Source organism: Mustela lutreola, chromosome 14, assembly GCF_030435805.1.
Source record: "Mustela lutreola isolate mMusLut2 chromosome 14, mMusLut2.pri, whole genome shotgun sequence".
In the NCBI taxonomy this organism is placed as follows: Eukaryota; Metazoa; Chordata; class Mammalia; order Carnivora; family Mustelidae; genus Mustela; species Mustela lutreola.
This window is the reverse complement of record NC_081303.1, coordinates 71,473,793-71,544,555: the sequence shown is the minus strand read 5'-3', so window position 1 is coordinate 71,544,555 and position 70,763 is coordinate 71,473,793. Positions and strand designations below refer to the sequence as shown.

Here is a 70,763-nt window from a genome sequence, read left to right as displayed (position 1 = left end):
TACTGTTTTTGTTTGCTGCAATAAACATTAACATAACAGACACCGGAAATACAAATCACTGCCACAGGAAGTGCGTGAACCCCGATAAAGCACACGCAGAAAAAGTGGTCCGGGTTCTCCGGAGACTTTCTTGGCAGACGCCATTCTGTGCAGCTTTATAATTTTGCCCTGTCCTCTCTGGTAGGGCCACTCCATCATCTCCGGCTTCCGGACTCAGTGTCTCACCTCCACTCACAGGGACAGGACTACATGGCTGTGGGCCGGGTATCCCCGTTTCCAGGAGATTTATAAATCAGTGTGAAACATCACACACACACACACACACACACACACACACACGTGTGCACAGTGTTAGGTCTGTTTCCAAGGACACAAGAGCAGGCCGACTCTGTCGGTAATTTCCATGGAAGGCAGCAAGTTCTGTAAACTTGTGTGGTTCACTCAGGACCCACATCGCCACATCACGGCTACCCTTCCTCATCTACCATACCTGGAAAGCAAAAGGGTACGTTGCCCAGATCTTCTGCCGTCGAGTTTCCACGTGCGACAGAAATTTAGCCAACCAGTAACTCTCACCCAAGACTGTTGGGTGCACAAAGCCCTTGCAAGGGAACCCATCGGCAGAGCCGCCACTTCTGTGGGAGTCGGTCCTGGAGCTGAGCCCCCTGAGCACATCTGTTCTCAAAGTGGGTCCTGGGCTGTCTTCTCCTACCTCCCTTTTCATCAAAACAAATGAGGAGCACCTGCCACTCAGCTTCCAGACTGAGGAGCTTTCGAACTATCTCCCTTCTCTTTCCTCCAACGTACGGAGTTCACTCCTGATGCCTAATGAAGTTAATGGGACGGCTTCTGATACTAACACAGCATTCTGACTTACCGGCCTCCCAAAGCCAGACCCCACTTTGTGCCCTCACACATTTGTGGAAGAAATATCACACCTTTTATGATAATGTTTCATAAAATTTTCATCTCACGCCACATTGGATTATTACAAACTAAGCAATGAGAAAACAGCACAGTGGACATGTTATCTGATTTTTATCATTTATTGTAAAAATTAATAAGCACCTTCGAGAGACATCACTTTAATCTGGACTTTACTGATTATAGTAATCCATATCACAAGATTCCATAACTTATTTCTTAGTGGTTTTTATAATAACCTTTGGAAATACAAACCTAAGTAGTAAGATGTATTATTTGAAAATTAATCATTCATAAACAAAACTTACATTGTTATCGGCATATATAAAATTAAAATTTAGTTGTATATTAGTTATGATGAAAAAATCTTGTGATATAAATTTTCCAATATCTAAATAATATCATTTTTTAAATGCTGGTAAAATTTCACCTTTTGATATAAAAAAAAATTTTTTAGGATGTTGTGAAAGATTGAATTGTAAACCCCCCCCCCAAGAAAAGATACACAATGAAGTCCGAACTCCCAGTATCTCCAACTGGGAACTTATCTGGAAATAGGGTTGTTGCAGGTGTTACTAGTTATGTTAAGATGAGGTCATCCTGGGGGCACCTGAGTGGCTCAGTGGGTTAAAGCCTCTGCCTTCGGCTCAGGTCCTGATCCCAGGATCCTTGTGTGGAGCCCCATATCGGGCTCTCTGCTCAGTAGGGAACTGCTTCTCTCTCTCTCTCTCTCTCTCTCTCTCTCTTTCTCTCTCTCTGTCTGCCTACCTCTCTGCCTACTTGTAATCTCTGTCTGTCAAATAAATAAATAAAATCTTTAAAAAAAAAAAAAAAGAAGAAGAAGAAGAAGAAGAAGATGGTCGTGTGGAGGCAGAGACACCTTGACGACGCCTTGTGACAGCAACGGCAGAGAGTGGGTCAACTCTGCTGGAGGGTAAGGACCACCGAAGAGGCCCAGCAAACCACCGGAGATGGGGGGGACACGGAAGGCTTCCCCTGGAATTCCCAGGGCCCCGGCCCGGCTGCCACCTCGATCTCAGACTTCCAGCTCCAGAACAGGGTACGTCCATTTCTGTGGTTCCGGCCACCCAGCTCCTGGTGCCCTGTGACAGCAGCCCTAGGAAATGGATACAGAAGTATGTCACACATGTTTGATTTCACGTTTGAGTTGCACTTTCTAGTAAAAGAAGTCAGTGTTTTATATCGTGTAAATTTGTTTGCTGTTTAAATTTGCCAGGCTGTGGCAAAGAGTCCTCCTTAGGCATCAGAATCTTGAAGAAAGCGGACATGAGGATTCCCTTAGACACAGACAAGCAACAGTTTGGGGGTTTTTATGGGAGACTCAAGCTCTAATAAAAATATAATGGAAGTTTTTCAACAAGGACTACCAAAGCAGAATTGAAAGCAAAACACCAACGCTTACACGTAATGAATCTCACCTATAACATGTTTTTCCCATAACAACAAGTCTGCTTGGTGATCCTCATCGTAAAACAGTGCCAAACAACAGAACGAAAACATCTAATGCGATGTACAGTCATTTATTTCTAGAACATTCAGACTGTAAAATTAAATGAGTTAATTCTTTGTGAGGAAAGCTATTGGTAAAATTGTCAGTAAGCTTCCCATTCTTTATACGCACACACATTCCTCGTTCTAGGTGTGGATTAAAGCAAACGGTTCTTACAGAGCCGTGGAGACCAGGAGGTCTACCCGAAGGCCTTCGGTCTCACTGACCACTACCTGGGGACCGAGGATAAGGACAGCAGCCTTGACCAGCAACCCCCCCACCCCCATCCCAGATTGACCTTAGCCGGCATCAGGACAACTCCCAGCGGTGTGAGGCGCGTGTGGAAGGTTTCCAGCTTTGAATCAATGCTGTGCCTTCACCTGTCTGCGTCACACCTGTCTAGTCGTCCCGCGGAGTCCACAGTCCTCCTGGAACTCACTCCTCAAACGCTTTATGTAATCCTGTTTGTGCTCATTTGCTTGTGTTGTGCGCCCGCTCTCTGACACACACCTGGCTCTGGGTGGCAGAATAACCCTCTCATAAAAAAAAAAAAAAAAACCAGGGGTGCCTGGGTGGCTCAGTCGGTGGAGCAACTGTCTTCGGCTCAGGTCCCGAGCCCTGGGTCCCAGGATCAATCCCGCTCAGGCTCCCAGCTCAGCCGGGTATCTGCCTCTCCCGCCCCAACTCGTGTTCTCACTCTCTCTCAATAAATAAATAAATAAGCTTAAAAAAATAAAAACCTAACCAGAATAGCCCACTCTCTTATGGAAAATCTTGGGCTTTGGAGATCTGCCCTTCTGAGTCATGGAAATAGACACATAGTAATGCGGTTCCCTTTCTTTGTGGGGGGAAAAGGGGCTCCTCATTCCCTTTAAAGGGGGAGGAAAGGCTAGTTTGAAAACATGAGACTAAACCTTGACCTTGAGTTTCACACGAGGCCTTGCAGCGAGGGGGGTGTTGAGACTGTGCGTGCGCCTCGCCGTACTTCTGTGAGTCCTTGCACAGGGAGCCCCTGGATTGCCTGGTGGCTTCTCCAGCCGGATTTGCCTTAATCCTTCCTGAGACCCGACGGTTCTCTTCCTTCTGTGGGTGCAGTGATACTAACCATAGTAACGTGAAACCGTCCACTCCTTCGCGGTCAGCCTTCCGGGAGTGCGCTTTCTCCTGGTCAGGAAGCCGGGAGGACCAACACTTGGGCTCTCAAATGCGACGCTGGTTTGAAGGTTCCCTTAGAGCAAGAGGGGCACGTGTTAATTTCTGCGGCGACGGCTTCTCTCTGGTCTTCGATGTCCTGGGATCTGGAAGTGGGTCGGTTCTAATGCTGGCGTGAAGGTTTAGAATCCTTAGTGATCGAAACATTATCCTTCTGGCTCATGGAACCATGATTGCAGATAGAAGCTCCAGTACCATCTTCAGTGACCCACGGTGGCGTTTGGGCCGCTCGCCGGAGAAGACAGCTCCTCCTTCCTGTGTGGTGGCTGGGGGGCGGAGAGGACCCAGGAAGCTCACATTTAAATCAGTTTATCAGGGCTGGTTTGCGTGAGCTTGCTCACTAGTGTCACTATTTTTCCAGTGAAAAGTAGAAAATCTTGCATTAATATGGAAGAGAGTTATGCTGCTGGTATGCTGTGAGTGGGGGAAAGATTTTATACGCCGACTCGGTCACCGCCATTAAATCGAGTCCCTGTTCTGCTGTAACTGTAGTCTGTATTTTGAATGAAATTATCGAATAATTAGAGTGACAGTAATGATAGTAACACCAAGAAGCCTTACAGACACCGCTCTAAGCACATCGCCATATTAACCCAGTCAGTCCTTACAATTCAGGGTACGTGCATTACCCCCATTTGCAGAGGGGGACCCCGAGGCACTAAGAAAATTGTACACCAGAGTATGGAAAAGCTTTTGGTAGATTAATGTCCCATGCCTTACAGATGGGAAAACCCACAGATGCTTCCAGTCGGGACCTTGTGTCCACATTCACAGAGAACAGGGTGCAGGCGAAGAGGGTCCTGGCGATGTTCCTGTTGTCATTTGGAAACTCTTGACCACGCGGATTTGGCCTACACCAGGAAGGGAACTAGGGTCTCCTCAGACTGAGCTCCTGTCCAGGCCCTGCTCTTGGAGGGCCTCCGCCTAGAAGAGTCCGCACCAGCCTTAAGGCTTCATCGTTGCCCTCTCGAAATACTTAATTTTGGAACAGGAGGCCCCAGATTTGCATTTGACGGCCCTGCAAATGACGAGACCCGTCCCGACCGTCACGGCGACGCAGAAATTCCGTTTCCTTCTGTTCATCTACGCTGTCCACCTTGCTTCCGCCTGGGAGCAGGCTCTGGTTGATAAACAAGCTTTGGTTGCCAGAAAAAGGAAAAAAAGCGACGTTCTGACTGAGAGGGAGTAATGGATGTTGCCACTTAACTTGTAAATATTGTAAAATCAAGGGAGTTCGACGTGCTGCCTTTTTAAACTGAGCGAGAGGACAAGGGACCTTCTCCTCCCACCGGCCAGTCGCCGCGCTCAGAAGGGAGCCGGTTGTCATGGAAACTCATAATAGCACGTTTATTTGGGTTAAATATGAAGTCAGACTTTTTCTGACAGAAGATAAAGTTGATTTGGCTGATTTGTTTGACAATGAAGAGTGGTTTTACTCCTTAGAAAAGTACACATGGGCCTCAGTGTGCCCGGAGGGTAGTTATGGAGGCCTGTTGGCCCGGCCTGGCAACGGGCGGCCCTTCGTTAGGTTATAGGGCGGAAAGCTTTCACACACCGACGGAGTTAAATCTCCAGAGCTAAGATTGTTTTTACTGCCCTCCCTAGAAACTACATAATAAATGTGTGTGTGATCAAAATATTACATTAACACTGGTGTGCTAAAATTAATATTCAAAATTTTCAAATCTTTTTTAAAAAGGTGGAGGGGGGCACCTGGGTGGCTTAGTCGTCAAGCTTCTGCCTTAGACTCAGGTCATAATTCCAGGGTCCTGGGATCGAGCCCCACGTCGGGCTCCCTGCTCAGCGGGAAGCCTGCCTCTCCCTCTCCCACTCCCCCTGCTTGTGTTCCCTCTCTCGCTGTGTCTCTCTCTGTCCAATAAATAAATAAATCTTCAAAACAACCACCACAACAAAAATTTCTAGACCTTTCTATGTATGTCAGGTTAAACAGAGATTTCTAAAGGGCAACCGATAAAACTAAGGGTCACTCGCTGAGTTTTGATGAAGTCTTTTCAGTATAAATCAGAGAAATTGAAATTAGGGAAATAAATCCGTTTGCAAGGCAGGTGGTTTTTTAAAATTTCTTGTTTTCGACAAAGTTCAGGAAAATCGAGTGAGTGGATGGAGCGTCAGACGTAACTTTCGTGATGGAGAATTTGTGATTGGAGCCTGGCAACTGCGGAGGCCCTCAAAGAATCAAGCATGGGTGGGGGATGGGGATGCGGCACGGGCTGTTGGCCCAAGGGGCTCGGCAAGCCGATGCACAGTAGCCGCCACACTCCCTGAGACAAGGAGAGGGATCTTCGCGTACTTCCTGCTCTAAAATGTCAACCCCTCCCTCAAGACTTGAGGCAAATGGAGTTTCTCTTCCTTAAAACCAGTGGAGCCAGGAAACTAAGGGAGTGCTCAAAATGATAAATAATAACCCACAAGGGGAAGGTGCCAGAGCGACCCGAAGCCCCATGAAAGAGCTAGAACAGTTCGAGCAACAAAAGAAAGCAGCACTGGAGCATAGCCCGAGAGGTAGAATAAGGATCTCTGGGTTCCTGCCTGTGTAAATCGAGGCTTCAGCAAATAAATCCGCGGGAGAAGAGACAGACACCTCACCCAGAGGAATTCAAGTACCTCCATGCACACTCCACCCTCGGGGGGAGGCAGTTCGTGGGGGCGGTCCTACCCCCCCAGAGGTGTGGGCCTTGCCCTCTGACCCCCTTCCAATAAGCAGGGAGGTGGGGAGGTGGGCAGGGAGGCAACGGCTTGGGGAGAGACACCCCACCAGCACCCCCTCTGCCCAGGGGCTACGTCAACACCAACATTACAAATCAGGTCACAGTGTAGTACTGCAGGCTCAGTGTGATGAAAGCGGCACGTTGCCTCCTCGATCTCCCCCCGAAACGGAGAACCACAGTCTAATCACGAGAGAAACGACCCTGGCGCGCCTGTCGAGGCGCATACTACGATATCCTGAGCAGCGAGACCATCAGAAACCAGGGAGGTCTGAGAAACTGTTACCCCCCAGGGGAGCCTGAGGAGATCCGACAAGAAATGTCATGTCACCTTGGAAGCAATCTTCCAATGGAAAAAGGACATTCGGGAAGAACTAAGAAAATCCGAATAAACCCGAAGTGTTAGGTGATAATCATGCATCCGTGTTGGTTCATTAACTGTAACAAATGTACCATATTAAAGTACGATGTTCGCAATGGGGGAAATTGTCGGGGGCAGGGTAGTGTATCAGGAGCCCTTCGTACTGTAAATCTCTAACTGTTCTAAAATATAAAGTCTAGTATAAAAAACCGTGATAATAAAAATGAATGGAACTTAACAATCAGAATATTGATCATTGTTTTATCATCATCACTAAAGTGGGACAAATTTCTACCTTTACCTCCAACAATAATATACACGAAATACAGCATATGGGGGAACCTATCAAATTACGGGGATCTAATCAGTTAAATGACCCAGTTTCCTTCTTCTTAAAAAAGATTTACTTATTTATTTGAAGGGGGGAGGGGTAAAGAATCTCAAGCAGACTCCCCGCTGAGCATGAAGCCAAGGGAGGGGGGGGGGTCTCCATCCCAGACCCTGAGAACGTGACCTGAGCCGAAACCAAGAGTCGGACGCTCCACCGACCGAGCCACCCGGGTGTCTGGACCCAGTTTCTTCTATTAACAAATTACAAGGGGAAAAGCTGACAAACAGGGAGCCTATAAAGAGGTTTAGGAGAAATACAAGCCCATGAAATGTGGGGACCGTATTTGAGTCCTGATTTAAACAATCGAACTCTCCTGCCCCACCTCGCTCCCTGCGTCACTCGGGCATTCTCATTCCCCTGCCGGACAGACCGTCTGCACCCAAGCCCCTGTCTCAGAGTCTACCTTTGAAGAATAAATTTAAAACAAATTTTATTTTAAAATAGAAGAAGAAAACGAACGGCTCCTTTGCCAGTGCTTGATTACACATTGCCTTGGAATTCAGCCCAGGTCCCCCTTCCCCAGCCTCAAAGGACGTCACTCAGTGGGGATCCAGATGAAGGAAATGGGCCCTTCCTACTCTCTTCCTTTTGGGACTTTCAGAAGAACCAGTGTTTGTGGACAAGAAGGAGGAGGAGGGCGGGGGGGAGGAGGGGGGGGAGGGGAACAAGAGGAGGGGGAGGGGGAGGGGGAGGGGGAGGGGGAAGAAAGGCAGACATGTTCCTCGGGCTCCTGTGGGCACTTTCTTAGTTTGTGGAGACGGAGGCCGCTGGAAGTGGATCCACGAACAGAAAGAGAAACAAAGAGCCCTGGGGAATGTGAATGGGACATTACAGTATATTTGTGCATTTTTGTGACCGGGTTGTTTCTACAACTAAGTCAGAGCCATTGCTCTTCCAGAGGCTGCCACCGCCAGATAATAAATCAGGAAATTCTTGCGTCCGCCCTAACCGTCCTGTAGCTATTCATCAAAACGCTGTCTTCTCCTTGATTACTGAAGGATTCAGTAGAAAAGATCATTTAATTAGAAATCAAGGAAGCTGCCCTCTCACCCTAGCAGACGGCGGACCCCAGAACGAATCCCCGACGCTCTCGGGACCTCCGTGTCCTCATCTATAAAACAGGAACTTGGCCCTGTAAGGCTTCGGAGACCCTCTTCAGTTTTAAAAAATCCTACGATGCTATTTTGGGTGAGCAAACACTCTTAAAGAAGCTCGTTCCTCTCAGGAACGTATCTGCGCCACCTCGCCCACCCCAGGTTCCATGGTGGGTTGGAGAGGCCGGACCACCCCTGCCCACACTGCAGAGCCTAAGGTCCCCCAGGAGGAGGAGCCAGCACCCCCCAGGTGGCAGCAGGGTTGGGGACCGCCACTCCGGCCCCAGTGCCCCCCAGGCCAGGTGAGGGGACCTCAGGCAGCCCACGTTCAGCGGCTTAGCTGCTCCTGGAACCGACTGCCCCAAAGCCTTCATCCCCATCACCTCCCTCCAAAGACCGGCCCTTGATGAGGTCCCCGTGGAAGGCAGCATGCTCGGGCTTTGGGACCCTTCACAAGGTCCTATCTTTAGGGTCCCCCCCTGAGGGCTCTCCCTCAGACAGAGTTCACCAGCATCAGGGCGCCGCTGTGCACCGCAGGCAGAGAACCCCAGAACATGGGATCCTCATGATTCTCGGGAGCGCCACACACACGCACACACACGCCTACCCACGCAGACATGCAAGTGCACACCATACACATACACGTGGGTATACGAACACACACCAGCACCCACGCTTGCGCGCGCGTGCACACACACACACACACAGTGCACCTAAAGGGGTGATACTTCCGTGCTGCCTGGCATTGGGGAACAGCTAGCTCTGGCTCACAGGGGGATCAGAGAAGGCTCACACGCTGGAGAAGACCAACACAAGTCTCCTTAACTGGCGGTGAAGCCTGGGAAGTATTAGTTGACTATTCCAAGAGCCCACAACCCGTTCCCCTGCCGCTTGTGGGAGAAACAACACAGCGGAGGGAAGTGATTTTCTCCAGGAGCAAAGGCCTCAGTGCACCGCTCAGGTTGTTGAGGACCGTAAATCCCCGCCAGTAATCACACGGTCTCCACGCTCTTCTCAGAGCCTAAAACGCCTTTCAGCTCCTCGCCTCATCTGACTTTCACAACAAGCTGTGAGTGACTGGGGTCACGAGGAAAGAAGCGAGGGCACCAGGAGAGCCGCGTCTCTGCCACCGGCTCGCAGCCGGCTCCAGGAGTGGCTTGTCCTCAGGGCAAGTGTCGCCTTCATTCTTTGAAGGAGGAAGCTGAGGCCCAGGAAGGACAAGTGACTTGTCTCTACCAACTGGCAATACGGGGGGGACAGACTGGAAAGAGTGAACACTTGAAACAACGGCTTCCTTAACACAGGGTCTGTCGTCCACGTAGAAACGGTACCGGGAGCCCCTGGCGGGGTCAGTTGGTGAAGCCTCTGCCTTCAGCTCAGGTCAGGACCCCAGGGTCCCGGGATCAAGCCCAGAGTGGGGGTCCCTGCTCAGGGGGGATCCTGCTTCTCCCTCAGCCTCTGCAACTCCCTGTGCTTGTGCTGTGTGTGGGGTGTGTGTGTGTGTGTGTGTGTGTGTGCGTGTGTCAAATAAATAAATAAAATCTTTAAAAAAAAAAAAAAGGAAAAGAAAGAATATCCAAAGGCTGAGGTGGGCAGAATGTAGGACTCCTGAGGTACAGAAGACAGGAAATCCATCCTGAAAAACCATTTTTATTGTTTTCTCCGTGTTATTTTTTCAGAGAAATGACTCTGTGAATGCCAGCGCCCGAGGGATCAGTAAAGAGCAGAACCAGGAGGCGCGCACGACGCCCCCATGTGACCCCCGGACCCCAGGCCCCCAGAGCATCGCCTCCCCTGCTGGTCCCAGCGGGCCCTGCGGGGTCTCGAGGACACACCCTCACCCCTTCGAGGCACTTCGGCAGGGAGGGAAGGGCAGACGCCTAGAAGCGGGGAGTCCAGACGCCCGAGAGCTCCCAGTTAAACTCACCTCTGGTCGTTATCGCAAACCTCCGGCTCGCAGATCTGAAGCCCTGTGCCCCCCCACCACGCCCCTCCCCACTCTGATGGAGCAGGACCCACGGGCTCGCACCCACGTGACCCTTCCTTCCTAAAGATGCCATCACAGCCTTTTCCACCTGGCGCCTCACAGCTTGAAGGGTCCTTGGTGGAGGGATCATTCACCCCAACCCTTGTCTTCTCAGAGGACCCCCCCCCAAACCACGCTGTCACCTGGGTGCGGGCTTTGCCCAGAGAACCAGGAGGAACTGGAACTAGAGCAGGAGTCGCAGGGCAGACGTGGCCCAAGGGCTCTGCCCGCAGGAGGGACGAGGCAGCCCCTGCTTTCCCCACCCCTGGGGACCGACGGTCCCCTCTTAGCCCCATTGTCGGGCAGCCCATCTGCCCCTTGCCTGCCTCCCAGCTGTAATCTCCGTATCTTCAGTTTTATTTCTCCTGGATTTTTAGGCAGAAAGCTTGAGGACAAGGTAAAGAAATTAATGTGTATTTTTTTTTTTCCAAATCTAGCCCTTTGGGAAGTGTCGCGGGTGTGACTCAGCTTTACACTAGGAGATCTTAAAGTTCGCAGCTGCTAACCCACGCCGCCCTCCGTGAGGCAGAGGTACCCACACAACGTGACTGGGTCATGGATCCTACGTCTCACTGTGCCGCCTAACTGCCGGTCTCTGTGTCCACGGCGTCGTGCTGGTTTCGCTCACTCCATTAACATTTGTAGAATGTGACTATGAACCTCAGAGAGTCTGATCCATTCCGCTTTATACATCGGGATAAGCCGCAAGGGAAGTGCACAGCTCATCTTGGCATTAAAAACAGAGGGCAGCTGTTCCCTTAGGCAACATCATGGTCTGACGATCCCGTGCAGTGGACGCACGCTGGCCGAGGGGCTGGGGAGCAGGTGCGCAGGCAGGTGGGCTCGGTGAGGGCTGTGTCCAGAGAAGTTGCCTTCAGCTGTAGCAACGGAGACCGAGATACAACAGCCTAAGGAACACGAAGGTTCCTTTTGTCACAGAAAAAAAATCAAAAGATAAGAGGCACAGAGGGTGGTGGTGTAGTTCCACAAGGTTACCAAGAACCCAAGCTCCCCCGAACTTAGGAACCAATCACCTTATTCGGTGACTTTGGTTCTCAGAGTCACAAGATGACTGATGAGATCTAAGCCATCCTATCTGTGTTCAAAATGAGCAGAAAACATAAAAAGACTAAGGGCAAAACACCCCAGCATTCTGTCCCCTTTCAAGGAACCTTCCCAGAAGTCCCAACTGACGACTTTTGTTTATTTTTTTTAAGATTCTTATTTATTTATTTGAAACAGAGAGAGAGAGAGACAAAGAGCACGCTCAAGAAGGGGGAGCAGCAGGCAAAGAGAGAGGAGAAGCAGGCTCCTCACTGAGCAGGAGCCTGATGCAGGACTCGATCCCAGGACCCTGGAATCGTGACCTGAGCTGAAGGCAGATGCTCAACTGACTGAGCCACCCAGGCGTCCCCTGACTTTGGTTTAAACACCATTGGCCAGACTTGGCTTGTGACCACACGTAAGGGCAAGGGAGGCTGGGAGATGAGCCAGGGTTTACTTCGAGGCAGAATGGGAAAACAGATATTGAGGGGAGAAAAAGCTAGTGCTTTCGTAGCAATCCATAATCGGTATGCAGTCAGTGAGCTGGGTTAGAGATCTCAGCTGAGCCCAGCACACAGCGGACATGGAATCATGGAGATGGCGAGGGGTGTGTGCTGTAGGTTGAGCGTAGGACAGCGGGAAGCAGATGGCGTCAGGTTGTAGAGTAGCCAAGTGAGGAGGGGTACGTAGTCTGGGCGGGCTCAGTGAGACAGTGAGGGGAATGCAAAGTCAGTGTGGGTACAGAGAGGTACTTAGCCTCCCTTTGGCCAGTACGGATGAAGTTTCCCAAAAGCATTTCAACCCATTTTGCAGCTTTTGAGAGCATCAGTCCTTAAGAACCACTTGCAGGATTAAGGAGAGCTGGGAAACGCTGTCCTCGATGGAGGCCATGACTTCCCCTGCCACGGGCTGTCGACCCACTTGGTCGTGAGGGTCTGCCTTCATCAGCACAGATGTCACACCGACAGGAACGGGTGGTCCCTCTTGTGAGTCCCAAGGAGCGTCCACTTTGCTGTCGTCCTTCCGTGGCCCGGCTTCCTCGGGTTAGCAGGCTCCATACATCACGGCCGGCAGGTTTATACACCTCGACCCAAAGTCAGACTGCTAGCAAATTACCTTGACGTATTGATGGCTTGCCTGATCTCATCCCTGAGGCCTCCCGAGGCCTCCTTCCCACCCTCGGAAACACTTCCAATGACTGCACTGGTTTATCAGCGACTCCTTCCTTGGCATTCCCATCCTGCTCTCTACAGCCTCAGTCGTCTGAGCGATAGGACGTCTGAGTTGTTGCTGGACACCTCTTCGATTTGCTCCTGCTTATCTCTCCTCTGTCCCTCGAGGATGGGTTATCGCCATGAAGACTCGGCCTGCACGCGGCGTTGTATCATTAGCACCGATGGTCACTCGAGCCGCTCTCGGACCCCTGTGGGTGGCCCCTGTAAGAGAGATTTCCAGCAGCAGAATGCCAAACACAATACTTGGTCAGACTTCTTGACTTACACAATGGGAGGAAATCTTTACTTGGGATTTGAAAAGACAACAGAGAATTTCAACATAAACCGGGAAGAGCGTTCTGTTTTGATCCAACCAATGCCGCGTTGATGACGGGAAGGAACACTGGTGTATCACATAATTGCAAAGCACCCTCCCGAATCCCGCCCAAGGCCAGCATTCCCAGCCCCACCAGACCCTACAGCTCAAAACACTGCTACACATATAGTCAAGTAGGACATTGTAGAGATCAACAGCTTTGAGATTTGGGCAGGACTGTGGTTGATGACGTCCCCTTAAAACCATCATGAACTCCAAGAGTTGACACTGACCCATTGACTTATCTGCTGTAACTCATATGTTTAGAGATAAGCTCAGTGTGAGGTCTTAAGAACACTGGTCTGCAAGAATCAGTATTTGAGGATTCACCTTATCTAGGTTTTTGAGATTTTATTGATTTATTTGAGAGAGGGAACAAGCTGGAGAGGGGTGGAGTGAGAGGGCAGAGGGGCAGAGAGAACAACCTCCTCACAAGGCAGGGAGCCCGATGATACCAGGACTTTGAGATCGTGACCCGAACCAAAGGCAGACGCTTAACCGCGTGAGCCACCCCAGCGCCCCAAGGACCCAGCCTATCCTATTTTGTGTATGCCTCAATGTATTCCTGGAAAACAGTAAGAAATCAATCCAGTCACTTTTGCCCAAGAAACTACATGCCCATGGTTACCATTCTCAAAAAACCTGTGAGACCAAGTGCCAGAGCTTTCCTGGGAATTGAGTTCTGTTTTGATTTGGGTTAGTTATCTCGGATGGGAAATTCCCCTTCCTGTGTTGATGCCCTATTGAGATAAACTGGGATTTCATGCAGGTGAAGTTATGTCAAAAATCTAGGCTCTGTGGTGAAACTGACTTTTGTTCACTTTTAGAAGGAGGGAAAAACAATCAAAATTATCATTCACGAGCCCTCACCACAGGAACATGTCTGGTCTTCTTTGGAGAAGTGCGCTGACCCCAATTTCAGGACACCACAGGAACTCGATATACATTTCGAACACTACGTTATATTTATAGAAGCATAGCTAACACAACAACTGGCAAGAATAACAATTATTGCCCCTTGATAACAAAATATTTCTTTTGTTCTAGCATTCCTTGAACTCCTATTACATGTAAAACAGCTCCGTCATCAAAAAGGCCATGAGAATTGTGCCAGTTGCTAGATGGTAACATGAGGTTGTTGACCCTTCCACGGTCCTCCTGTTTGCTTGGCTGTTCAATGAGATGGACTCTCCCTATTGGGTCAGGACTGCTAACCCAATGAGGAGTCCTGAGCCAGGGTGGGAAGTCAAGGCAGAAAAGTAGAACAGATCTGGGAATTACAGGTTGGGGCCGGGAATGGGGAAAGCCAACAGGGCTCAGAAGCCAAATAAATAGTCAGGAATCGGGTGCCTCCCAAGAGGTTAAAGACCAAGCCAGCAGTTAGGAACCAGGAAACCCCCAAGCACCAGAGCCAGTCAACCTCGGGTTCAGAGTCCTCACCACGATGGATTTGACACGGAGGCACCTGCTCTCAGGGGGAAAGGCTCTTACTCCAGTTCTGTGGGAGCAATCTAGGATGTGACCCTTCTGGCTGGTGCCGGTAGGAGCAGAGGGTCCGTGTGAGGAAGGATGGAGTCGAATGACAGAGGCATGTGTGTGGAATCATGCTGAAAGACACATCACGACATTTCAGTGCCGTGCTTGGCGACGGTCAGAGCTGACAGCCAGTACTTAGCACCTACGTCGTGTCAAGACCGTGGGGCACACTGGCCCGGAATAGCCATGAGGGGTCGGGGTGGGGTGGATGGAAATCGAGAAATTTTGCTTTGACGCTTTCCCAGCTCCCTCTCTGTCAGTTCCCTATCCCCACCTTTTGGCATCCTTCTCTGAGTTCTCCGGTACCAAGCAGTCCCAGGCCGCCCATCTGTGGTCCACATTCTTCCTCGGAGGCATGGCACTCACATCTCTCCATTCCTTAAAGTCGTTCAAGTTTTAAAAAAAAGGGGGGGGGTGTGTTTTTATTTTTTTTTAATTTGGAAGGCATGTCACAGATGTTAAGAGGAAAGCAGGTGCACCAGAGAAAGCCTAACAGAGGTATAAATGATGAAATGCTTCGTGCTCCTGAAGATATTAGTACTTGGAGGGAAGAGCTAATTAACACAAAAGAGCCTCTAGAGGTTTGCCCCCAACACTTTAAATGAATAGGGTTTAAAAAAAAAAAAAAGAAGTCTATCTTCTGAAAAAATTACTTAAGCATATGACTAGAATTCCAGCTTTTTAAAAAGTTGGTTTTCCTTCACAATAAAAAAAAAAAAAAATCAAGCCTTCTAAGGATGCTGTCTGAAAGGGATAACTGGTCCGTCTCCCTTATCTCCCTTTTAATCAAATATAGTTCTAGGAATAAACACAGACAACTTGGATTTTAATGGTTTCCCAAAAATGATACTTGGCCATATTAATTTTAAAAAAGCAGACATTCCTGTTTCCTAGGACAAGAGATAAATTATTACAGGGTCTCGCGGTGCAGCGGAGAGGGCATGGAAGGCCCTGTTTTCCCTCCAAACCCCTCCTCGTCCCTGGCCTCATCGCCTCACAGAGACAACGACACACACTTGCAGAGCCCCTGTGACGATGACAGACCAGGTGCGGGATGTGTCTGGCACAGACCCGGCACACCGGTGAACCCGGCCCTTCTGGAGTGGGCTCGCTTACCAAAGGGATGCCCAACCGCCTCTCACTGCAGACGTGTCTCTACCTCATCCAAGGAGAGCGTGTGGCAGGGAGCGTATTCAGGGGAAGCAGGAGAAATTTCTGCATAAGATCCAGAAACCTGGGGAACAGTCTCAGCTTCTCACCAGGTGGCTGTGTGAGTCTCTGCATGACCTCGTGTCCCCAGGGCCTCCACTTGCCCAGCTGAAAAATGAAGGACTTGAACTCCTAGATGACTTCGGTCACTTCCAGATCTGGCGATCTCTGACACCGACTCGTGACCTTCCCAGGCAGAGGGAAGGCTGGTGAGAGGCTTCCCTGTTTGAGGACAGCCTATCCTAGATGACCAGATGTTGGCCCGGGTACCTCTGCGGTCACCCTTCCACCTGTGGTTCCCAGCCCTGCCTCACCTCTCCCAACCCTGCTCAGGAGCCCAAATGGACTTTGACCCCAAGACCAGGTGGAAACCCTTCCACCGATACTGCCCTGAGACAGGATAATGTGCTTAAATTATCCAGTCGGTGTTCCCATCTGCAAGAGTCAAAGAATCATCTTCACCTCTTGGAGCTGTGATTGGGATTCGATGAGACACCAAATTAGGAAATGACTTATCGGCTGATGGCGCTGGGCAAGGTGAATAGAGCAGCTGTGATTATGGGTGGTTTCATACCACTGGAAGCCATCTACGGAAAGCACCCCAAGAGGCTGGATTCCGAGTCCGGACACTGGTGGGGCTCCTGCCTTTCAGGGGTTTTGTGTGCCCAGAAGAATCCGGCAGGATGGCGTTGAACTTTGCTGTAATCAGACATTGTTTTTTTGTCTTCCAACCAAGGAAGGTTTGTTAAACTTTCACTTGTAGGCAAGGGGAAGGATCTTGTTTTAATGGCCCGGAAAAGTTTTCACACCATTAGTAATATCCTATCCATCTGACCGGGGGTTTTCCTATTTCAAGAGGCAATTGTGGACTTTCAGGAAAAGCACCTATTACTAGTTGTGACCAATCAAGCAAGCACAGGAAAGAACTGCAGGGCTGTCCCCATGAAGCCCCACTGTCCAGCTCTGCCGGGTGTCCTGTTCACGGAATGCCCCGCTCCCATGGTCAAAAGGAGGCCACGAGAAATGAAAGGCACTCAGAAGCAGCTGAGCTCGTGGGAGCTCCTCGGACGTGTCCTGAGATGTCCTTGTTCTCAGGGCTGTTCAAGCTTGTGGGATCTCTTCCAGCAGCCTCTCCGCATGGAAGCCGGAGTGCTCCTTGTTGATAAAGGGTTCTAAGCAATTCCCCCAGAACACAGCCCCACGTGTTGGGTTTTCTGGACAGTCAGCTCTGGGGAAGCCGTAATTAGCATCTGTCTCTCTCTTGGAGTCTGTCCTGTCCACATATGCAGGTCACCTGCCCTTGGACGGAGCTGGTTTCATAAACAGAAGAGTAAGCAAGTACTCGCATAGGATAATTTGAGATGTGTCACAATCTCTGCTGCCCAAAATATCTTCCCGGCCAAATGCCACAGTGTCTAGAATTCCCAGCATGAAACCCATGGCCGCTAGTCCTGCCTGCCTTTCACCTCATCCCCTCCCCCGGTGTCCACACGTCTCAATCACAGCCCCACACCCAGGCCTGGCTTGGTAGCACTCTTTCGGGAACCTCCCACAATCCTGCATTTGCCAGTGACCCTCACTGGTCTGAACTCATGTGTCGTTTATGTTAAATCACTTCATGTTTCCACACGTGTGCTGTCTCCCACTGCGCACGATCTTGAGGGTCAGTTCCTCAGCAAGGTCTTCTTTATCTCTATACCACTGTCCCATCCCCAGAGTGGTTCCTTCGTAAGGAACCAGGATCTGACCCGTGGACACCATGTGGGTGAGTGAGGGGTAATCCAGCTTCCCCGGGCTGAGGTTCTGCTGTCCACCAACAACATGTACCCCTCCACTGTCATTCTGCTTCTCAGAGTTTCATTTCCTTCCCATGAACTACGGCCACTTGGGAGTTAGAAAGTGCCAGAGTTCTCCCAGCCATCATCACTAGCCCACTGGCTGAGTTTATAGGGCACATGGGTTCAGCAAAAGCTTAACATGACTCAAATCCATTGTTGGAAGTGGCTTGACAATATCCACACTGCAGTGACGTTTTTAAAAAGGAGAAAAAGATAAAGGGAGTAATGAGGTGAGACCAAAGGAAAAGTAAACACACAGAAAGAAATCCTCCATAGTCTCATTGAGTTCAAAGGCGGGGCAAGAATTCACCTTTGAGCTTCCCGACAACCAAAGCAAAAAGGTATGAATGTAAAAGAACATTAGTTGTCCAAGAAAGGGCACCCTTCCTGATACGGATCTAACAGATAGTGATGTAGTGGACATTGCTCAACAATGAATACGCCGGAGAGTTTCATAGAACAGTTTCCTGCTTCATCCTTTCATGCACGAGTGTTCCGGTGAGCTAATGCTCTGTGACAACCCCAAAATCGTGGTTTCAAATGATAGCAATCATTTATGATTATCTCACTGGGGACTGACTGGGCTCGGCTGAGCAGTTCTGGCTCAAGTGAGCTGCAATCAGACAGTAGCTGGGTCTGGAATCATCCGCAGCCGAAGAAGTAGCTGGGGGCTGGAACAGCTGGGGAGGTGCTCGCTCCACCGGACTTCAGCGTGGGAGGGTTGCAGCAGCCAGGATTCTTATGTGAAGGCTCAGGAGGAAAGGGACAGGGCCAGGCAGGCTCTCCCAACTCTCGTGAGCTGTCTCGAAACTCACATGATATCACTTCTTCCACATTCTGTTTATGGGACGCAAGTCACTAGGGCCAACCCACACTCAAGGGCAGGGTGATGGGCTTCTGCATCTCAGTGGAAGACTGTCCAAGACTATGAGAACAAGTTCTAAAACCACCGTAAATGACACGAGAGAAATATGCAGCCCAATAAATCCTCTTCTATTGAAAGCTGAAGAAGAGAGAGTCTGACCTAATTGAGGGATAAAATCTACAAGCTCTAGGGTGGCTGCCGATATGGCAGGTAGCCCCTGGCACGCACGGCTATTTCCAATTAATTAAGATAAAACAAAAAAGGACAAATGCCACTCTTCAGTCTTAATACCCACGTTTGGGATGTCCAGGAACCACAGGTGGCTAGTGCTGTCAGATTGCACAGCACATTTATGGAACTGGAGAAAGTTTACATCCTTGCAGAGAGTTCTACCGGCCATTGCTGATCTGGGATAATGAAAGGACTGCATACCCTTTAGCGGTCACGCTCATGCTCCTTATTAAAGCACCACTAGGCACTGGGCAGCAGAAATGTACAAATTTCAACATTTGACAAGAGTATGAACTGCATGCAATCTGTGTTGCTAATGAAGAAGACTCCCATACAGCTCGAAAATCAGTAGGATGAAAGATAGCTTCACTCCCCTTGAAGTAAATGAAGCTTCCTCCCCAAGACCCAGATGGCAGGTCATCCCACCTCCACGTGGCGGCTTCCAAAAACCATCTCCTAAAAACAGTTCAGAAAGAAAGATAAGATCCAAGCTACAAAGTAAATCCCTTCACTCCTTTGCCCACCCAGTGTCTACTGGGCAGGCGTGGACACTACGTACCTGAGAACATTTCCAACACAGATTTTACTAATCTCCTAGGCCCCACAAACCAACAGACAAATGTCAATGATGCACCCAAGAAATGTCTACTTTTAAATAGCATAATTTTTTCATGAAACCACCGGAGAGAAATGGTTACAAAGTATACCCCTAAAAGACTCCTCCGGCTACATGTAATCATCAACTACAGCCAATTAAATTGAAAATACTATCTGCCAAAAATGATGATTTGGGATTTAGAAAAGTCAAAGTCAAGCCGTTCTGTTTTCCAATAAGACAGAGAGGCCATTTCTGGTTAATGACAATAAAATTATTTCACCAGCAAAGAAAATAGTTATTTTTATACTTCCCATAATAAGGGCATGTGCAGCTAGATCATGCATCGATTGTTGCAAATCATTAAGAAACAAATTAAAAAGAAGCACTGGAGGAAGCAGAAGCAGAACACTGGCCCATTTTTTAAAGACTGGAATCACTATCTGATCTGTTAGGAGACCATTCTCATGAAGGCTTTCCATGGTCTCAATCTCAAGTTGAACAGAAGCATTAGTTATTGGATCCCACATCCCAGCTGTGCTGAATGTCTTCTGTTTGGGCTCCCCACCCCGTTGTGCACACCTCTGCCCCCTGCTCTGTATCCCAGGAGACTGGCCCTATGGGCTGCATAAGTAGGTTCCCTTGTCCCTTTGCTTCTGAAATGCAGCCAGTGGATGGCATTAGCAGGAGATTAGAGGACGGGAAGATAGAAAGGCTAGTCTCCCTGTGCCTCCAGCTCCCTCCCTGCCAGGCCACCAGGGGTTGGCTGCCCCAAGCAAAGGCTGCAACTCTTGTCTCCATAGGGTTTCACTCTCCAATGCCAGGATCCTTCAGCCCTGGGAGCTGCAGTGGCTCCCAAGGTCCTATGCCAACCCTTCTAGGCTTTCCTCAACCTTGTTTCTAGCTTTGTGTATAATTCCTTCCATTAACCTCTCCTCAGTTTTTCAGTTCGTGTGGGCTGTTTCTTGATAAGCCTTGATACACAAGTCCATTACTAGCTTTATGTACAAAGAACAAAGCAGGATCAATTCATTCATAAGAAATCTTAAAGCTCCTCCTGACAAATTTTTCCAACACATAACAGTGTAACACAGTTAACGATGAAATATCAAATCTAAGTCCAACCTGTTCCTCACAGAAAATATCAGTCAGGAAAAAATCCAGAACTATAATTTAAGAAAGACAAAACCAACACAACATTTAAAGGAAGAGCCTACCAAAATAATGGTTCTATGATTCGATAGAGCAATACTGTCCTTTAAAAAAAAAAAAAAAAAAAAGCAGGGCAAGGAAGGCTTCAACCAGATAAAATAATAAGAGTAAACAAATCAGCTCTCAGTTGGAGCAGAACTTGAACAGTTCTGGTGGTGAGAAGTCTCCAGAAGGCACTTTGTAATCAACAGGACCTACAGAGGAAGTAAAACCAGAATCTAATCAGTGAAGAGACCCAGTCTCCCAAAGATAAGTAGAGTCGTTCTTGAGTTAAAGGCAGTGTACCTGAAACTAATATAACATTGTATGCTAACTAGACCGGAACTGAAATAAAATGATTTAAAAAAAAAAAAATAAGGCATTGCAGTTGCCCTACCCTCCAGCACTGTGGAGATCCTCAGAGTCAGACAGATCCGCTTTCCCATCTCTCCAAATCAAAATCATCTATAAAGTAGAGAAAGAAATATCTTCAGTGTAGGGAAGACATGAGGATTAATTAGAAAAACCCATGTAAAAGACCAAGTACAATCTTTAATGCATGAAGGTTTGTTCAACAAATGGAAATCCAAAAACAAAACCAACAAAAGGATACCAAAGAGTTATACCCTGACACCAGTCTGAAAATCAGCAAGATCAATGAAAAAAAAGATGGGAAGGAATAGGTTGATAAAATATGCCTGGTCTACCATGGGTCATGTACGTCTTGAGGACCTTCATAATAGATGGATTCCCTTCCCAAAGGGACCATAAGCAATAGTTACCAAAGAGAATTTTCTCGTTATCTGCCCTGGAAGAGCATCAACATTTTTCTTCTTCTGCCGTCTTGTGTTTTGAGGTTAATTGACACTTTTTCCCCACTGCACCATGGTGATCATTTCTTGCTATCACAAACTATCCTGGAGGCCAGCAGAGGTGAAAGGGGAATAGACTGAACTAGACAACTATGGACAACCATGGTGACCTTCCAGTTAGCCAGGAGTTCCCTGGAACCTTTATTCCAGAAGTGTCCTGAGTATGTGCCCAACTGCATCCTCTGCTTGGCTTTTTGGGACCATCTCATCTGACTGAGGAAACATTGCCTTTGCTGGGTTGACCACATCCCAGATCCAGAAGTAAGATCATCATTTCCCACAGAAGGGATACCTTCTTTTATATGTCACGGGTGATGTTGGAGACATGTTACAGACTCTACTTCTAGATGGAATTCATATTTTGACAGTAACTTATGACAAGGAGGTACTCCAGCAGGACCCTAAGGAAGTGGGACTGAGGACAGAGTATTTTGACAAGTGAGAGAGGAAGAAGGTTCCAGGGACTAAACCAATGCACAATGTTGAGAAGACCAAGGCAATCACATGGGAGAGAATCCTAACGCCAATTCAGAAATCCTCCTCTACCCCTGCAGTTGGCTGACAGATCCAGTTTCCCGGCTTCCCTCCTCCTGGAGTTACTGCTCCATGATCCTCAAGGATGAGGTCCCAATGGCCTCCTCAGTGTAATCTTTATGGTGAACAAAGCAAGGTCAAGAAGAGAGAGATCAACATGCAGTGCCCACCTGCCACACGCGAGGCATTACACAGCCCGCTTCTGCACATGTTATCAAAGCTAATCCTGATAGAAATCTCACAGATGATGGCATTCCCACTTCACAAGCACAGAGGCAAAGACTCAGAAGTTCAGGAACCTGCCCAAAGGTAACTTGCAGAACTACAATGGCACCGGGTCTCCCTGTTTCCTAGCCCTTTCTCTTTCCCTTCCGCCCCGCGTTCATCAAGGACTGTACCCCATTATTCATCATCTTCACTGGCAGCTGAGACTTCTAACGCCTGCCTCATTCCAACGTCAGTCCTTCCTTCTGCACACAAAGCCACCAAGAGAACATCAGTGACTCTCAGAAAGCCACATATCCCAAGTTTGCAGCATCTTCCGATGCTACAATTTACTTGATATAACTGGGTGCTGAATAAGGGACACCTGGATCGTTTATCGGTCTCTGCATGGTAAACCATCCCAAAGTTAGAGGCCTAAAACAACATATTCTATATCTGATGCTGCGAGTCATTGGGGCCATTCTCCACTGGTCTTTCCTGAAGCCCCACCCCTCTTCCATGAAGCCACATTTAGCAGAAGTGTTAGCCAGGTACAGGGCTAAACCAGGACTATTTGGGGTGACAGGGCCTCTGTCCCCGTGTGGTACTTCAGCAGACTTTGTCACAGCACGGTGGTCTCAGGGCAGCTGCCAAGAGGACAAGGCCAGAGCGAAAGCAGTTCTCAAGCCTTTGCTTGTGTCACAGGTGCTGATGCCCCATTGACCAAAGCAAGCCTGGTAGCCACAGCCAGAGTCATTGTGGGAGGGGGCTGCTCAAGGCATGAATACAGCAAGGCATAATTCACTGAGGGTTGTTGCCATAGCAACGCGCCACAGTCTCCCGCTGTGGCCCAATGATTCACTTTTCTTCCATTTGAAAAATGCACTATGCCTCCCAAACCACCAAAATTCCCATCCAGTCATGGCACCAGACTTCCAGTCCAGGATCCCCTGATGGTCTCAGGCCCAGCTGTGGGCTGAACCTCCTGAGGTGCATTTCCCTGTGTAGCTTCTCATCGTTCAGGACCCATGGACTAAAAAAATATTATCTGCTCCAGACATACTGAGCACACAATTTTGAGATGGCCTACCCAATAGATACTCCCACGTTAAAGGGAGAGGAACAGAGAGCCACCTAGCAGTCACTGGTCCATAACGGTTTTGAAATCCAGCTGGACCACAGTTGCAGGGTCTTGGACCCTGAGTGCAGGAAATGGTTCTTGCACAGAACTGGCTTTACTTCCTGGAGGTGCCTGGCCCTCCCCCTCTGAAGGGCTTTCTTTTGCAAATAGTCTATGTGCACTGCTAAGTGATTTTTCTCTGCTTGCTTCCTAGCCAGTTAGTCTAAGCTTGTCTGATTCTCTTATAAACTTTTGGGTTTTCTACATCTCAGGCTATGGTCCATTTCATGACACAAAAGCTACACCAACAATTATTTCTGAGACAGGCCTCTACTTTGGTCAGCATGTCAAGATGCTATGGGGAAAAGTGCCCTTAATTCCTAAAAGCCCTTTTGTTTAGCAAAGAAAGCCCAGTTGAGATCTTTCTGTGGTTCTTGCAAAGTCTTACAGCCACTCTTGATTTGATCTGGAACCTGATGTCATTTCTTGTTTGGAGAATCTTTTGCCAGTTGGAGAGACTGGAAATGTGAAGTGGTTTTCTCTCCCAGACCAGCATACCCCAGACCCTGCATATCGACTTAAATTCTGCTTCTGGACAGAGCAGTTCTTCCTGGAAAGCATCCCCCTCTCCTCATACCCTATTAAATACAACTTTTTAAGGTAATTGACCCCTCTAGCATCCCAAATGGAAACCACCAAACTCACAAGTTCATTAGGTGCCTTTTCCGTCTTCCAGGTCCCTGGAGGGGGCAGTGCTTCTGGGTGGGGCCCTGCTATGGGACATGGGTTGCCTGGGATCGGCTTCCAGTCCCAGCCTCGCGCCAGCTTTCCGGGCTCCACTAGATGTCTGCTTGTTGCCCCCACAGCCTCTACCAAACTGCCCGTCCCAGAGCCACCGCCACATAGTACAGGTTTTTATTACACCATCGCTGTTGGGTATCTCTGTGTCATAAACCTCCCCAAATCTTAGCAACCTAACCGTTTGTTACTTGTCACGATGCTGTGAGTTAGCAGATAACCCTTCTGCAGGTCATGTCTTGGATCACTTGTGCAGCTGCACTCAGGTGAGGGACCCCTGGGGACAGGACTCAGTGGCCCTTCCCTGACTCATGGTATTGACGTCCAGGCTCCCTCACAGCCCGGGGATCTCAGGGTTCTTGGGGACAAAACTCACTCAGCGCACAAGTGTTCTCAGAGCCTCTGCCTCCATCACATCTGTGTGTGTCTCACTGGCCAGACAAGTCATGCAGCTAAGCCCAGTGTCATCGTGGAAGAGGAATGTGTGAGGGGGTGGCCACTGGGAGGTGTGATGCCCTGGGGTGTGCTTGTAACAAACCCACGCAGCACCAAGATGTAAATTTTGTGTTTTCCCTGTATTTTCATTCAAGTATATGTATCCCAATGTCTCGTGCCCTTGGGTGTTTTTGGTATATACATCTGTGCAATTGAACCGGAGAGGCACAGAGTTCTGGAAACACAAGCACCAGAAAGGCTAAAAGTGACCACAGTCTTGGAGAACCAAAAAAACAGAGGTAACTATCACAAAACCTTTTTTCCGCCATCTTTCCAACATTCTTGTGAACCAGGTGTCTCTTCTGGCTGAAGGTCTTTAGGGTACCATGAATTTCCAATAAATAGCTCTAATACGTCCACCTTGTTTCTGTTATGGTCAGAGGCCATTCTGGAAATAAATTCTAAATGAATTTGAGGAACTCCTGATCCTAAATAACGGTTTGAACATCTGAAGAATCACATAATGTCTATCCCTCAGTATTTGCACAAGAGGAAAGGAATTGAATAGAATTACTGGCATTTCAAAGCAAGTATTTGAATTTTGCTAAGACCAGACACAAGACTTGATTTGTCTTTCTCATCTGAGGAAAAGGTATACTTAGTTTTTCACTAAAATAAAGAGAATCATGAACATGTTTTAATGGCCTCAAAGGCTCTCTTTCCATCAATCATTTTCTCCAGAAGAGGTTGGGGTTTTTCATCAACAGTAGCGGGTAATGATGAACACATTTTGAAACTGTGTCTTGATTAATGATGTCTTGCCTTCAAGGATTAATAGGCCATAAAACTCCATGCTAAAAGACAGGTGCTTCCCTTGCTACCAACTGTGATTCGAAGGATCCAGGTATGCTTGTCCTGTTTGTCCCCCACGAAGCAGAACATCCCTCCCAAGGGCAACCAGGGGACTCAGTGAGAGCTGGACTCACATGCGGTGGGCTTCTGTTCTGTTTGCTTCCTTGTTACACAATTAATTCTCTGCCTGAATTTCTAGCCTTTGCACAGCCAATGATGTTCCTACCCCCATCTGGAGGGGACAAGAGGAAGCGTTCCCAAACCTATTCTTTGGGACCAGATGTGGTCACTACCACACTCCACGCCGAGGTCAGGGAGGAATGGACATCACTGTTGCTCTCTCACTGAAATGCCCACTGCCAATTAGTCCTGATGAGTACCGGAGCCTCCCGAGCCGATGATGACAACAAGAGCCAGCCTTGATCGATCTCTCGCTGTGCCGAGCATTGTTCAAAGCACTTTGCATGGATTAACGCATTTAATCCTCACAGTCCCGGGAGGTGGATGCTATGATGATCTCCACTTGATACAGGAGGGCACTGAGGGGTAAAGCAATTTGTTTATTTAGCTTTAAACGGCAGAGGTAGCATCTGAACCCACCACCAGCTCTACTTCTTCAAAGAGACTAGTCTCGTGAAGAACTCAGAATTCCTTCCCACATCGATCACCTTGGGACTGTATCTTCAGCAGCAAGTCACTGACACTTACACACACACAATATCAGCGGCCCTAACTTTCTGATGATCCGCACAAACCGTTAACAGAAAGGCAATTGCAGAAGCTCTGGCCAGTCCCATTAGGCAGTGAACTTCAGGCTAGGTCCTGTTCTCTTGGACCGTCTGGGCATCTAGGTTTCCCTAGAATGTGGATCGAGCTGCTACCCAGAGCTGGGACCCCCGTGCCATCCACCCACCACCACTGGGCCCTGCCAACCAGTCGGTCCCAGCATGTTTCCTGAGGACCTGCTGGATGCCAGACCCCAGAGCAAGCAGAGGAGATAGACTTCCACACTGGCAGCTTTGGGCCCCCACAGCCCAGGCACCCAATTGGAGAAACATGATTAATTTGGGGAAACACCAACCTGGAAGTAGTTAGAGGGGATGTTTTTAAAAGATTCAAACTAAACCACCTTTACGGGCCCTCCCAACCCCACCCCCATCCTGCTGATTTTTCTCTAAGGCAAGCATTTATTAGTTTGATTTCAACACACACACTTGTACCTGTAATTACTATATAATGTTGTTTACTTTTTTAAATGAAAATGAATTTAAATTAATCTTGTTTTGTGAATTTCAAGGCACCCCCTGAGATAAATGAAGACACTCCAGGGTGTCATCAAACCAGTGCTGGGAATCCTTGCTCTAAAAAAGTAGAGAAGCGAGCTCATTAAACCTTCAAGGAGCCAGAGGGGAGAAATGTATATAGATGTACACATCGTGCACAGTAAAGAGAGTTTCATACATCAGTTACTCACTTATACACGTACGCTTACAATTACCTAGGAAAGGTCGTGCGTCAGAAAGCGGTCGTCTTCAGATGAACCGTCTGTTGTAAATTTAGCACCACTGTGTCTCATCATCAAAGCCTCCGCACCACAGAGGAGAGGCTGGGAGCGGCATTTCTGACAGCAGGAAGAGGCCGTTATTTTCCAGAGTTGGACAAACGCATGGAGAGGTTCCTCACAGAAGCCTGGTACATCTCTTGGGACTCCCCATATTGGTGCTGCAGACTGAGATCATCAGAGGGAATTTTCCAGATGTTCTTGAGTTTTATAGTGGAGTGGCTTCCAGGCAAGATCTTTGAGGGCCTCTCACTTCGATGTCACGGGCCAAGATCGATCATCTAGGACCTTTGCTACTATGGGCCATCCTACAGGTATGCGAACCTTTAACGACCTTACCTTGCTTCTCTTCTTTCCTGGAAAACTTGGGGTGGCTTCTGTTTGGATACCAACTAATATGATGAGGTAAGAGGTCATCATTTTTCCTTGTTTGTGTATATATTTTAGCAAGAGACCTCGTCCCAGAGAGCTTTCTGCGCCAGTCTACAAACGTTAGGATGTTTTGTCTTAAAGGCAGTAAGGAGTTACTGGGGGACTGGAAGTAGGATCTGTGTTCTGTGAAGTCACCGCAGCTGCTCAGAGGGGAAATGTGTAGGGGCTGAGATGGTGGACGACAGTCCAGACAGCCACGGAGGTGACGGGTCCTAAGAAGATGCCGCAGAGATGGGGCCTGGGTGGGAAGGTCTGCTGGGGGCTGGCGGATAGGACAGGGGGCGGTCCGTGGCTCCTTCCCCTTTCCCTCAAACTGCAGGGGAGGCTGGGGGCACTTAAATTGGAAAATGAGACATCACACAATTTCTGGCACGCCCAGAACATGCTTCATAAGTGGAGAGAGTGGAAAATGATGCCTCAAGAATTCCTCCAGAAAGGAAATCTAAGAACCAAGCCCTTCCTTGGAACAAAAACAGGAAAGTTGCAATGTACATCTAAGCATATTTTTCTTGGACATCTTCCGAACGTGTAGATAAAGCAATAAACTTTTAATCAGGGACTGTTAGGGGTTGCTCAGTGACCTCGGGCTTCAACCCAGGCCAGTTAGGCCTCTGCCTGTGCTGGGCAGTTCCTCTGACCACAGCCCTGCTCAGCCAAAGTTCCTAGGCTCCAGAGAGGAGACACCTAGACACGGCCTCCTGTGGTCATAGGGTAGGTGCTGCCTCGTGCTGTCAAGCAGGAAGTGGGGACAGAGCTGCAGGACAATGGGTCTTACACCAGGGCTTCTCGGGCACAGGTGTGCAAACGAGCCACCTGGGGATCCCACAGGTCTGGGGTGGGCCCGAGAGCCTGCATTTCTCAAAGCCCCCAGGTGATGCCGAGGCTGCTCAACTGGGGTTACAGTTTGAGGAAAACAGTCAGAAGAAGTCGGTCAGGAGACCAGAAGGAAGAAGATGAGGCCCTTTCCTGATCTCCCCTGATGTACTGCAGTTGCTGCCTCTGCACTGGAGAGTGGACCTGTGCAGTCTGCAGTGCGGGGCACTGGAAGACTTAAAACCACGGGGAAAGACACGAGAAATAAGACAGCAATTCAGAAACCTCAATGATCTAGTAAGGCTACCAGCATATTAAGGAGAAGAAAAGAAAGAAAAGAAGGCCTCTGCATTCCTTGTCTCTTGCTACGTAACACATCGCCACGAACCTAGTAAAGAAATGTTCATTTATTATCTCACAGTTCTGTAGGTCAGAAGTCCAACGATGGTTTAACCAGAGCCACTGCTCAGGGTCTCATCAGGCTGAACTTAAGACCCCAGACAGACTACCGCTCTCATGAGAGGCTCAAGGTCCTTTCCCAAGCTCGTTCAGACACAGAATTCACTTCCTTGCCGTTGTAGGACTGAAGTCCCACCGTTCTTGGTAGCTGTCACCCGGGAACCAGTCTCAGCTCCTAGAGGCCACCTCCCCATGTGGCCCCCTTGAACTGAGTAACATAACAAAATCCTGAGAGCCATATCCTCACACCAAAAGGTGTGGGCCTTTGGAGCCGTCTTAAACTTCTGCCAACCACAGCAATCTGCGAGCGTTCATCTCACACGGGAGATATCTCAACATAAGTGTGAGTCCTTCCTTCATTCTCATCAGGCTCCGGATCATCCGGTGACGGCGGTGATGGAAGGTGCAGCCCCCATGTGGTGGGCGGTGATGGTCCGGCAGCCGCTGGGGACTCGGCACACCCCTAGCATCTGCAGCTCCCTCGGGGATCCTCACTGATCTATATTTTTATGAACATCTGTATTTTGTAGGTGAGGAAATGGAGACCTAGCGCTTCTAAGTAGTTTGGTCTAGTGACACCGTGTAGCAACCCAGGGACTTTTGATAGGATGGATTGGGTCCCAGTCTGGACCACCCAAGGGATCGTTAATTTCCTCACCTAGAAACAGAGAGCTGGAGCCAGGAGATCTCCGAGGTTCCTTCCGATTTTGACGATCACTCCATGAAAACTGCATCAACAGCAGATGTGAGAGAGCTCCCTGGAAGGTTTTCCATCACACAGGTGGCTCTTTGCTACCTGAGAGCTCCCTCTTCTCTGACTCTGCTCTCCCCTGCCCGGTGTTGATAGCTTTGAAAAAACCAAAGCCGGGCCTCATGTCCTTCCCCATCTCCAGCTCCTCCAAACACAGCGTCTGCTCTAAGGCGTCCCCCACCTCCCAACATCCCAACATGGACTCACTGTGGACTCCTGCAATGGTCTACAGGGGGAAATTTAGGTGCCACAAAGGTGACAGAATTGTCGGAAATACAAGACATCAACTGGTCAATTGCGAGATTTCAGTCATGGAATGCTTTGTAGCAGGGTACAAATCAGATTTTTCAGCAAACGACAAAGAGAAACAAGGAAAAGCTATCAGTGCCATCTTGTGGAAAGACCTAGATTAAAATGTCCAAGGAAATCTGGCCACACCCAGATCACGTCAAAGCCTCCACACTCCACGCTGACGGGCATGCAAGGGATGGCAGGATGTCTCCACTCTTCGTTTACAGCAATGGAACTGATTGGTGAAGGGTCCGTTGTATTGCCTACTTCCTGTGTGTATATGATCCCTCACTATATGATTATCACACAAACCCCCATAGCTGCAACACCACACACACACACACACACACACACACACACAAAACTCACAGTCGAGCTGTCTGCCCCCACCCTCTGCACAGCACGACTCTCCAAATGTAGGAACTTTGCACCAACCTATCACTGCCTCTCATCCCCAACAAACGTACGCACACTTGGACCACAGCTGTTTATGGTATAACTTTCCTGTGCAAAAACAAAGCTGTTCTTGTCCCACTTCTTGAGTTGATCAGCAATTATTTCTCCTCCTTTCTTCCATCTGAATAGTCCCCTCATATTAGTTACCTGTCACGGCATAAAAATTACCCCCAAATTTGATGGCTTCAAATAATGAATAATGATTATCTCATGGTTTCTGTGGGTTAGGAATCCAAGAGCAGCTTAGCTGAGTTGTTCTGGCTCAGGGAATCTGTGAGGCTACTGTCCAGATTCTGGCCATCTAAAGTCTTAATGGGGCTGCAGGATCCACTTCCAAAACAGCTAGCTCCCTCACGTGACGTTGGTATGAAGGCTTAGTTCCTTACCACACAGATGTCTCCGAGAGACTCCTTGACTGTCCTCAGAACATGGCAGCTGGCTTCTCCAAGGCAAAGACCACAAGCTCTTTTATGACGTAACTTAAGAAGTCACACGCCATCACTTCCACTGTATTTTGCCAGCTACACTTCTATCAGTGTGGGAAAAGACCAGACAAGGCAGGATGTGAAATGTGTTTACACAAAGGAGGATCCGCATACTTAAGACACTGAGAATTCTGACTATAGTCCAAGGGCCCAGGAGCTCAGCCCGAAGCAATCCTTTGCCTTGATGGGACACAGAGAGCAGCTTGGAGCAAGGAATTCTCTGACTCTGACTTCCCCTCCAACTGCCACTGGCATCAAGCCAGACTGGAAACTGGGACCTCAACATGAAACAGAAGTAGGTCAAAATATTTTTATGGACTGGGGAAGGGGGCACTAGGATCCCCCCAAAACTGTACTGTAGAGCTTGTCAAGGGAAGTTACTTCTATTGCTTCATAACGGACAGAACAACCAGAAGACAGGAAGACTCCTGTCTTCATAGGACTTTTCTGGTCGTTCTAACCCAAGCTTATCTTTCCCCCACTGACTCCTTTAGCACTTGTTATTTTTACTGCACAATTAACTTTTTAATGCATATTATCTGATTGTCTTTGATGAGTAATTCAGTGCTTTATTATACATTATGAGAACAATTACACTACAGTCTAAACCCTCTCCAGTACGTTGTAAACTCCTTCAAGTCAGGGACATTCAGCTTGTTACTCGGCTCAGCATCAGTGTCAACAGACCGTTCTCCAGGAATGTGTGTGTCCACCTCAACACACATACACGCATTCACATACACCCGCAATCACACACACCCATACAACCAAAGAGGAGCTCAACGAAGAGCAAGGCTTATTGATCCTTTTGTACAAAAATAGCCATCAGACACAGCCAGGATCATACTGACACAGTCATTCTTTCCTTAAAAGCACAGGCAGGTAAAACGCGCCCCTTGAGAAGGTGCTACACGACACCCAACACAGCCACACGCCCGTGCGTGGAAGAAGCAAGCCATCGCGCATCATCTTGTAGAGCCGAACACTCACATACACCTCCAGAAACGTGCATGTGCAGTCTCCCCTCTGCGTTCCTTTTTTTTTTTCTTCATTTATTCACTCCTTTAACATTTTTGAGCACCGTGCGTTAGATTTGTGGAATTCAAAGATCGAACAATGCAGCCCACACACAGAGGTAACCCTCATCCGATGAAATAACAGTTTCCTGGGAGTACATATTTCCACTCCTGGGAGAAGTGAGCACAGAAAAAGGCTAAATCTTCCTGAGGGTCTGGTAACACTCTACACAGGAGAAAGGAAAGGAAGATCGGTATTGGGCTGGGGGAGGAGTGTGCAGAGCGCCGGCACCGCTAAATCACAGAGGTCTGAGCCAAAATATATCACAGAGGGGTTTTCTTTTCAGTTCAAAACTCCCCAGACCCAAGACAAAAAACTAAATAGCATGCTTGACCATGGGACACAGCCCAAGGCAAGGACACTGGGCCTTTCACCCAGGCTCTGTTGAAACGAAGAGGCACAGCTGTAGAGTAGAAGGAAATTTCTTTTTTTTTTTTTTTAAGATTTTATGTATTTATTTGACAGAGAAAGCATGTGCACAAGCAGGAGGAGCAGCAGAGGGAGAGGGAGAGGGAGAGGCAGGCTCCCCACTGAGCAGGGAGCCCGATGTGGGACTCGATCCCAGGACCCTGAGATCACAATCCGAGCCGAAGGCAGAGGAAATTCCTACAGTGTGACCCAACTAACCTTTCTCTAAGGATGTCCAGGCAGGTGGAGGTTTGCACTTCTTCCCCTGCAGGAAACTGCTCAAGTGGAAAATCACAGTTAGGGGCTCAGGGGAGAAGAGAATCCCCACCCCCCTCCCCAGAAGTGTCTTCCCTCTGAAGAAGACAGGTTTTGAGGTAGATCTCAAGGAGAAAAGGAAGCGGCATAGGGTGTGGGGAGTGAAGGCAGCAAAGAAAGAAGAGCAAGACAAAGGGACCAAGAAAGGTTCAACTTTGAAAGGTGCCCTTGCCAGAGTCTTGTCTCCAGAGTCCGCACAGCCAGCGACCCTGGGAGCCACAGCAGGCAAGGGGGGGCAGCAATGGACATGGATGGGCAAGAAGACTGGTCAGGAGTTGGTGGAAGTGGGAGTGCCAAGGCTAAGATCGCAGGGAAGGGGAGGAAAGGGGGGATTGCAGAGCTCCTGGCTTCTGGCTTCTGGCTCCTGGCTCCTGGCTCCTGGCTCCTGGCAAGGGTAGGTGGAGGCAATGCCTTAGCCTCATCTGGGCAACTGGTAAGTGGATTTTTACAGGGTCAGGGGAGCCTCTGAACTTGGGGGAAGAAAAATTCCTTTCCATTTTACTGGAATCATATCTTTAAGTGGTCAAATGTGTGTCAGGGGCAGGTGGAGACAGGGGAAGAGGAGTGTCTTTACAGCTAAGTGCCCTGGGCTTGGACTCAGAGAGGCCTTGGCTCGCCAGCCCAGCCACAAACTAGTCACGTGTCCTTGGCCAAGTTAACCAGCTTATCTAAGCCTCAGATTACGTGTGGACCAAAAAGACACAAAAATACCATCCACGTGTGGTTCTTCAGAAAGCCCTTGGGGCAGGACCTAGTACACAAGCAAATTGAACAAGGGTTGACTATTTTCATAATCATAATTAGTCTGCATCCCTACAAGCACATTTCAAATGAGGACCCAGGGAGGTTAGATCCCAGCCAAGACATAGTGTTCAGAACAACACCGAGGAACTCTGGTCTCCCCTCCAGAGAAGGAGAGCCTGGAAGTCATGAAATGTTAAGAGAAATTAAGAGGTCCTGCAGCTTAACACAGATGGTATTTGGGAGTGCGAGGACAGCCCTGTGAAGAGGCGGCATCCTCCCCTTCCATTCAACTTTAGGAAACGATACTGGGCCTTAAAGATGCTGGCGCCAGGCTGTCTGGTTTCAAGTCCCCAGACCATGACTCACCTTGCTCAAATCCCCGAACCTCTCTGCAGCCTCAGTTTCCCCTCTGTAAAGCAGGGGGATTAGGGGCGCCTGGGTGGCTCAGTGGGTTATGCCTCTACCTTCAGCTCAGGTCATGATCTCAGGGTCCTGGAATCCAGCCCCGCATGGGGCTCTCTGCTCAGCGTGGAGCCTGCTTCCTCCTCTCTCTCTGCCTGCCTCTCTGCCTGCTTGTGATCTCTCTGTGTGTCAAACAAGTAAATAAAATCTTTAAAAAAAAAAGCAGGGGGATTAGATAACCTGCCTCATCAGATTACTGTGGCAGTTAAATGAGTCAACACGGGTAAAGTGCTAAGAATAGTGTCTGGCATATAGCGACTGCTCACTAAACGTTCATCCTGTGTCGTGGGTCGCTGTCATCGCCGGACTGTGATTACTACCCCGGGCAGGACTTGAGGGCAGCAGATGCCGCCAGTATTTCTGACTAATCCCAGCCATGGACAAGGAGAATAGTCCTCGCACAGTGGAGACCGCCCTTACTGGACAGGTTCACCAAGTCACTGACAAGGGCCAGTCACCGTAGAGGCGGTTCCTCCCCCAGAGAAGGAACCCTTGGGCGTCCAGGATGAAGGAAGTCAGACCCCCAGGAGGCCAGGCCTGGGGAGCGCAGGGGCCCGTGGACACTGGTGTAATAACCACCACCGGCCGCCAGGGAGCAGCAGAGCCCGGCCCCGCTCGCCGCCTCCGCACTAGGCAATTCGTCCTCCCCTGTGGGTTTGCCTCCCCGCTATTTGGGTAGCTCCACCAATCCCCGTGCGCACCGCTGCGGTAATCCCGCCCAGTCCTGAAATCCAACCAGTCAACGAGCGCGCTGCTCCGGACCGGGGCCGGGTCGCGCCCGTCCTGTCACTCAGAGCTCCAGGGAGCGCGCTCCGGCCCCGCCCCCGAGACGGCTCAGCCAATCCCCGCAGCGGAGCGGGGCGTCGCCCGACGGGGCGCCGAGCCCACGTGTCCCAGGGCGCGGGCGCGGGTAGGAGGCGCGGGGCCGAGGCGCGCGGGACGCGAGGGGGCGGCGCGCCGGCGTGTCCTGCCGCGGCCATGGGCGCGCAGCCGCCGAACTTCTCGTGGGTGCTCCCGGGCCGGCTGGCGGGGCTGGCGCTGCCGCGGCTCCCCGCGCACTACCAGTTCCTGCTGGACCAGGGCGTGCGGCACCTGGTGTCCCTGACGGAGCGCGGGCCCCCGCACGGCGACAGCTGCCCCGGCCTCACGCTGCACCGGCTGCGCGTCCCGGACTTCTGCCCGCCGGCCCCCGAGCAGGTCGACAGCTTCGTGCGCATCGTGGACGAGGCCAACGCGCGCGGCGAGGTCAGCGGGCGGGGCGGGGCCGCGGGGCGGCGGGGGGCGGGGCCAGGCGGGGCTGGCGGGGGCGGGGCCTGCGGGTCCGCGGGGGGCGGGGCCGGGCGGGGGCGGGGTCCGCGGGGGGCGGGGCCGGGCGGGGGCGGGGCCCGCGGGGACGCGACGGGCGGCTGGGGACCCAGGCCGCGGGCGAAGCCGCGGGGAAGCCGCGAGCGCTGGGAGCGGAGGGGCCGAGGCTGGAAGGCAGAGGCCGCCGCGCGCTCGCCGGAGCCTCGCGCCGTCCGGATAGACGGGATCCACGTTTCTAAACCCAAAAGAAGCCGGCCCAGGGCCGGGGACAGGCAGCCCAGGGGCCCAGCCCTTGAACCAACTACAAGGCAGGTGACGGCGGCCTCCGCAGGACAGCACTCCCTGACTGCGATGTCCCTTCTCGCCCCGGAGAGCCGTAGACCCCTGCCAGGTCCTGGGCCTGACCCAGAAGCAGCAGGTGTGGGGACAAGGAGATGGGGCCCCCCCGGCAGGGCGTCGGGCTCCACCCCCCCCCCCCAGCTCTCTCTCTTCCCAGGCCGTGGGGGTGCACTGCGCCCTGGGCTTCGGCCGCACCGGCACCATGCTTGCCTGCTACCTGGTGAAGGAGCGGGGTCTGGCCGCGGGGGATGCCATCGCTGAAATCCGGCGCCTCCGACCTGGCTCCATCGAGACCTACGAGCAGGAGAAAGCCGTCTTCCAGTTCTACCAGCGGACTAAGTGAAGGGCTTCAGCTCCAGTCTGCGCCCCAGGCCCTGACCCCCGTGTGCAGGGGTCGGAGACGCGGACAGGCCCTTGAAGCGCTCAGCCCTGCCGCTCCCGCTGGCCAGGGAGACTGGGAGACTGCGCAGCTGTTCCGTGCAGGCGGGTCCTGACCGAAGAGACAGGGGCAGCTGCACTGGGGGACAAGGGGGCTCCCTCCACTCCCTCCCTGAATAAATAAGTTCTGAGAACCAGCCCACGGTGCACGGCACCCGCAGCTTGCCGAGCCTCCCGGAGCCCTGCCACCTGGGGATGCCATCAGGGCCCTCCCTGTCCTGTGGGGGAGGTAGCTAAGCCTCCGGCCCAAGGCCACACTTCTAGAAAGCAGAAGGGTGGGCAGGCCCTCTGCCTCTGAAAGGTGCTGAGACTCTGTTCTCTGATGATCTCTGATGTGTCTCCAGGGGAGCTGACCAATGAAAGGGGCACAAATTCCCAGCAGCCCCAGGTCTCTGATGCCCACAGACCAGGAGAGCCCCTGCGGATTCAACCCCCCCCCCCCAGTCAAGGCCCCTCTACCCCCTTGTGTGGCATCTGTTAGCCCTCTCGAGACCGAGAAGGCCTGGTGCTCACAGGTAACCTCCGTCTCCAGCTCCCAAGGGCTAGGCACCCCCCACCAGCTGTGGGCTGCTCCACTCCCGAGCAAGCAGCGGCCCATTATGCCGCCCCACACCTCACACTGAGCGAGGCTGGAAGTGAGCCAGCCGGGGTGCTTGTGCCGAGAGGATATTTGGTGGGTGAATGAAGACACTGAGGGCCACAACTCATGGCCGTGGTTCAGCTGTTACCTTCACTCCCAGCTGGGCCCCACCCTAGCAGCCCTGGCACCATGCTTTGGGCTTTGAGAGACAGGGTGGGTGGGGCAGACCAGCTGGACAGACTCTCTTCGCTGTGACCTCGGCAGGCTCCATGGCAGGCGGGCTGGACAAGGTAGAAATGCATCAGGAACCGCGGACCGAGTGCCCAACTGCGTGCACCGGGCTTCATTAGGTGCGGAGGCTTCCCAGTCCAGCACGATGACTCACAGCCTCCTGGAGGAGATGGCGCACACCGGGTCCAGCCCCAGACGGTGGCACTGTGAGAGACGTGCCTCCCAGAGGCAGGGGAGACAGAGTGGGAGGAGGCCAGGGTCCCCCCGAGGCCCCCATCCTGGGTCGCCTGGGCCAGAGGCAGGTCTAAGGCACCTGCTCCTGATGCATCTCTCTCCTTTGCACCATTGCCCGTCCAGCTCAGCGCCCATCCAACACACACAGTATCGTATCAGCCAGAGTCTCACCCTATGTCTCTGGGAGGGGGAGGCAGGCTGTAAGATGCCTCCGCCTTTCTTCCGAGGCATGTTAGAGCTAGGGACTCAGTTGGCCATCCTATTCCCTCCGTCCCCACCCAGCCCAGCCAGGTCGGGGGGTGTGGGGAGCCCCCAATTCCAGGCACACAGGCTGCCACAGAGACGTGGGAAGCAGCACAGAGATGTACTACACAGAGAGGTACTGAAGTCCCCCCACCCTACCTACGGCTTCCCGGAAGCCACCCACAGCCCCTTCCAAAGGGGAGCGTGCACGTGTGTGTGTGTGCGCGCGCGCGCACGCAAATGAAGGCAGGAAGCATGCGGACGGCCCACTTCCTGGATGCCTTCCCGCCACCTACCAGGATGGAAACCAGAGGCCGGAGGCTTGACGCTGCACCCAGAGTTCCCCTCAGCTCTGCTGTTGCCCCAGCAGGTGGGACAACCAGTCCTCGAACTCAGTGCCCTCCCGAGCTCCCGAGCTCCATCCGCCCCACATCTCTGCACTGCAGGAGAGGAACCTGCCCTTCCCTTCCTCCCAAGGCTCCTTCAAAGGAGACAGAACATTTTTCTAACCCCATTAGAGCCCTGTGTGCAGCCTCCGTCCCCATAATTTAAGCAGATCTCCGCTGCCTCAAGAGTTCCTCCGGGAAATAAACATATAATTATGTGCTTAAGGAAATCGGGTTTTAAATAAGTAAGAGTTGACTGGAAATGGAAAACTCTGCCCTTCTCCTTCATCTACCTTGGGAGGTGAGCCTGAGGCTGCTTCTGGGTTCATCCCCACCCCCAAATGTTTCACCTGCTCCCACCTCCTCTCCCGTCCATGGCCAGCAGCGAGGCTTCCAGGCTGGCCGTGACCCTTCCCCATTCTGCCTTCACCAAGGTGATGGGTGTGAGAAACGATCCACGTCCACTGACAGAGGACCTCACGCCGCCGCGCACCAGGGTCTGTTAGCCTCAGCGCTGCTGATCTGTGGGGCTGGAGACCTCTTTGTTGTGGGCTTTCCTCTGCGCTGTGTGGTGTTCAGCAACATCCCTGACCTCTGCTCACTAGATACCTGTAGCATGTCGCCACCCCCGCAAAAAAAAAAAAAAAAAAAAAAAAAAAAAAAAAAAAAAAAGTGACAGCAAGAATGTGCTCGGACATTGACAGACGTCCTCCAGGAGGACAGAATTGGTCCCAGCTGAGAACCACCACAGTAGAGCAACAAGCACCAGGTGCCACCATAAGCTCTCGTTTCCCATGGGAACATGCTTGGGAATTTCTCCTTCGGATGTGGGGGAGAAAGGACCAAACAGCATCAAACACTCACCTTCTCGAGCGGTGCCCAGTTCCCAGCTCCGGCCCCACCCCCCCACTGGGTGGCTTTCCAGGATGGCGACAGACACCATTACCTCTTGACATTTGGAAGGGTTTATTTTCCATGAGTGCCTAGGGGACACAGCTGCAGTGACACAGACTCACACCCCCGTGTCTTCAAAGTTCCATTCATGTTTGTTGCCTGCAATGTGACTTGAGTTCCCTGCCGGATGGAGGCTGTCGGGACGGAAGACGTCCCTCTGTGTCATTCGGGCGCTGCAGCCGTCACCTCCTTGGTTCCTCTCCCAGAGAAGTGTTCTGATGCGGAAGCAACTGGCATCAGGACAGGAGGGGCACCGGCCACTCTGAGACCCTTTGTCCGGGGCCTGGTCCTTCTGCCTCCACTTGATCCAACCGTGCACACACACACAGGTTCTTCTGCTCTGTGGCCCCAGGTTCTGTAGCTGGCCCCCAGGCATGCGTCCCCAGCACACAGCCTCCTGCTGCGGAGATCAGCCTGCATCGTGGCCAGCCCCCCCCAGACCTCCCTTGGAGCTCAGCCTCCTCAGCACCCTGTTGCCATCCCAAACACACAGAGACCTGACCCGCGGGGCGGCTCCTCCCCATCCTCCCCCAGGGGAAGGAAACCCACTCCTGCACGGCGCCCCTGCCCGCCCACGAAGACCCCTCCAGATCTTCCCAGGGATGAGCATGTCACGGGGGCCGGGATCTGATCCAAATCATCAACCATCTCCCGGAATGAACTGCACTCATTTGCCAAGCCTCCAGTCCAACCTTCTGCCGACTGTGTCGCGTTCTTTCCAAGAAGGAAACCGAGTTGGTCTCACAGGATCGTTTTGTCACAGAACAACACCAGTTACTGCTAATGTGTTTCGCCCTTGTTCATGACTGTACTTTGTTTACCTAGACGGTTACAATCGTCGTGTTTATGAAGCCCCACCACAGGGCAGGTGTTTTTATGTACATCATCACATCGTGTCATTTTATCCTTACAACCACTCTGCAGATCAGGTATTTTTCCCTTTCCAGGGGTAAACTAAGGTGTATGGAACTGGCTGACTTTGCCCAGTGCCTCACACTTGCAGTGAAAGAGCCGGGATCGCATCCAGATGTCCCTCCCGCCAGGACCTCCCCCCGGCTCCGGGGACATGGGGCAATCTGCCCTCCTAGTCAGAGCTTGGCATCAAGGGCCATCTGACCAACCCAGCCTCCAATGGCTTCTCTCCCTACCCTCCTAGGAGCCCAGGGAGTAAACATCGGACACCAGAGCCAACACATGTGAGCTATGGGCTGTGCCTGAAAACGCAGCCCGAGCATTTGAGTCCAGAATAGCGAAGCTGACTCATCAGGTCCCTTCGTCCGCTCCACAACTACATAACTCAGAGCAGACATCGTCCTCACCCAGCATGACAATCCGGAGGCACACGGCGATGGCACTGAGCCTTTGCAAATGTCTTCTTGTGTCTCATGATTTATTAAAAACTCTAATATCCTTTCGGTTTTCGTTGTTGTTATTTGAGCCCTTAATGCACACTAGGCACTGTACCAAGTGCTTTATAGACATCATCTCACTTAATCCTCCAAACAACCCTACGGACAAGGTCTTCTTATAATGCCCAGTGCATGTCTGAATAAACTGAGGCCCGGAGGGTTTGAGCTGCACACACAGTCACGTAGCTAGAACAGGATTCAAACCTGGGTTTATCTAACTATAAACTGCCATGTCTCTTGGGAGCCGAGATGAGACTTCGTTGTCATTGCAAAGTACACAGCAGCCTCTGTGTCCCCCAGAAGCGAGGCACTGGGACTCACAGGCCGTTAGTGGGACCCGGGATCACCGCCCCCACCCCATAGACGGGCAGTTCTGCTCTGACCCGGGAGTGCCGACCTGCAGCCCGGCCACCAGCCCAACAGGCTTCCGCCCCCACACCTCCCGCTCCATCGAAACGATAGTCCCCTATTGATTAAGAAATGAGTTATATGAGCACTTCTGTCATTACTTTTAAATTTTTCTCCAGCTATTTTGGATTCAAGTCATACTCTTGAGAAGGCGGCATGCTTGTCCAAGCAAGCAGAAAGTGGCACGGCGCACGTCCATGCCTGAAGTTCATGACTTATTTGCAACCTTGATAACGGAATCCTTTGTGCCAATAAATTCCTTAAATTGCTTCAACCACTCTCCCACCCTATTTTTCCCATGACTTACTCTGTCACCATGGTTATGTGATCATGAAACGAATTGGTGATGTCACCTCTGAGCTTTCAGTATGTAGGATTCAGCAAGGTGAACGGTTCTGGGATTCTCCCTCTACCTTTATACTGAAGACGCCGCTGTCTCTTCCCGACCGATACATATGGAGCAGGGACTCCGCTCCAAACCCAAGGTGGGACATGCGGACAGTCCTCGGTGTGGCTGTCCCATGGGTTGGGGTCGCGCTTCACCTCCTGCAGGGGGTTCCACGTGCTCTTGGGCTCCGCAAGCCCACTCCAGGCAAATTCGCCAACTGGCGAGTTTCCCGTAGACAACTTCATGCAGTCTAGTTGGGGCTGATGCAGCCTTGGGCCATGGAACAGGGTTAAATAACCACACTGAGGTCAAGCCTGCAGAGAGAACTATGCCATTTTGACCATGACTTGTGAGGCCCCAAGGAAGCCAGTCCCTTCCTCCAGCTCCTTCCTCCCTCTGCTGTAGACCTTGTTCCCTGCTCTCCCCGGGTAGCGGACCCCAAGACCAGCCTCGCTAGAGGGACTCACGGACGAGCTGCCCTCCTCCCAGCAATGGCTCGTTGCGGTGAAAGGACACCATGACAATCAGCAAAGGGAAAGCGCACGGGGCAGAGTCCAAGCAAAGCAGGCACGGGCTTCCAGGGGCATCCCAGGGACACACACCTCTCCCGAGACTGTGGAAACATATACCACCCAACGGCGCAGTTTCCCTGAACCTGGGTGCCGGGGTGTTGTTGGGGGCGGGTCCGTGCGCACACAGCTCCTGCAAATTGACCTTAGGCGCTCAGGCTCCAGCCGCAGAGGTCAGCCTTGATACTGCATGGCCCCAGCAGCCCGGCATATTCACCACCACACTGTGAGCACAGACCTCTGCCTGGCCCAAGATATAGGTCCACAGAGAACTTCTTATCAGGCAGGATGTCTCAAGAGCTCAGCGATCAGCTCACAGGAGCCGGTTGAGACGCAGGCCTGACGACCTTGGGCACGCGTGAGGTTTGGCCCAGCCAGCCTGCTGAGTTGCCCCAGTCCTGCACATGGCCAGGCGTCCTCGACTCTCTCCGCACGACAGTCAGGGCAGCCTGCCGGGGAGACATTTGTCCCCGACTCTGCCCAGCTCCCAACTCCCACTCCCCACTGGTCTCAGCTTAACACCCTTTCCCGGGGAAAGGTTTCCAACCACCCCCTCACATACTCACACATATTCCCGAAGCATCTGTCCTTCTACCTCCCGGGCCCTGGCTCACCTATGATTCATCTCATCGTTTAATGTCTCCCTTTCCCGCTGGAGTCGAAAGACCGTGCCCAGGCTGCGAGCGCCCAGCACGACGCCTGGCACTCGGACGCTCGAGAGGCACGTGACACCGGACCCACAGGCCAGAGACGCAGAGCCGGGCGGGATAAATCCAAGGGATGCATCATCTGGGGTTGGGGGGAGCAGGGGGGGGTACATGACAGGTGCGTGTCCGCAAGTATGATGCCAAGATCCAGGACATAAATACTTAAGCCATGTGGGCATGATTGCAGACAAAAGAGGAGTGTGTCCGGTCAGATTCAGGAAGTTCACCTCCCGTAAGAGGTGGATGGTAGCATTGGAGAGCCAAGGGATCTATACACAGGGTAGGTGTTGTTAAACCGCTGGCGGTCTGTGTCAGGTGCAGAGTCCACACACGGCGGCTTAGAGAGGTGGGCAAGGTGAGTGGGTGGCCACGGGGACGGGGGTAGATGCTGGGAGGAGCTAAAAACCCCTCCCAGGGGCAGCAGAAAACACAGGGTTGGACTCAGATGGTGGACGGATGGAAGGGTCAGGGTTACATCCGGTCTCCAGAGTGGAGATGCCACGGGCCTTTGAGCGGAGGACAGCTCGCTGGACTCCATTTGTCTCAAGTCACACCCAGACAGAACGGCCCCATTTCTGAGCGACAGGATGGTGCTTTATGATTCAGCACTGCCAAAGAGAGACAAGGTCTCAACGCGGCTGATTTTTAAGATTTTTCAGAAGATACGCGTTAAGAAAGAACCTGCTTTCCCTGCTTGCTGCAAGTTAATGACTTTAATGCTTTGCCAAAGAAAGTAAAGGGGTTGTTAAGTCGGTGCTTGCCCTCTGGGCTCGCTGGCTATGACTTTTTAATGCTTTTCAAATGGGAAAGGATCTCAAGCCAGTGTCATCTGCGCGTGCCCGAACGCATCTTTCAGATGGCCGCTGGCCGGGCTCCCGCGCCCACTGCCCTGGCTGGTTCACTGGCGCCACATCTCAAGTCTTGGTGTGCATGCAGTTCACCGATTCAAAGGTCCGCGGGGGGAGGGGGAGCTGCCTTCAGTTCAGGGCCATGGTATTTGTCCCCATTGTCCCCAGGCCAAGGGCATCCTGTGAGCTCAAACTTTCTACCTTAGTTGTACCTCCGGCTCCCATTATGTCTGTCCCCTGACCTGCAAACTTGTCTTCTTTTGCCCCCGTGGTGGTCAGTCTGTCAAGTTCAGAGGAGCCAGGCAGACCTGGTGGCATGTTCTCCAGTAGGGGCAGGGTACGGTGTGTGCCACAGGTGAGCGATGCCGGGTCCCCAAAGGCTGCCCCCACCGAGGGAACACGCAGGCCCTCAGAGGACCCCAGGCAGCCGTGGACACCAAAGCACCCTGAGCCCCAGAGCACCTGCAGCTGGCACTCCCCAGAGGGAGACCTAGGGAATAATGGGCCAGCCTGGGCACCCAGGGCTCCCTCTTCTCCCTCATGGGAGCCTGAGGAGCTCAAGACGGAACCAGGCGGGGACAGCGATGGTGGGCGGCCTCCGAAGCTTGCTCCTCAGTCCTGTGGGTCCTGGATCTGGCCCAGCACTTGTGCTCAAACCCTCCAGGAAGGGAAGGAACCTAGGTTGCAAGGAGAGCTCTGGGCCCATACAGGTGTCAGGCTGTACCCTTGAGAGCTTAAGGGTGACCTTCAACCCACTTCAATCCATATTTCTGCTCATCTGGTAACCCAGAAGCCACAAAGGAAATCATGACAGCAGTGGGGGAGGGGGGGCAATCAGAAAGGAGTTAGGGAAATACAAATTAAAATAGAAGTAAGATATGATTTTATATATATGTCAGGTTGGACATGCACATCTACCAAGTCTCAAAACACCAAAGTTGCCAAGGCTGGGGGAAAGGGAACGCTCATGTTGCCGGAAGATACGCATATAGGCACAATAGGTTTGGAGAGTGATGTGGCTGGCTCGCCGGAAAGTCCCAGTCACTTCACATCTGTAGGTATCTTCTGGACAAATTCTGCATGTGAGAAGCCTGGGACCATGAATGAGGCTGCTTATTTATTCATCAAACCCAGCACCACGTCTTGAACTACACGCCAGGTAGTTCACGACTACACGCCAGGCACACTTCTAGGAGCTCAGAGCTGAGCATGAACAAAAAGCAAAACCATCTGCTGTCCTGGAGTGTATGCACAGTGCAGTTTAAGGCCCGACCCTGAGAATGATTTTGAAATAAATTTTTAGGACAGGGGTGCTTGGGTGGCTCAATGGGTTAAAGCCTCTGCCTTCAGTTCGAGTCATGATCTCAGGGCCCTGGGATCGAGCCCCGCATCAGGCTTCCTGCTCATTGGGGAGCCTGCTTCCCCCCTCTCTCTGCCTACTTGTGATCTCTGCCAGCCAAATAAATACATAAAATCTTTTTTAAAAAATTGTTAGGACAACAGATGGATGGTGAACTAGGTATATGGGCTTCAGCACAGGTTTATCTCGGAAACGGCGTTGGACACTTAAGAAAGGAACCTGCAGAATGTTGAAAATAGAATTGCCCTATGACCCAGCAATTGCACTATTGGGTATTTACCCAAAAGATACAAACGTAGTGATCCAAAGGGGCACGTGCACCCGAATGTTTATAGCAGCAATGTCCACAGTAGCCAAACTATGGAAAGAACCTAGATGTCCATCAACAGATGAATGGATCAAGAAGATGTGGTATATATACACAATGGAATACTATGCAGCCATCAAAAGAAATGAAATCTTGCCATTTGCGACAACATGGATGGAACTAGAGCGTATCATGCTTAGCGAAATAAGTCAAGCAGAGAAAGACAACTATCATATGATCTCCCTGATATGAGGAAGTGGTGATGCAACATGGGGGCTTAAGTGGGTAGGAGAAGAATCAATGAAACAAGATGGGATTGGGAGGGAGACAAACCATAAGTGACTCTTAATCTCACAAAACAAACTGAGGGTTGCTGGGGGGGGGGGGGGGGTTGGGAGAGGAGGGTGGGATTATGGACATTGGGGAGGGTATGTGCTTTGGTGAGTGCTGTGAAGTGTGTAAACCTGGTGATTCACAGACCTGTACCCCTGGGGATAAAAATATATGTTTATAAAAAATAAAAAATTTAAAAAAAAAAGGAACCTGCAGAGATATGGTACGGAACCATTCGTGTGAATAAAAGCAAATGCCGATGCGGACATAGTGCATAAAATTAATGCTTGGGCCCCACCAGACTCAACACAGGAGCCGGCTGGAGCGTTGGGGGTGGGGCAGAGTCGGTGAAGGCCTAGGGAGGAGACCTTCAGGCAAACTCTGGAACCTTTTATTTCCCCAAAAGAAAAGTCCAAAGCGAATACCGCCGTTAAAATGCCAGCATTGTCCTCTCAGCCCGTGAAGCGCGCCGGTGTTTGTCTTCGCATCCCGGGGCCTCGTCGGTTTGAGCTCAAGGCGGGAAGTTGTTGGTTTGTACGGCTTTCACCTTAGACAGGAGTTAGTTGGGAGAAGGACTGAGGCCACGTCCCGCAGAGACGCAGGGCTGGAGCGCGCCCGCGGCAGGCTCGGGTCCGGCCCTCTGGGCTCCCCGGCAGGTGCAGGCGCGGCCCGGCAGGTGCACGCGCCGCCCCGGTCCGGCGAGCGGCGAGGGGCCCCCTGGCGGCGAGGCCGAGCCTGGCAGCCCCGACGGCGCCCAGTTCGCAGCAGGTGCACCCAGAGCACCGCGCGCCCGCTGGCGAGGTTGGAGAGGCACCAGCGCTCTTCTTCCGAAATGCTGCTTTTCAGGGTCTACCCTGGAGAAACAAATACGTGCCAAGGGAGACGTGTACAGATGTTCTTTGCACGGCGTTCAGAATGGCCACAAACCGGAGGCGGCACACTATCCATCCTTGGAGGAGCGTGCACCGGATAGAAGGCTGGTGGCGGCCGGAGTGACAGCCAGAGCCACGTGGGTCAGCACGGACCGTCGCCCGAGCCCTGCCCCGTCCTCCCACAATAAAATACCTTTTACATAAACTTTCAACTTGCCCCAAATACTGTTTATTGCAGACGGACACACACGTGTCATGGAAGTGTAGAAACAGACATGGCAGTGGCGGACGCCAAGGTCAGGGGTTACTTCTGGAGGGGAGACAGGACGGCGGGGGAGGGGCGGGACTTTAGATGATTCCGTACTACTTTATTTAAGGAAACAAAAATCTAAGGCAAACATGACATTTTGGAATTAAATAGAGCAGGGGTTGGGTACCCAGGTGTTTCTGTTATTCCTTATGCTTTCTTTATTTTAAGATCTTATTCATTTATTTGAGAGAGACAGTGCACGGGAGAGAGCAGAAGCAGAAGGAGCAGCAGGGGCAGAGGGAGAAGCAGACTCCCCGCTAAGCAGGGAGCCTGACATGGGCCTTGATCCTACGACCCTGAGATTATGACCTGAGCGGAAGACGGACGCTTAACCGACTGAGTCACCCAGGTGCCCTCCAGTATGCTTTCCAGAATGTTTAATACCATTGTACACACACACACACAGGAGGAGCCCCAGGTAGAGGGAAGAGCCAGTGAGGGCACAAGGAGAAAGGAAAGGAGGCGAACCCAGAGGGCGTCCCCAGCACAGAGGGAGAAGACCGCGGCCTCCTGTACGGCTGGAGAGGGAGACAGGGCCCAGCCTGTCCGCAGGATACAACGGGACATGCTGGAGAGGCAGTGGGAGTTTCAAGCAGAGGGTATTTACGTTGGGTCTGTTCATATCCTGAGTAGTTCGCACCTTTCTTCCGTGTGGGAAATGCACGGGAGCAAGCCCGGGGGCCAGGAGGAGGGGAACAGGCTCTCCCAGCAGCAAGGGCCAAAGCTGTGAGGGCTCCCAGGAGGCAGCGGTGGTGACGATGGGGAGACTGAGGGGCTCCGAGGCACACTTTGGAGAGGGGCCTATAGAACTGGGGGAGCGATCCTGGCAAGGGTGACCCTGGAGCTTCTGTTGGGGTCACGGCTGCGCAGGAGGAGGGCAGTGGAGCGCTGGCGTGGAGGTCTGCGTCGGCTGTTCTTTTACCCCAGGGAGGAGGGGCAGGCAGGGCTCTGCTTGGGCACGCTGCATTCCGAGTGTTCGAGAGCCCCCCAGGGGAGGGGGAGGGCTTTCCTGTATAATCCTGTCTGAAGTCCACAAGAGAGGCCATCACCTCGGGAGACAGGAATCTGGGGCCACCACACATGGTTTAAAGCCACTGGACTAGGACACAGTGGGCAGTGGACAGAAGGGACAGGGCGGGGGTGGGGAGGGCGCCCAGGACAGCACTGGAGGACCTGTCGCCCCACCATGCAGTGTCAAGAAGAAGAGGTTCCGGCCAACAGACTGAGAAGGAGTGGCCAGGGAGGTGAGTGAGGACGGGGCAGGGCGGATGCCAGGGAAGAAACGCCATTGGGGAGGGAAGCAGGGTTCAGCCTTGGAATATGCCATGGAGCACAGTTTTCAGAGGGTTGGAGCTCAGGGGGTGGGAACTGCCACAACTGAGTCATTGTGATGCTGAGCGAGGTGGGTCAGGTGTGGCCGTGGAAGCCAGACCTTCCAGGACAGGAGGGGCTGTGATCGCAGCAGAGGAGACGTGGACGCGGCTGACCCTCGAGAAGCCAGGCTGCGGTAGGAGGGGGAAGGTGGGGTGGGAGCTGCAAGGGGGCGAGCCAGGCCAGGGGAGAGGTCTGTCTCGTTGGGGAGGACGTCTGCTGGTGCATGTGCAGCTGAGGACGGGCGCACAGGAGGGATTAGCGGGGGAACAACGAGAGGAGAGGAAGGCAGGGAAGAGCTCTTAGAGGAGGGAACAGAGCAAAACCCCAGCCCCAGGATGATGCAGCCAAGCCGGGGCTCCTGTCTGACCACCTACAAATGCCCCACTCTTGCCCAAACGTCTCACTGCCTCCTCTGAGTTTGTTCTCTCCCCCGGGCATCCAGCTCCCACACCCAGCGTGCAAAACCCTTTAGGGCCACCTCCCCTAAGCACACATCTCCCAGCCTTTCCGCGTCCATTTGGGCTCCACGTCTACCTAGGAAACTGGGGTGAAAATATGCAACCTGCTGAAAATGAAATCTGACCTATTTTATGCATTCTGTACAAATGCATGAAATAGATTACGCTTGACAGTGGTAAACAGGGAACCGAAAAAAAATCCAATTTATCACCTTAACTATATATTATATATGCTTTTCTTCCCCGATCTCCAGGAAAGAATGTGCCTCCACCCGCTTCCAGCCCTTCTGCAGAGCTGTCCCCTACTCTCTACACCCGCCTTTGGTGAACAAGACAAACGTGGCCTGTGTCCTCAGCAAGCCGGCAGTCCTGGGGGGAGGCATGAGATAGAAATCCATGCCGGACGGACAGATGGACGGATAGGCAGATGGACGTGCTATGTGCAGCCACAGGATGTGTGTGCACCTGACCCCACCTGGGTGGGACACAGTCATCACAAATATTATATAAACTGAAATCTGGGCCTTGACCAGGCTTTCGCCAAACTGGCCGTGGTGGGGGGCAGTGGGGAAATTATACACAACAGAAATACAAAGCATGTGTGCTCACACACACACAGCCCTGATCGCTGTCATGCCAAAGGGTCATATTTGGGGGAACATTTTTGCTGAGCTCATTTGCACTTTGGGGTAAATCAGAATCATGACACCGTGTTTCCGACTTGCACAGCGGGGTGGTGGGTGATGCTGCCGACCAGCACAGGCGACAACAGAGAAGGACCAGGTTGGGAGGCAGAGGCTGGGTCCAGTCTTGACATACTGAGTTTAAGGAGCCTCCAAGACCCTGTGCCTATTATCCTGTTACCCCGTGTCCTGTCTAAACAGAACTTTCTCTATGCGCCCCATTGCCACACAGATGGGGAAGCACGGTGGGCGTTCCTAATCAGTGGATGCTAGGTGAGTTTCCCCAACAGGAAGGTTCTCGGTTGACCCTGAGCCTAGCATCCAAATAATTCAGCAGGGGAGGTGGCCAGTTCCCTGGGGGGCCTCCACTTCATCTGTGCTGCTCCTTTGAATCACGAGCCCACCCCCATCTCCATGCCTTACTTTTCCCATCCTGCACGCCCGTTACATTTCGCCCCCCACGTAAGCTGTTTCATACCCCAAATGCGGGATTGCAGAACGTGTTAGAAAGACACGCTTGGGACTCATTGCCTTAGAGGCCATCACTGAGACCACGATCACAGATGAGAATACTTGTGCTAGAGGGCAGAGCACAGAGAGAAAGGTCCTGGGGACGGGGTCCACAGAACTCATTCAAAGCTGCCCGAGGAGGGAGGCTGAGAGAGCCAGAGGAGTGCGGCCGGAACACAGGGACGAAAACCAGGAGGGCCCTGCCGTGCCTTGGTGCCTGTTGCTTAAGAAAGGATGGGGTTGTCTGCAGGACCGATGGGAACAGACAGACAGAACGAGAACAGACACCATCCGCCGGATATGCCGAGACAGAAAAGCTAGAATGACGCTGAGAGTACGCGGCTCCTGAGAAGACGGTGTGTGGGTTCACTTCCGGGCGGAGAGGCGAGCGTGTGTGCAGGATGTCGTGTGTGCGGCAGCGCGATGCTCTCCACGATGCTGGAAGTCAGAGGTCATCATGGCCTGGTCACAGGCGGCACACCTGCGTTCAGGGAGATTAAAGCCACTGCCCCCAGGTCCTCTGCTTAGTAAGCAGCAGAATCTGGATTTGAACCCAGATCTGTCTGACCTCAGAACTCCTAACAGTTATGTCTGGTGTATCTTGAAGCTCAAAGCGTGCGAGGCCTGGAGACACAGACAGGAATTAGACCTGGCCCTTGCCTTTGAGGAGGTCCAGAAAGACAATGAAACAATCACGAGGCAGTGTGGCAAAGTAGAGTCATGGAGGCATTTTGAAAATAAAAAGCACAAAGCCTGTACTGAGTATAAGCCTGTCTCTCTGGGAGGCAAGGCTGGGCTTTGTGAAAAATGGAAGCTGGGCAGACTAAGAATGACCTTCCAGGAGTAACCGGCTCCCTAGTGCGGCGGCGATCCAAGTGGCCACAAGGGGTCGCTGCAGACCGACCACACACACACACACACACTCTCTCTCTCTCTCTCTCTCTCTCCCACCCACCCCACCCCACCCCCCCACCCCCACTTTCTCTCCCCTGACCCTTGGGGCTCCCTCCAGCTGCTTCTAGAAGGAAGGTGCGGAAGGCCAGGAGGGTGAGTGTGGTGATGAGACGCCTCCAAGTGACCCTCCCCTGCAGGCCAGCGCAGACCTTCGTGCCTAATCTGGCTCTGCCCTCACAGACTCCCATTTTCCGCATCTGTCCCAAGGACGAGGCCAGTAAAAGCCCAGGTGGGGGGCAGGCTGCAGAGGCTCCAGGCTTCCCGGCCGGCTCCTTCTCTGCAGCGGACCCCCATCAAGCCGTCCTACCTGCCAGCCACTGCCAGCGTCCAGTGAGGCAGCCACTGGCCACCTATAAATGCTTACATTTAAATTAAGTGAAACTAAGAACAACTAAATTTCAGTTCCTCACTTTCTCTGGCCGATTCAAGAGTTGGGTGGCTCCATGAGGCTCCAGATGCTGACCGGACAGCCCAGGGAACATCTCCACTGTGGCCGCTGGAAACTCTGGCAGCACCACTCACATTTTCTCCCTGAACTTTCACAACAACCCAATGACGCAAAAGTAATCATTCATTCACCTTAGATACAAGGACCCTGAGGTCTCACCAGGTTCTAGTCTGGAGGGATCTCTGAAGCTCAGAGGAGCAGCTCCAGGATCCACCGTGCTGCCCCACGCCCAGAGCTGCCCCTAATCCCAACTGCTGTGTTCTCCCCTCCACCTTGTGCAAGCGGAATGGATTTCCCTGTCCTCAGCAGCCACTGTCCCTCACAGCTGACCCAGGCTGATGGGAACACCTGGGATTTAAGTACCCCCTTTCTTTAGATTGAAGTGTAGTTGTCATACAGTATTATATTCGATTCTGCTGTACAACAGCGGGAGTCACTGATGTTATGTACACCAGGGTAAATGTAGCTCCCATCTATCGTCACACACCAACTAGTTACATAGTATCAACTATACCCCCTGTGCTGTACCTTGTACCCCATCATGTCTATTTCATAACTTCAAGTTTGTACCTTTTAATCTCCTTCCCCTATCTGGCCCATCTCCCAACCCTCTTCCACCGGCAACCACCAGACTGTTCTCTGTATTTGAGTTTTTTCTGTTTCAGGTTTTTTGCTGTTCATTTGTTTTGGTTTTTAGGTTTCATATATAAGTGAAATCATACTGTGTTTGTCTTTCTTTCTCTGACTTCTTTCACTTAACATGATACCCTCTGGGTCCATCTATGTTGTCAAAAATGGAAAGATTTCATTCTTTTTATGGCTGAGTAACATTCCATTGTATAAAAGTATCATGCCTTCTTTATCCATTTATCAATCAATGGACACTTCGTTGCTTCCCAGTTTGGCTACTGTAAATAGTGCTACAATGAACATATGGGTGTGCATATATTCTCAAATTAATATGTTCATGTTATTCAGATAAATTCCCAGAAATGGAATTGCTGAGTTATATGGTGTTTCTATTTTTAATTTTTTGAGGAACCTCCATACTCTTTTCCATATGCACCATTTTGTATTCCCAACAGTGCACGAAACTTCCCTTTTCTCCACATCCTTGCCAACATGTGTTTTTTTGATAAGGCTCTTCCAACCAGGCATGAGGTGATAAGTCATTGTGCTTCTGATTCACATTTCCCTGATGATGAGTGATGTTCAGCATCTTTTCCTGTGTCTGTTGGCCATCTGCATGTCTCCTTTGAAGAAACATCTGTTCACTCTCCCTGTTTTTTAATCAGATTGTTCATATCTTTTATATATTGAGTTGTAGGAGTTCTTTTTTTAAGTGTTTTTATTTATTTATTTATTTATTTATTTATTTATTTGACAGAGAAAGAGAGAGCACAAGTAGGGAATGGTAGACCGAGGAAGAGGGAGAAGTAGGCTCCCTGCTGAGCAGGAAGCCCAGGACCCTGAGATCATGACCCGAGCTGAATTCAGACGCTTAACTGACTGAGCCACTCAGGCACCCTGAGTTGTATGAGTTCTTTATATATGTTGCATATTAACCACTTATCAGTTATATCATTGACAAGTATCATTTCCCAGTAGGTTATTTGTACATTTTGTTGATGGTTTCCTTTGCTGTCCAGAAGGTTTTTAGTTTGATGTAGTCACATTTGTTTTATTTTTGTTTCCTTGGCCTGAGGAAATACATCCAAAAATACATTGATAAGGGGCACCTGGGTGGCTCAGATCAGTTAAGCATCCAACTCTTGATTTTAGCTCAGGTCATGATCTCAGGATCCTAGGATCGAGCCCTGCATTGGGCTCCCTGCTCAGCAAAGAATCTGCATCTCTCCTTGTTTCTCATCCTCTGCCCCTCTCCTCTCTCTCTCTCTCTCTCTCTCTCTCTGTCTCTCAAATACTCAAATAAATAAATCTTTAAAAAGTGTATTGCTAAGACCAATGTCCCAAAGCATACTACCTGTGTTTTCCTCTAAAAGTTTTATGGTTTCTGGTATTACATTTAAGTCTTTAATCCATTTTTAGTTTATTTTTGTGTATGGTGTAAGAAAGTGGTTGGTACAGCTTCATTCTTTCTCGTGTAGCTGTCCATTTTGCCCAATGCCATTTATTGAAGAGATTGTTTTCTTCCCCATTGTATGTTTTTCCCTCCTTTGTCAAAGATTAATTGACCATGTAAGTGTGGGTTTATTTCTGGATTGTCTATTCTGTTCTGCTGATCCAAGTCTATTTTTCTGCCGGCACTATACTGTTTTGATTACTATGGCTTTGTAGTATCATTTGATGTCAGTGAGCATAATGTCTCCCACTTTATTCTTCCTCAAGATTGCTTTGGCTACTCTAGGACTTTTGTGGTTCTATACAATTTTAAGGATTATTTTTTCTAGTTCTGTGAAAAACGCCATTGGTAGTTTGATAGAGATTGCATTGACTCTGTAGATTGCTTTGGGGAGTATAGATATTTTAACAATATCAATCCTTCTAATCCATGAGCATGGTATGCCTTTCCATTTTTTGTGCCTTTTTCAATTTTTTTCATCAAAGTCTTATAATCTGCAGGGTAAAAGTCTCCTTGGTTAAATTTATTCCTATGTATTTTATTCTTTTCGGTGCAATTATAAATGGGATTTTCTTAATTTTTCTTTCGGATAGTTCATTATTACTGTATAGAAATGCAACAGATTCATGTATATTATTTTTGTATTCCACATATTTACTGAGTTAACTTACTAGTTCTAATAATTTTTTAGTGGCATCTTTAAGGTTTTCTACGTATAGTATCAGTCTGTGAATAGTGACAGTTTTATTTCTTTTCTAATTTGGTTGCATTTTATTTCTTTGTCTTGTCTGATAGCTTGTCTGGTTGGTGCTAGGACTACTTAAGATTTTCTCTCCCTCTCCCTGTCTCCCCCTTCCCCACTCTCATAAATAAATAAATAAATCTATCTTAAGAAAAAATGTCGAGAATGGGCATCCTTGTCTTGCTCCTGATCTTAGAGGAAAAGCTTTCATCTTTTTACTATTGAATATGATGTTAGCCGTGGGTTACTACTTATTCATTAATTTGAGATATTTTCCCTCTATACCACCCTTGCTGAGATTTTTTATCATAAAATGATGTTGAATTTTATTAAAAGCTTTTTCTCCATCTATTGATGCATCTGTTCTGCATATATTATTTTTATCTCTCATTTTGTTAATGTGGTATATCATGTTGATTGATTTGTGTATATTGAACCATCTTTGCAGCCCAGGAATTAGTCCCCTTTGATACTGGAGTGTGATCTTTTGAATGTATTGTCAAATTTGGTTGGCTAATATTTTGTTGAGAATTTTTGCATCAGTGTTTATCAGGGCTATTAGCCTGTAATGTGTGTGTCTGTCTGTGTGTGTCTGTGTGTGTCTGTGTGTGTGTGTGTGTGTGTGTGTGTGTGTGTGTGTTGCCTTTCTCTGATTTTGTTATCAAGGTAATGCTGGCCTCATAAAATGAGTTTGGAAGTCTTCCTTCTGCTTCAAGTTTTTGAAATAGTTTGAGAAAAATAGGTATTAATTCTCCTTTAAGTGTTCAGTAGAATTCACCCATGAAGCCATCTTGTCCTGGACTTTTATCTGCTGGAAATTTTTGGATTACTGATTCAATCTCCTTACTAGAAATCAGTCTGTTCAGATTTTCTATTTCTTCATGATTCAGTCTTGGAAGATTACATTTTCTAAGAATTTATCCATTTCTTCTAGGTTGTCCCATTTGTTGGTGTATACTTGTGTGTAGTAGTTTCTTACAATCCTTTGTATTTCTGTGGCGTCCATTACAACCTCTCTTTAATTTATTATTTTAGTTATGTGGACTCTCTTTTTTTCTTGAGGAGTCTGGCCAACGATTTACCTACTTTGTTTTCTTTTCACAGAAGCAGCTCTTAGTTTCATTGATCTTTTCTATTTTTCTGTCTCTATTTCATTTATTTCCACTCTGATCCTTATTATTTCCATCCTTCTACTAACTTTGAGCTTTGTTTATTCTCTTTCTAGTTCCTTTGGGTTACATTTAGATTGTTTATTTGAGATTTTTCTTGTTTCCTGAGGTAGGCCTGTATAGCTATGAACTTCCCTCTTAGGACTGCTTTTGCTGCATCCCATGTATTTTGGGATGTTGTGCTTTCATTTTCATTTGTCTCAGGATATTTTTTTGTTTCCTCTTTGATTACTTCATTGACCATTGATTGTTTAGTAGTAGCATGTTATTTAGCCTCCATGTTTATGCTTTTTACAATTTTCTTCTTGGAATTGATTTCTAGTATCAAAAAAGATTCTTGATATGATTTTGAGCTTCTTAAATTTGTTGAGAATTATTTTGTGGCCTAACATGTGTTCTATCCTGGAAAATGTTTCATGTACACTTGAAAAGAATGTGTATTCTGCTATTTGGGAATGGAATGTTCTATATCTATTAAGTCTACAAACCCTATCTGGATGAGAATTCTCCCCACCCCCATTATCCTCCCCACCTCTTTTTAGCCCTGAATTTTCCTTAGAGTTTTGGTATTATAGGTTTCATTCCTATCCCAACCAATCTCCATCTCATTTCAAGATCAGCCTGAGTCTTGGAAGATCCTTAACCTAGCAGCAGCCTCTAACTTCACCTTCCTCCCCCAAGAGAATGGTATGCAGCAAGCTCAGCTCAGAAAGGCAATTCCACTAACATCCTTAAAAATACAGTGACATCTCACTGTTCAGGGGTAGATTGAGAAGTCAGGAAAAGTTCACACACCCAAAAAGCCAGAACCTGGTGAAAGTAGAAGCAGATAGGGTAGAAGCTTCAACTGTTCTGCACGCAAAGCACAGTAAGTGCTTGCAAGCTAGACAGTTTGCCCCATCTCTACCTTAGCTGCAGTCCTGCAGCGCTGATTCTCCACACTCTGGATCTGCAGCTGAGCAAAGGCATAGACAACTCAAGTCAAGAGATGTCCTAGAAAGAGAACAATAGGAGGAAATGTACAAATGTTAATATCTTGAGACAAGTGGATAAGATATCCATTTCCTATTTTACTTCCTCACCATGTCCACCTCTCTCCCAATCAATAGAGTCACTTAATAAGTGCCTGCCAGTGTCATTGTTTTCCCACTTCCAGAGAATCAGGGAATCTAGAGCACAAAAAGTTAGAAAGGTCACACTGTCCATTCCTGTCTTTGACAATAAGAACACTGAATTCTTCCCAGGCTGCGTGGAATTTCTCACCTAAAGAATTCCAGGAAAAACCTTACTGTCAGAAAGTGCATCCTATATGTTACCCAACTTTCCGTGCTTCAGTTTAAAATCCCATGTTCTGTCCTCAAAGGAGATGAGGACGTGTGGCCTCCTTCTCTGTTGAGGGCTCATTAAGTAGTTTCCAGATTTTATCTATTAGAAGTGATGCTGCTTTTGGTGTCAATATAAATGTATTTGTTTAGCATGGACCTAGGAGTGAAAATGCTGGGTCAGCAGTTATTTTATGATTCAATCAGATTTTGTCATGCAGTTTTTCAAACTGGTTATACCAATTTACACTCCCACCGGAGGTGGGCAAAATTTCTAGCTGCTTTACACCCTTAGCAGCACTTGCCTGTCTATCTTGATAGTTTTAGCCATTCTCATGGGGAATGTAGTGGTGTTTCATTTAGTTTAAATTTGCACTTCCACGGTGATTTATGAAGTCAAGCTTCTTTTTCTAGTTCGTTTGGCACTCGGTTATCTACTTTTGTAAATTACCTGTTCAGTTATTTCGCCTATTTTCCCAATGGGTTGTCGGTCTTTTTTTAATGACTTTTAAAAGTCTTATATTCTGGTTATGGGTCCTTTCTCACCCATGTGTATGGAAAATATCTCATCACCCTGTGGCTTGCCTGTTTACTCTTTTACTGGTATGTTTTAAGGAACAGTTCTCAAAATAATAACCTGACAGTCCTAAAACCTCAGATTCAGAACTTCCAGCCCATTCTACTCTGACCTCATCAACCCCTGAGTGCCTCCTGAGCAGGTGATCCTATGGACCATTTTCAGGATTCCACTTTTCCACCTCATTGTTATATACAGACAGACACATTTCTCATTGGATAGGAGGGAAATTTGGAGAACTGGAGGTCACACAGGGTGGGGAATGAATGATCTTAGTGTTTGCAGAACTGTGCTGCCTTTCAAGCTAAATGATGCTGAAATCACACAAATTCTGGATCTTTCCATAGCCTTGTCCCATCTTGGTTCATTAGCATAAGCTTTTGGAAGCCATAGAGAGGGTTCAAAAGTGCTTACTAGTAAATTACCTGACTCCTTTATGCATCATGGTGAAGAAAGTTCATTTATATAATGCCCCTTCACCAAAGAGGAAATACTAATTTGAACTTTTAAAGTTTCTTCCCCACTTCCTCTATTTGGTGTATGAAGCAGTAACACCACTACATCATGGGGGTCACTCACCTACCCTTGAGCTTGTGGCTTTGATGCTCTTCCCTCCACCCTGACTTTCCATATGCTTTTAGCTGGACCTATGTCCCTCCTCTGTGCCAGGCCAGACCCCATGGTGTGCTTCAGGATTGTGCTTTGGTAAGTCACCAATCGTGAGCTTTCCCTTTTGCGCACCAAAGATTCTAAGTCATTTATGGGACTTCTTGTTTTACTTTTTTGGATTCAAGTGGGTGTTATGGCTGGAGCTTCAAATGAGTGTGTGCACATGGTGTGCGTGGCAGAAATACGGTGTGGTGGGGGGCCTCCCTGTTGTTCCCATCCCATTTTCCTTGGTGCTTGGAAGGGCAGGTCTTCAAAGTATCAGAGCTAAATTAGGGAGGCAGAAAAATCACATTCTGAGACCCACTGACATGTTTACCCCAACAAATAAGATTTAACTACTCATCAGGCTGTCTCAAAAGGAAAATGAAGTTATAGAAGGAAAGAAGGCTTTGGGTAGGGGGTAAGCTGGAAGGATCAGGGAAATGGGAAAAGGCAGTTCTGTGTATTTTGCTCAGAAATAGGGAATGGGCTTTTACAAAAAGATGTATTGTTATGAAGCCTCAGTGTTTTCTTAGAAGCAGTCAACCATGACCAGCCTCCTCCTCTGGTCAAGAGGTTTTGCTCTGAGTGTTCAAAGCCTTTTACAAACTGGCTATTCCCCCTTCTGCCTGTGTCCTTTCTCTGTTGGGGATGAGGTGGAGGGTTTGTTTTGGTCTGACTGGTCCTTGGGGATGGTTTGAAGGATCAAATCCATTCTCCCTGTTCTATAACTCTCTCTTTGACCATCTCCCCAGGACCAGTCACCCCTTCCAGTGATGGAAAACCTGTTCCTCCAATAACAGAGAATTATGGGGGTGGGGAGAGGGTCACTAGTCCCCCCAGACTCAACTCAGTCTCAGCCACTATTACCCGCTACACAGAAGGCACAAGTCTCGGCATACATTTTACTTCGATTTACAATTTCTGAGTCAATTTACTTTTTGTTTTAAACTTGGTCCCAGTAGTTTGCTTGTTTGTTTGTTTTCATTGAACCAGAAAATCAAAACCACTCCTAAATATGATCTCTTCCTAGACAGAGTTTGTGGGAGTTTGACCCTGTGAGGAAGACCCTTGTTCTACTCAGTGTTCTTCCTTCTCCCCCAGGTCACTGTTGCCTGTGTGTTTATGAATGGCCATTTGGACAAGTGAAAAAGTCTAGTGGTCATACCAAGGGCAGGATCAGGATGGCCTAGTACCTGGGTATACTCCAGAGGAAAGGCTTTTAAGGGCAAATCACTACTTTATAAAAGGACCAGACCTTGGTGGACTTGAATGGATAAAGTCCCAGGGATTTCTAGCTTGGGTCCCATGATCTGAACGGAAGAAAGCAAATGAAGAGGAGAGAGTGAAAAACTGGCTGACTAGGGTGGTAGAGGACCCAGACCTAACAGAGTCACACTCGATGCTTGGGGACCCCAGAAAACTAGCCTAAGATGCTGGGACCCCAGGGCTAGATGTGGAGGAACAGAGTTTCCCTAAGTGCAGAGCTGCTATTTCCTCTTAGATGTGGGCAGAGACCAAGAAGAAAGCACTGAAGACCTGTTTTATAGTGTGTATCACATCTAACCTTTAGAATCATAGGACAGGCTTTTTTTAATCCCTATTAGACAATTGAGGATATTGAGGTTCAGAAAGGTTACGAAGCTTGCATAGAATCACCCTGCTAGCAAGAGCAAAACAGAGAGATGCAAACCCACATCCACTTGGAGCTCCTTTCTCCGTCCCACTGCAATATCACCAGCAGGGCTGTGGTCGGGTTCTAAGCAAGTAGACAGGAAAATAAAATTCATTTCAAGTGCCAGGTGGGGTATGTTCACACAGCAAATGGTGCCTAATACTATTATTGACAATCACAGATTCGAGAGGCCAGAGTCCCCGACACTGAACGTGCTGGTCCACGGCTGTATACTAAAGGTATATTTGTAGTTTAGGGGATGAACCTTGACTTTCTGCTGAGCTGAGCATTAGCAAGTTCAGTGCCAGAACTGGAACCCACCCTCTGTAGACCCACACTACCCATGCCAAGTGTCTCAGAGCTCCCACAACACCACCACTCTCTAGCACCATGGGAGCCACAGCTTGGCAAAGCAGCCTGTTCCAATGTTCTCGAGATGTTGTGAGCTAGTCCTTCATGCTTTGCTGAAACCTGCTTCCCTGGTCTCTCTCGTTCCCTTGAATCAGTCCCACTTCTGCCTGAAGTCTCTCCCCCTCTTTTAAGCATCACTCATCGACTATTTGAAGACTACTGTGTCCCTACTCTATTGTGCCTTTCTCAGATAAGTGTCTCCTGACCCTTCGAGTGGGGAATGATTTCTCAGCCCTGCTCATCATCCTGGTCTGCTGGGTTTGGATGTACCTGGTCAGTGGGCCAGGAGCTGGGCCTTCCCCTCCCCCACACCACGGCCTGAGTAGCACCAAGTTTGGCTGGGCTGCAGCCTCCATTGTCCGGGACTCTGTTGTGCGGCTTATGCAATGGCTGTGTCACCACATCATCTTCAGCCTGTAACAAACTGGGGTCCATGGTCCCCTTAGTAAGAGGACTGTAATGCAGCCATCAGCCCCCAGCGTACCCCACAGCCAGCTGTCTCCATCACAGACACTGGGTCTGCAGGCACAGCTCCCAGTTCTCACAGTAGCAGGTCATCAGAGTGTCCCTCTGCTCTCTGGATGCCTTCTGCCTTGTAGGCTTCCATGCCCTCAGCCCTGTTTACTCATCACTTTGAAGCTGCAGAGGTGTTTTTCGAGTAAAGAGAAGAAAGAAAGAGGGCATCACTACATTGCAAGGTTTTAGTCACTCCGAGGTCAGGCCTTCTTTCTGCTTTCCGTGAAGGCAGTAATCATGTTTCCAGGGAGTGAAACTCTGAGCAACCGCTCTCTAAGGAGGAAATGGCTATCGTGGTTCCTATCATGTAGAAAGAATCGGGAATGGAAGGCTATTGGGATTCAAACAGTGCATCCAAGTTCACACGGAAAGAGATGGGTTCATGAGTCCAGTTCAGGTCCTGGGATTCCAAATCCTGCATGCTTCCTACTACACCAAGCTCAGAGGGAAAGAGGTGTATAGATGGGGCCAGGCGGAGGTGGAGGGGGGGATGGCAAGAAAGACTCCTCCTTCTGCACACGCCGAGAGCCTGTGGCTGAGCTAGCCCCGAGCTGAGCAGAGAAGTGAAGCTGAAAGCCTCTGTCTGGGTCCCAGGCTGTGCGGACAACAAGTGTGACGTCGTGTGAGTCACATGCCAAACAGCCACATCTCGAGCCCCCAGTGAGACGGTCTCCACCCACAAAGGATGCAGCCTGAGACAGCTGGCCTGACTGTGCTTGGCCATGTGCCCCTCCTTGCTTCACGCCTTGTCCCAAAGTCTAGAACACTCTCCACCACTTCGTCCCCCACCACTTCGCCGCCCATCCCCCATCCGCCATCATTCTGTGGCTTGGGCTGCCTTCCCAGGCCACTTTTGCTCCTCTTTCATTCATTTAAAAGCATTAGGGGCGCTGGCTGGCTTCGTCGTGGGAGCATGTGACTCTTGATCTCACAGGCATGAGTTCAGGTCCCACACTGGGGCATGGACCCTACTTAAAAAAAAAAATTTTTAATTAAATAAAAATAAAAATTCTGCTCTGAGCAGCCTAGCTCACTCAGGAGAGCGTGTGACTCTTGATCTCAGGGTTGTGAGTTCAAGCCCCGCATTAGGTATAAAAATTACTTAAAAATAAGATCCTAAAAAATAACAAAATGATAAATAGACAGACAGACAGACACCTAGAAGCATTAGGAGCGCATATAAAGAATTGCAAGCTCCGTGTTTGTCATCCCCCAACTGCTAGAGCCGCCAGGCCGGGTCCCTCATTCTTTCGTGATTTCTCACCTCCTTTGCTGTCACTTCCATGCTGGGCCCTCCAGGGCTCTGTGGACAGATCAGGCCACCAGACGGCATGGACTGCCTTCACTGTCTGAGTTCTGCCGGTGCAGATAGGAGCTCGGACACCGCTCCCTGCCCCTTGCAAGGGTCTACTCTTCTGTCTCCTACTTCGTGTGCCCTGTCCCACGTGGCTGGGCACAGAGGAAAGCCTGTGAGTGTTTGTTAACAGAGGCTTGTGGAACACAGACTATTCCTGGCACAGACCCCAGGCGCAGGTGACATGACTGTGAAGAAGACAGGCAGAGTCCATGCTCTCGCGGAGCTTACATTCTAGACGGGGTGGTGGGGATGAGGTGGGGGGTAACAAGTGGGCAATTTAAAGAATAAGATAACTTCAACAGAGCCAAGTGCTCTGATGATAACACAGTGGGGGGTTGTAGTAGTGATTGAGGAGGATTCTTTCAACTGTGGGTCCCAGAAAGACCTCAAGCTGTGACATTTGTACTGAGATAAGGCAGAGGCTTCTAGGCACTGGGTCCAACATAAAAGCTGGTGGCTGGGGGGCTGGAGAACGGAGTGGCTGGAGGGCGGAGTGGCTGGGGGCCTGGGGAGCTGTGGGGCTGGGTGTTTGGGTGGCTGGGTGGTTGAGTGGCTCAGTAGCTCAGTGGCTGGGTAGCTGGGTGGTTAGGTGGCTGAGTTGTTGGGTGGCTAAACAAGTAGGTGCCCGGGGGACTGGGTGGTTGGTTTATTGAATGGATATAAGCACCCATTCCCGAGGTGACAGGCCTCCTTGTGAAGAAGTTCTTCATGCTGCTTACCCTAATTCTATCACTCTGTTCTCTTACAGTTCCCTGTGTTGGACAAACCGGTGAGTCTTATATATGTCTCTTCCAACTCCAGATATGACTCTGGCCCAAAGCTTAACTGATGGGCCCTTGGGTCCCCTGGAAACATCTTCAGAACAGCTGACTAGGCCCATTGCTCAGGAGTCCTGGCTGGTGCCCAGGCAGAAATGGGACCTGGGACCCCAATGGTCTCAGGCTGAGAGTAATTCTAGGTGATTCGGTTCCCAGTACATGGCTCTGGGCCTCATCTTATTCCCTTGTAAATGGAAGCGACCTCTGTCTCCTCCTCTCCAAGTGGCTCTAAAGTCCTAGGTTTTCCACTCACCAAGGCCCCGGACTCCCTTCTGTCCCTTGTGTGTTCAGAGAAGGCAGCTTTGTCCCTCAGCTCCCTCTGTCTTCTAGTCCCCCCTGACCTCCACGGAGCTTCCTGTCAAGTAGGAACCGATGAACATCTTGACGGCCAGGGACACGTTCTGTGGTGCCAGGCTGGGGTGAGGGGTGCTGGGCAGGACGCAAACCCATGGTCCATGCTGCTAGAAAGAGCAGTGGCAAAAGCAAGGCTCAACCTTCAGTTCTGCGTGAGCCTCCGGCGGGGCTGGAAGGGGGTCCTAAGGGCCCAGAGAGACCCAGGCAAAGGCTGTGCTGGGGCTCCCACCCTTTCCCCACCATCGCTCTCAGCTCTCAGGCCTGGCTCCTGAGGCTGCCTGGGACCAGCGGCGTCTGGCTTGTCAAAGAAGTATGGCCTGGGGACAGGCCGGCCTGGGACTGCCCTGCAGAAGGTGCTGGGCCCCTGGGACCTTGTCTTTTGTCCACATCAGGCCATAGAATGCATTTTAGGAAGGAGGACAGACAGGACGGGCCCCTCCCCAGGACGGTGGTGGAAGCGAAACCCCGTGCAGGGATGGGAGCCTGGCCTGGGGGCGCGGACAAGGGAAGCAGGAGCGAGCCCAGGCAGGGGAACGCCCCACGTCCCCCCCTCCGGCCTCCGGCTGGTGGGCTGTGTGCCGCTGTGCTCGGAAGGGGAAGATGCACAGAGTGGCCATGGGGCAGCCAGGCTGCGAGGAGCCCATCCGCGGGGAGAGACCTGGGTCAGAAGGAAGGAGGTCGAACAAGGGACGGAAAGAATTTAAGTGAACCCAAGCTGGGCGATGCCGCTGGAAAGGAGCCGCGGAGGAGGTAGGAGGGAAGACCAGAGAGAAGGCGCGGGAAGAGTGGGGGAGGGGAGGGGGAGGGGAGGGGAGTGGAGGGTCTAGAAGAGCAGGGAAGAGGAAGGAGGAGGAGGAGGGAAGGACAGTGGAGACCTGCCGCCGTCTGGCACGAAGGCCCGGGACGGAGCGGCCGTGCAGGGGCTGTCCGGGAATGTCTGTCCCCAGGGGAGGCCTGAGGCTGGGGGATGGAGGGAGAAAATGAGCTGATGGGACCCGCTCCTGGGTCTCACAGGCTGGTTGTACCTCCGAACCTTGCCAACCCCATGTTTGAGGGCAACATCCTGAGTCTGCAGTGCCACGATGGAGGAATGGAGCTCTGTCCCTGGCCACGTTCTACAAAGACGGGAAATCACTCCATGACCCAAAGGCCAAACAGGTTCTGCCCATGGGGACAGCAACACTGCAAAGCAACGGCCAGTACAGCTGCACTGGGAAGGCAAGCTTCCTCCCGCACCTAGGCACACAAAGGTCAGAGACGACCACGTTTCAAGTCACCAGCTTCCAGGGGTCGGGGGAGTGGGGGCTGGGGTGCTGCTCAGGGATCTGGTCCCTAGAGGCCAGCAGCTCTCCTGCCGGCCCGGAATGCTGGGCCAATCACACAGCCCTGAGATGCCCACCACGCTGTCCAAATGCCCACCCCCATGGAGCACATCTGGAACCCAGGGAAGGAGGGGGATGCCCTGGGCCGTGGAAGCACCCTGAACCAGCCCAGCCACTCAGTCCCAGAGACCCTGGGCCAGACCCTGCCCTCTGGAGACCGGATGACCGACGAGACCCTCTGGCTCTGGTTCTGGTGGTGTGGGGTACAGCTGAGAGGTGGGTCCTGGGGAACAAGGACAGTGTCCCACGGGACACGGGGCTGTGGCCTGGGACATGTCCCAACTTACACCCCTGCCCCTGGGGACTCAGAACTCAGGACTCAGGAGTCCCCGCTGAGCCTGGGCCTGCTTCTCCCCAGAGCTGTTCCCACCTCAGGACAAGCACCGTGAGGGGAGCCCGCCGACCCTGAGATGCCAGACGGAGCTGCACCCCCGGAGGTCGGCCTCGGGACTCCTCTTCTCCTTCACAAAGATGGCCGCACCTCGCAGACCCAGGGTCCCCACTCAGAGCTCTGCCTCCCAGAAACCCGGGAGGGAGCCTCTGGGCTTTACTGGTATCAGGCCACCGCAGAGGGTAGCAGGTCCAGAAACAGAGCCCCCAGCTGGAGGTGAGGGAACAAGGTAAGTGGGGAGGAAACGGAGACACTCCCCGGGGGTCTGAGCTTCAGGTCATGGGAACCCAGGGCCCGTAGAAAGGGGTCCCGGGGAGGAGGGGCCCGGAGCTTGGGTAAATAGAGCTGAGTCTCCCACCCCGCGTGCTGCCCAACTCCTGTGGCCTCGGCTCATCCTGAGACCCAGGTCCACAGGCCTCACTGTGGGGGACGCAGGGGAGCTCCTCCGTGAGACCCAGAATGGCTCCCCTCCGATCCGGTAGTCATTCCACCCGAACGGGGAGATCCAGGGGAGCCGGGGGGCTCCCCACGGAAGAGCCGCCCCCTTCCCCTTCCCTGTGACGTCACAGCAGGATGCAGCGAGCTACTCTTGCCAGGCCGAGAACGATGTCTCCAATGAGACAAGTGAGCCCAGGACGCTCTCCCTGAATGCTCTGTCTTGTCCCCCACCCGGGCTCTGAGCCCCAGGAAGCAGGCAGGGGTCAGGTCTCCCGCTCTGTGCCCCACCCCCCACCCCCTGCACTGTGCGAGGGAGCATGGACCCTGCTTGGGCATCTGTGCACTGAACCTGGAGGGGAAGGGAGAGCTCCACGGGGGGCAGGGGTGGGTCCATGGTCCTCCGCGGTGTTGCCTGCCCGAGCTGGTGTCCCCTGGACCACCCTCATTCCGTCTACAAGCTTCCTTTGGGCCACGCAGTTCCCCCTGATGCCAGCCATCCTGCCTCCTCCGCGCCCGTCCGGGGTGCGTTTCTGAAGTCCGTCCTCAGTGCTCGTGGTCACCCCACCTCACCCGTGGGTCCTCGGGGCTTGTCTGCCATCACCAGCAGCCCCTGGCTGGCTCCTTGTCTATCTGCGAGCCTGCCTGGTGTGCTGGTCGCCGCCACTGCACTTGTGGTGTACTTCAGACGCTGGGGAAAAACCGGTCAGTGACCTCGGTGACTTTCTTGGCGGCTGAGTTCCTATGCCAGGCAGCCCAGCCTCTAAAGAGCATCTCAGAGGACCAGCTGCTTCCTCTTCGGGTGCTGGGTGGGAGGAGGAACTTCTCTTCGGGTGTCACACAAAGGAGCCCGCGGAGGGACTCTAACCGCTTCCAAAACACACACACGCGCGGACACACACTGTCTCACACCCACAGTCACGCAGAGATGCACAAAGCCACGACCGCACACCCGGGCCTGAAAGGGAGGATCAAACACGGGAACTCACCGGCCGAAGGTGGTGCACGTCGGAGTCCTTCATGTCTGCGAGACACTCTGTGGCTGTCGACTGTGCCAGGACAACCCCAGGCCACCAGCTCCGTCGGACCAGAGCTCTGCTGAGCAGAGGAAAGGAAGGAAGAGAACCCAGTGCCCGTCTCTGTGCCCTGAGCGCGCACCCTCTTGTCCCGTCCTGGGACCAAGGAGGGCTCGGTGGACATTCACTCCTCAGGAAGGAAACACGGCGGAGAGCACGGAGCCATGGCTTCTCCCAGCACTGCTGTCTCCTAATTCTGTGACGTGGGCCCGTTCACTCTAAGAGTCATCAAGTGTCTCCCTCTTGGGGTCACTGTCTTTCAGCGAAGGAGACGACATCCACGTGCTACTAACGTGTTGGGCTGATACCTCGTGGGGCTCGGAACATTCTCCCTCTGGTCTACACGGATTCCGGACCCTCCCGCGCTCCCGTCCGGCCATGACAATGAAGCAGGAATGGGGGGTGGGGGGCTCTCACAGCAGTCACCTTGGGTAGCTCTCCGTGTGCTCCTATTCTAACCTTTCTTCACCTCAGGCTACATTTCAGGGCTGCCATGCCGAAGCTTTCTGGTGCCAGCTGATTCTCCAAACCCACCGACAGAGACTCAAGCGAGCCCCAGCCTCTCCCCTCCGCCCACCCAGGGGTCTCATTCTTACTTTCCACCTGCCAGGGGAGAAAGTGGTTGCTGTCGTAGACCGCCAAAGCTACGTTTACTTATTCAAGTCGGCAGCTCCTTCCGGTAAGGACGGTGTGATGAGTCTTTCAGGAGCTGGGCCGGCTACTCTGTGAGAAAGACCACCCCGCCACGCAGTCCAAGTGCTCCTCCCTAGCCGGGCTACCTGAAAGGCCTGGCTAGCCTTCCCAGCCCTGGACCCCTGCCCTGCTTTACCAGCCCCCACTTAGGGCTCGGGCCAGCCTCCAACTTCCTGTCCCCTTCTAGCTGTCTTTGGGCAACAAACCTTCCCTCTAGTTTTTGGCAGGTGTGTGTGTGTGGGGGGGGGGGGGTGTCCCTGCCGGCTGCCTTGCTTCAAGACGTATCTGCACAGTAGGAGAAAGATGGGGGCAGGTCCGCGGCTAGGCGGAGAGGCAGCTGGAGCAGCAGACCAGGAGCCGAAGGTGTGTGACCGCCACCATCCCTGCACCTGCAGTAAAGCCCCCTCCTCCTGGCCCAGCCGTTCACCTGGCCTCAGGAACACGGCTGTGTCTGTTCCCGGGTCACAGCGTTCAAGACAGCAGAGCTGTCTCCCTCCCAGCCGCAGACCAGGTGGTGGGGAGCAGTCGCTGGGGAAAGATCCCCAAGAGGAAGCAGCCTCTCGCAGGGAAAGAACATCCCTCTTCGTGGAGAGGCTCTGCCGCTGCCCGGCCCACGCTCTCCGGCCCAACGCCCACTGCCAACCTGGGAGCAGCGGCACTACTCCCCTGTAGTAAGGAGCCTGTCTCTCAGGAAAGTTGGGCTCCTGGTGGGCATTCCTGGGCCTCTTCTCTCCGAAACTCCGAGGCACAGAACCTTGAGAATGAATGTCACACAGAAAACAACCTTCAGGCCCCTTTCCAAAGCTTCACAAGAAAAACGGGAGTTCAACCGCTCCGTTCTCCACACCCAGGTCTGGACGACGCTTAACCACCCCCGGAGAGCATGTCCACTCCCCCCACAAACGAAACACGTGCCGCCACCAAAGATACGTAACAGGCTGTATCTCCGAAGGCAATTTTCAAAACATCTGGGCCAACTATGGTGTCACTAGCCCCGTGTATCGTCATGTAAGGGGCCCACGTCCAAGGACCACTCGCCTAGGTGTGCCACGGCAGTTCGTCCGTTTTACGACCCGTTGTCACACCCCACGTGAAACAGAGGTCCGTCGAATTCCCGGAGCTCTTCGGCACATGGCGGCCCAGAAACACAGCCCTGACGAATGAGCACGGGGTGAGGGTGCGGGGGGGGTGTTTAACAACCAGGAGCCTCTCGGAATTTCCGTGAATGCCCTGCTGGTTTTATAGGAAGCTCCCTTCCCGCCAATCCCGCCAGTGATCCTGCTGCCTTCTTGCTGTCAGAGATAATGAACATTTCTTAGGTGCCAGGCATCAACCCCATGACCCAATCCCTATCCTAGGAGCTAATTTTTAATGTTCTGGAAGCACCTGCTTTCCAAGAGGCAGCATGCCCGAGAAAAAGCAGGTAAACCTGGATTAAGAATCGGTCCCTACCCCTTACCTTGTGTGACCTTGGAGAAGTCCCTCTCCAGCCTCAGTCACCTCATCTATATATGATACTATGACGTCATAGTCTCAGCCCTTGCAGGACGGTCGCAAAGAATGTCAGACACCAAAGAGTTAGGGAGAGAGGATTTTTGGTCATCCAGCTACACGCTGGTCGCTGGGCTCGGCACTGCGCTGTCAAGTCGACGTCGTGTTTGAATTCCCCGGCCCCGGCGTCTGGCACAGCGTGTGGCCAAAGTTACCAGCTTTTCCTTCTCCTGAAAAGCAGCCTGAGTGGTGAGTCTGGGCCCTCTCCATGCAGGGGTGCGACCCCTCCTCTCTGACCCTGCTTCCTCCGAGGTTGTGATGCCCGGGGGGCCACTCTACCTACCCTCCGGGATATTTTTCAAAGGAAACATCCTCTAACAATCAGCCCTGTCCAGACCTGTGAATTAGCCTGAGACCTCCGGCAGCCTCCACTGACTTTCTTTCTCTCAGACTCTCTACCCCCACTGTCCAGCCTGCTCTCGGAGGGAACTCAGAATTGTGCCTTTGCATCTCCCAGGGCCCTTCCTTTCACGACATCTGTATCTTTGGGGTAAATACCCAGGAGTGCCATTGCAGGGTCATAGGGAAGTTCTATTTTTAATTTCTTGAGGAATCTCCACACTGTTCTCCAAAGAGGCTGCACCAACTTGCATTCCCACCAACAGTGGAAGAGGGTTCCCCTTTCTCCACATCCTCTCCAACACATGTTGTTTCCCATTTTGTTAATTTTGGCCATTCTAACTGGTGTAAGGTGATATCTCAATGTGGTTTTTATTTGAATCTCCCTGATGGCTAGTGATGATGAACAATTTTTCATGTGTCTATTAGCCATTTGGATGTCTTCTTTGGAGAAGTGTCTGTTCATGATCCACATTTAAAGAAGATCTGTAAGGGACACCTGGGTGGCTCGGGCATTAGCCACCTGCCTTCAGCTCAGGGTCTTGGGATGGAGTCCCACACTGCATCAGGCTCCCAGCTCCGTGGGGAACCTGCATCTCCCTCGGCCTGCAGTTCGCTCTGCTGTGTTTGCTCTATAAACACATTAAAGTTTAGAAAGCCTGGTCTGCCTCCAAAAGACACTTCATGGGATTACCTTCATCCACTCGCCTTTGGGAACATCACGGGATAGGACAGAGGACCCAGAGAACTTGCTAAGACAACCCGCGCTGGCATTTCCCAGCTTCCCACCCACCATCAGACCTGCCTCCTCCCCAGCCTCTTCGGCTTCGGCTTCCTCCCCATCTCTCTCATCACCGGTCCAGTCCGGGTACAGAAAACATCAGGGCCCTCCCCTTCACCTCCTCTGTCAGGCTGGGGAGCACAGGCCAGATCATGTAGAAGCCCAGGGTCCTCACTGGTCCATCAGGAAGCACCTGCTGAAGCCAAGCCTGGCCACGCCCTCTGTAAACAAGCTGGCCCCTTATAAAGAGTCAAGTCAAAGGCAGGACAGCTCCTGAAGGAGACAGCGATGGTGGGGAGCAGGAAGGAGCTGGCCCTGCCAGTCTTCCCCCTCGACCAGCTCTTCCCGGAGCATTCGCACCACCTGCCCCCTGCCCCACACCAGTGACACTGGGGCCTGTCTGTGGATGGTGCTTACCAATGCAGGGCAGGATAAGTGGATTTTATAGCAATCTCACAGAGTGATTTTGTTTGTTTAATACAATCGTAAAAAGTAGGGCTCATCCTTTGGATGTCTCTTTTTATTTCTTCTTTTAGTAAATGGCTTTTATCATATTCTACAAAAGAATAGTTCCACAATGGATTCAAAATAAAGAAAAACAGTTCCTTTGACACCGGTGAGAAGCCCTATCCTCTACACACACCGACTCACAGTCTTGCACACACGCTCTCACACACACGTGCGCACACACACGTGCACACCTGTGTCTGGCCTCTCCTCTCTGTGTCTTCCCCAGAACCCCTCCCCCACCTCCGCGTGTATTTGCACAGCGAAAGTATCCTTTCCTCTCAGCTTAGAAAAGAATGGGCTATGATTTTTTTTTAATGAACAGTAACTAAGAAAATGGAAGAAAAAGAAAATCCGCAAAAAGCAGGTAGAGAAAGCAGAGGTTTCAGAGGAGTCCCCAGACTCTCCCCCGCCGGCCTGACAGCAGCACAGCGGGTCCCAGGGCCCTCGCCGGTGCGCAGAGCAGGAACCCGCTGCTGGTCCTGGAGGACCCTAGGACACTGGTGGCGAAGAAAACAGACTCTCCCGGGGCCCCAGGGACAGACCCTGCAGACACCACCGCCAGAAAGGTTCCGCACTCTTAGTTCCTCTCCAAGTCAGAGCAAAAGCAGACGCTCCTCCAGCAGCGCCCAGTTGTCAGCCTGCTCTAGGGACGCAGGGACCGGGGCTGTGGGGGTCCACATCACTTCCCAGGTAAACAGGACAGAAAGGGCTCTGTGCAGGGTTGAGAGCCCGGCCCGCCTGCGTGCTGCTGCGCCTGTGGGGAGGGGGGCGCACACCGGGGGCTCACGGCTGCCCTCTGCTGGCCGCCTTGGGTCTGACCATCCATAGGACCGCGGCGTCCAGAGGTGCCCTTGGACACCTGTCCTTGGCTCAACACCTCAGAGACACACCACAAAAATGGAGCATGCGCCAGGCAGTTTGCAGAGGTTGGGATTTCTTTCCATTCCAGGTTTATTTGAGATTTGGCTAGAAAATGAGGTCTTTGACATTTTTACCTAAACCAGCATCCACTGGTACGGACCTTGGGGGCAGGAACCACAGACGAGACGCACAGGACAAGGCAGACCCAGGCTTTCTCATCCAACACCAGGATGTCTTGCGTCCTGAACGCAGGTTCCCATCGCCGTCCTCACTGCTGGCACAGACCCTCACCACTGTGCTCCCCCGCTCCCGGGCTGAGCGGGCCCCTCCCACGCTGCACCTGCTCGCAACCGAAGGGGCCCAGGGGGCAGGTTCCTCAGAGGTTTGCTGAGCAAGTGAGGGAGACGACAGCTCCTCCCTCCTTCCTCTGCGGGGCTCGGGGTGGTGGTCTGCCTCCTGTACGCAGCCTGCCTTCAGCTCCCTGGGAAAGTGTGTCTTTGCCTCCAATGCAGACCCTACGAAGCCTCGGACCATCCCACCCAGCCTCTACAGGGCTGTTTCTTGTCTCCTGCTTCCCCTCTCCTGCTGGGTGCACCTTGGTCTCACGCATCAAAGATCAAGCGCTCCTCTCTCTCCGCATCCCCAGCAAGGCCAGGACAAGGGCGGGCACGGCAGGTGCTGTGGGCACTCGGGCTCAGGGCCATGAGTGCAGGCATGAGAGTGGCATCTCAGGGGAGGTCTGGCTCCCTGTTTTCACGCATGCGGGAGCTACCTCTGCTGCCAGAGCTGGCCGATGGGGAAGTGGTGTGCACGGGCTGCCGCACCCAGGGCAGCCTTTGGGGCCAGCTGGTGCCCGGTGGCCTGGCGTCTGGCAACAGATCGTGCGGGCAGGTGGTCCTCTCTGCGTGAACCGAGGAGATAAATGTAGACATAAAGATGTGGCTTCGGTGGGGATCCCCCTGGCCTCTCAGCCCCCACCCCTTACCACCCTTCAGAGGAGCCCCCTTTCCTC

The 70,763-nt window shown here is 51.3% G+C and overlaps 2 protein-coding genes and 1 long non-coding RNA gene across 3 annotated transcripts; 2 read left to right on the top strand and 1 right to left on the bottom strand.

Annotated features, from left to right (window-relative positions):
* Window positions 1-12,316: 12,316 nt before the first annotated feature.
* LOC131815111 (uncharacterized) lies at window positions 12,317-17,797 on the bottom strand. The gene is made up of 3 exons (XR_009347565.1): window positions 15,674-17,797; window positions 14,689-14,792; window positions 12,317-12,724 (listed from the first exon to the last, which is right to left on the bottom strand). It is a non-coding gene; the product is annotated as an uncharacterized LOC131815111 (long non-coding RNA).
* Window positions 17,798-34,319: 16,522 nt separating this feature from the next.
* Window positions 34,320-35,631, top strand: DUSP23 (dual specificity phosphatase 23). The gene is made up of 2 exons (XM_059146389.1): window positions 34,320-34,657; window positions 35,214-35,631. Exons 1-2 carry the CDS (start codon window positions 34,391-34,393, stop codon window positions 35,397-35,399), a joined length of 453 nt encoding a protein of 150 aa, XP_059002372.1. The 5' UTR covers window positions 34,320-34,390; the 3' UTR covers window positions 35,400-35,631.
* Window positions 35,632-44,886: 9,255 nt separating this feature from the next.
* Window positions 44,887-64,903, top strand: FCRL6 (Fc receptor like 6). Its single transcript, XM_059145402.1, is given in 13 exon segments — window positions 44,887-44,967; window positions 45,108-45,219; window positions 61,309-61,329; window positions 62,747-62,764; window positions 62,767-62,811; window positions 62,814-63,089; window positions 63,178-63,330; window positions 63,473-63,574; window positions 63,577-63,687; window positions 63,690-63,734; window positions 63,782-63,840; window positions 63,988-64,160; window positions 64,365-64,903. Coding segments are annotated over 13 exon segments (1,485 nt in total). The 3' UTR covers window positions 64,654-64,903.
* The last annotated feature ends 5,860 nt before the right edge of the window (window positions 64,904-70,763 follow it).

Excerpts from the sequence above, each read along its gene's own strand:
- DUSP23 (XM_059146389.1), top strand. The coding sequence starts at position 34,391 with ATGGGCGCGCAGCCGCCGAACTTCTCGTGGGTGCTCCCGGGCCGGCTG. Across the intron at positions 34,658-35,213 it reads AGGCCAACGCGCGCGGCGAG|GCCGTGGGGGTGCACTGCGC; the intron begins GTCAGCGGGCGG and ends CTCTCTTCCCAG.